Here is a 69,960-nt window from a genome sequence, read left to right on the forward strand (position 1 = left end):
CCGTGTTAGCACAAGCCAAGTACGTCAAGGGGATCTCAGCCCACAGGACGCCTGGGAAACTGAGGCTGTGATTCTCTACACCATGGGTTTGGAAAGGAAGAAAGTGCAGGATGGAAGGGGCAGATTTCAAAAGGGATAGAAACTTTTCCCTTTGTGGGGGCTGTTTGGGCACCAGGACAAATTATTTCATCGCTGGTGTCTCACAGGACCGCGCTTCTCCTTATTGCTCCAGAGCATGGTGAGGTCTGCCGACCTCTGAGTCGTTGCCTGAGCCGGTTCTGCTCTCAGCATGCAGGTGTTCGGGAGACACAGAGCAAGGAACGCCAGCCTGGGGGTCATCCACCCTCAGGGATGGTGAAGATTTCATGAGAGAAGAGACATGAGCCTGAATTCACAGAAGGTTATTTTTAACTGTGTGGTGGGGGCCGGGAGGAAGTGGTGGGAATCCTGTGAGGTGGTACCTCGTCAGACCAATGTGGGTTTTCTTGAAACATTTTGTGAGGAAACATAAGACACATACAGAGAAGTGCCCCCACAAGAACAGCTCAGTGATTTACCAAAAAAATGAACATCCTCCAAGAAGTAGAAACTTGGGAACACCCAGGACCTGTCCTGTGGTCCCCCTCCCTATCCGCACACCACACACCCACAAGGAGCCCCAGCCTCACTGTAACGTCATTTGTTTCCTTGCTTTTCTCTGTGGTTTTATCATCTGAACATGCTGCCTTTAACACTATGGCTTTGCACGTCTTTATCTTAAGACATAGAAATATACATAGAAAAATTACAGTCTGTGTTCTTCTATTCAACTTCATGAATCTGTCCATCCCATATTATCCCCTTCCCAGAACTATCACCCAAAACCTAGGGCAGTGTCAGTGCCATGATCATGGAGAAGGAAGGTGCAGGGTTGGAGCCTGCATAGACACTCTCACACCATCACCATTTCCTGCATTTTCAGTTGGAATCTCATCCTGCAGCCCCATACCCCTCCTGGGTCCCCCTGTCTTGGCCACTCATTCTCTCCCTGCAGGGGCAGCTGCAGTATCTGTGGTCAGAAGGGCCTGGCCATGCCGATCCTGTTCCCGTCGTTCTCAATTTGCACAGAAAAGCAGAAGAATTGGAAGGAGAGACATGGGGAAGTACAAGAAATGAACTGTGTGCAAAAGAGGAAGTATGACCCACGGGCCATCAGAGCTGAGGAGGCTTCTAGCTTTATTTCTCCAATTTTCTGAAGAAGACAGTGAGATCCAGAGGAAGCAAGTAAATTGCCCAAATCACACAGGTGCCATGCCTTATGCACTATTCTCTGCACTGGGATGCACTTCATCAATCTTTGTCAGCCCAGGTTTCCTTGGGTTGGGAGACAGGAAGTTTATGTTAATCTGGAAGGGAAGAATTTTCAACTCATCCCACGAGGGGAGGGAGGAGATTTCATTCATTCATTCATTCATTCAACAATCATGTAAACCATGCCTTCAGGTTGCTAGTAAGAGGGGTGAATATGACAGGTCTAACCCTTGCCTTTGAGGAGAGCACCATCTGGTAGGGAGACAGGTTACCTGATAAATCCAGTGCCATAGGATAGGGGGCTGTGATGGGGAAGCACACATGGGGTGGGTGGAGCTCTTGCTCTTCTGGACTGGAAGGTGAGTCTCAGGGAGTTCTGGGTCAAGTAGACATGGTACAGACTCTCAGCCAATCACAAGGGATGTGAATTCTGCAGATGATGCTGGTATCCTGGGAGTTGCTGGACTCTCAGATATTATCTTCTCAATACCACTCTCTCCCATACTTTGCTGGAGATTCTCTGCCAGCTACCAAGTTCTGTGCTCTGACTGTGACCAACCACACCTTTGCCCCAGCCTAACTTAGATCACCACCCATAGGGGGCGCTCCTTATGCCCAGGACTTAACTGGCTCCTGGGGATTCCTTAGGAAAGGGCAATGGTGCTGTCTGTGGTGCTGATTCAGAACTGAGTGTTGACTTTGGAGATGTCTGCAGCTCTGTGGAGGGGCCTGATCACACAGCACGGGGACCTTATGTCTGGAGTCAGAAGGGTCAAGACATCATATGTGCTGGGGAGGGCTCAGGTCTACCTGAGAGAAGGGACTAGACAGAGGTAAATTCCTCTGTTTCTCCTCCTTTTCCTTCTGTCCACCCTCAGGAATGTCCTATGAACAATGTCAGGCTGTGGTCACCGGTCCAAGGACAGGGAAGGTGAAGGTTTTGTCCTGCACCTTTGCATATCTCTTCCCATTTCATTTTCCCAACATCCCTAACAGAGAGGGATGTTCCCCTCATCAAGTGGAGGAGGCAGCTTAAATTCAGACAGGCGAGTAGCTCTAGCAACAAGTCACCAAAAACAACACCAAACAATCCAGACCCTGCTTTATACAAACATGGCACTCCTCTCCTTACAAGATGGAGTTTGTTATTATTATCGCCTCTTCTTGAACCTAGGCTGGGCCCATGACTGCTTTGACCAATAGAATGTGGAGGACAAGATGTTCTGAGACTCATATGGCTCAGACATTAAGAAAGCCTGGCAGGTTCCACTCCCGCCTCATGGATTTCTGGGCATCTGTGTAAGCAACCATGGGGGCTCTGATGGAGAGATGCTACGTAGAGGAACCCTGAGGTGTCAGATGTCCAGCCCCAGTCACTGCCACCATGCAAATGCGACTGCCTGAAGGGGCCCGAGGCAAATCTAGGGGTGAAACTGCCCAGCTGCGCTCTGGACAATTTACAGAACAATGAGAATAAACAATAAACAATAGAATCAAATAATTGCTTGGCCCACTGTGTTTTAGGCTGATTTGATGTGCAGGGTGAGATAACGAAACAGCAGCCAGGCAAATCATAGCTAATAAGGAAAAGGTTATGTTGAAAGTTTACTCACCTGACAGATTTCTCCATTTACTATATTTAAAGGATGACTTTTAAACGGTTATTTGAAAGCTTCAGTGAACATACCCGTGGAGGATTTGCCAAGCTGGAACTACATTTCCCATCATCCCCTTCCCTCTTTGCTTCCAGATTAAAGTTGGCCACAAGAGAAGGGAGACGTTGAAGCTGCAGCCACCGGGCTCTGAGGGTCAGTGGAGACAGAGGTGCTATGAACCCCTTGCACATCATCACTGATGTTTGGCTCACCCTGCTGGTGTGACGTAACAGCTGCTCGACTGCTGGGAGGCAGGGAGGGTTATCGGAAAGCCACTGGTTGGATTTCGGAGGACAAGGAGCACCAAGCCTTAGTACATGGATTGGTGCCCCAGGTGGACACAGGTGGCCCAGAGAGTCATTTACAGTGACGGGCAAAGGATTCAGGAGAAGAGCATGCCTAGTATTTCTCTCCTACTAAGACATGTCCCAGGATCGATTTGACCTGACAACTAGGACCATTTGCCTATTCATAGGAGACCCATCTTCCCCAAGGCAAAGGGCAGGAAATGGCCCACCTCAGTATTCAGAATGCCCAGTGCCAAGCTGTGTGTCTGTCTGTCTTTCTGTGTGTGTATGCTCACCATTAGCCTCCGAGGCCAGTATGATGGCTAATTTTATGTCTCAACTTGACCGGGCTGTGGAATGCCCAGGTTAAATATTATTTCTGCATGTGTCTGTGAGGGTGTTTCCAGATGAGATTGGCTTTTGACGTAAAAAAGATTTCCCTCCCAAATGGGGGTGGACACCATCCAATCCTTTGATGCACTGAATAGAAGACAAAGCAGTGCAGGTAAGATCTCCTGGGAAATGTTCCTAAGTAAATTTCCAAGGTGGGGTCCCCTTCTCACAAGTCAGATTTCCAGAGTAACTGGATTACAGCATTCCTGAGAAATGCATCTCATGAGTTTAGGTCATGGCTAGGGAAGAGAAAGGGGCTGACGTCTTTTTCTGGAGGGGGACGCTCTGTGTTGGAGCCTCCCAGGGCCCTGTGGGCCTCCCATTAACTTGGATGGAGAAAAGACTTCTTTTCTGGGACTTACCCTTCCTGTCCCATTCAGGAACAGTTTCTCATTTTGTAACTGTGTTTCATGTAATAAATGTGAGTAAGAGAATCAAACTCCACCCTCGCTCCTCACCCTGGACCCCTCTGGCTCCTGGTCCTCTCATCTTCCCACAGCATGGACTGCAGCAGCACTACCAACAACAGAAGCATCTCTTGAACCATAAATGCCAGCCACTGCCCTGGGACAGTCTGGCCACCAGGGTCCCTCAGTATGGGAAAAATGGCTTGGGAAAAATAAGAGTAAACTACAACAGGAAGTGAGTGAATAAGAACAGGATGGTAATTGTGCACATAAGTGCAAGTTCAGACCCACAGCTGCCAGAGATGCGGAAGATTTTGGAGATCAGCCATCACCACTTCCCTACTCTGCAGAACTCAATATAGTTCTAGAAAAAGCAAAAGACTTCCAAAAGTGATACTGGCTGATGTGACTTTCATACTCAGAAGTGCTTATGAAAAGTTGGAATTTTTTCTGCCCTGCACATTCGGATGAACTTGCCATTGAACTTTTTCCCTGGAACATAATGTTTCCCACTGAATCAATTCCTTTATGGGTACAGGGCTATTTGGGTTTTTCACTTTGTCCTGAGATGGTTTAAGTAAAATATACATTTTTTATAATTTTTAGATGTCATCTAAATTTTAAAATGAATTAGCATATATTTGTGTGAGGTATCCTCATATATTGTTTTTAAAGTAAAAGTCATTGAAGCAAATATACATAGTGAAAGCAGTTCTGATTATAAAGACATGCTTCATCAATTTTCCTAATGATGACATTCCCAGAATAACCATCTAGATTAAGAAGCGTCACCAATGTCCATTCCTAGTTAGTCACGCCCACACAAAAAAAAGTACCACAGTAATGACTTCTATCATCATTGATTAGTTTTATTTGTTTTGAATTTTTACGTAGTTGGGAACTTCCTGTGTGCGTTCATCGTTGTCTGGCCCCTTTGCTCAGTCTTTTGCTGTGAGATTTACCCACACATCAGCAATTCATTCATTCTCGATGCTGAAAGAATTCCATTGTGTGCATATGCCGTACACTCTATAATCTGTCTACCTTTGATGGATGTTTGGGCTATTTCCAGCCTGGATCTCTGACGAAGATTGGTGCTACAAAAGTACTTTCGGTAGGTATGTGCACTTTTGTTGGGTGTATTTTGTAGAGTGGCCTTTCTCAGTAATAGAGTGTGTGCATATTCAGTTTTAGTAAGTATTGCCAGACAGTTTCCAAAGTGTTTATGATATTTACATTTCAATAACGAGTCTATGAGAGTTCCAGTAATTTCAATTCTGGACAATACTTGATATTTCCAATTGTTTCCTTCGTGAGATTTTTGGTCTGCTTTCATTTTAATCATCCTGGAGATTAGTGGAATTCATTGTGGGTTTATTTTGCATTTCCTTGATGACTCATGAGACTGAGGAACTTCTCATATTCTCATGGGGATTTGAGCATCTTCCTCTGAGAAGGACTTTATGTCATTTGCCCATTTTCCTATTTGGTTGTTGACCCTTTTCTTATCAATTTTCACAGGTACTTAAATATTCTGCATACAAATTCTCTCTTGGAGATTTTTAATACCAATGTCTTCTTCATGGCATCTTTTATGAAGAGTTTCTTAATTCTAATGTAGTCAAGTTTATCAACCTCTTCTGTCATTGTTAGTAAATGTTTACCATGATTAAGAAATACTTGCATAGCCACAAGGATACACAGATGGTCTTTTTTTTTCTAAAAAAATATCTAAAGTTTCCCTATTTACTTTTGGGTATCCAAACCACTAGGAATGGACTTTCCTGTATTGTGTGATGTAGGTGTTATGATTCATTTTTACCCATGCGGATATCCAATGGATCCAGCACTATTTCTCAAAAGGTCCATGTTTCTCCCACTGCTCTTGTCATAAATCAAGTAATCGTATATGTGTAGGTTTGATTCTGAACATTCTATCCTGCTCGATCAGTCTATCCTAAAAAGCGCCACATGACCTTAATTACTGTGGCTTTATATGAGGTCTTGGTACCTTGTGGTACCAATCTACTATAACTTTTCTCTTTTTTATGATTTTTTTCCTCTTCTAGGTCATTTCAAACAAAATAAGTTTATCTAGATAATGATTAGTACTGTATTCCTTCTACTGGGCAAGAACACGGAGAGAGATCATCTCTGAGAAATAGAGTCATAGGGAAGAGCAAAGCTAAAGGTGGAAAATAAGCACTGAAAACCCCTTCTACAGACTAGTCACGATCCTCAGTAATGCCAGAGGAATTGAAGCTCTGGTGACTGAAGGTAACTACAGAAAACACAAAACCAAAATCCAGCTCAATTCTGACAGGACAGGTACAAATTCCAACATTAACATCCCAACAGAAGAAGAGGCATGCCCACTTCCAGGCATAAACGCTGTTTACCTCAGTCTCTACTCTTCTACACACAGTGTCCAACACTCAATAACACATTTGGAAATGCACAAAAAGCAAGAAATATCAACAAACTTTCAAGAGTCCAAGGAATCAACAGAAGAAGTCTCGGATATGAACCAGATGTTGGAACTATCACAAAGGAACATATAACATAAATATTATTATGTTAAATGCTCTAGTGGAAAGGTGGGAAAAATGCATGATCATATAGGGAATTTCACCAGAAAGATGAAAATTATAAAAAGTAATAGATGGAAATGATAGCAATTTTTAAATTTGACAACAGAAATGAAGAATGCCCTTGACGGACAGTAGACTTGATAAAACCAAGCAAACAATCAGTAAACTTGAAGATCAATTCATAGAAATTACCCAAACCGAAACTAAAACCTTTCCATAAGGGCATGGGAACAACATCATATCTTTACTTAACTTGTTTGTTAAAGAAGTACCAAAGAGAGAATAGAATAACAAACCTGTCACCTGGATTTAAGAATTGTTCACCTTTTTCCTGAGCTATTAAGACCCACTGTTTTTTCTTATTAACTTCAGCTGTACTGAAACACCTGAAAGGAATCTTCTTCTGTTTCTGGCATTGTAAGTGCTCCCAGACTGAGTTCTTTGGCTTGCACATCCTTGTATCTTTGTTCCCCCTTTCTGTTGTAGTATGTTTTATAGTGTTCATGTGATTACTCTTCATATTCTCATGCTTACCACAGGCAGTCTCTCCAGACATTGTATCTTCCTCCTTAACTCAGAGCTAGGGTATAGGAGATAGGTGTTACCTTCAGCCAACTTGTCTGAGATCTACGTGTCTGGGGTTAAGGGAATCCCCGGGGAGAGAAAGAGGGTAGAACTCAAATGGGAATGGGCACACCCCTCCTGAGGTCCAGGACTCCCCTCTCTCTACTGACACTTTGTGCTTCACTAGGGTCCTCTCCATAAGCCAAAGGTGTATCCTACATTGAGGTTTCTGCTTGAAACCAAACTGAGAACAGTGTGAGGGAAGATCCTAAGCTCTGGCAACCCTCAGAGACAGCCCCTATGATGTAAGGCTTCTTCTCTGGAAGTCTTTTCATTGATTTTACCCAGGCAGTGCACTCATATGAGTGAGCGTGTGTGCCAATTGGGAGATCTCGGTGAAAGTTCTCAGAGTTCTGTAAACCCTACTTTCCCGCATATATTCCTGCTTCTTGAGAAGACGAAATTATTCAGGCTCAGGAAACTTTCGATGCCACACTACAGACTTCTGATTCTTTCCAGTTGACCCCATTGAAAAGTATACAGTGTGATGTTTTATTCATTTCGTGGTTTGGACTTTCCTGGTGAAATTTTGGCTCCATTTACTGAAGTGTCCTGTGTCACTTAATACAGAATGGGACTTGCCACTCACAGCATCAGGCTAAGTTGCCAGCAGGAACTTGCATTTTCAAGGGATAAGGAACCAGCACGCAATGAACACACACCTGTACCAGGACCTGCATACAGTGCTTCACGTGTGTCACAGCATCCTTGTGACATGGGGCTTATTACTTCCCCACATCACAGAGCAGGACACTGAGGTACAGAGAAGTAGAGTGACCAACTTTCTCATGTCACCCACTTAGCAAATGGAGAAACCAGAACTGAGTTCAAATTTCTCTTATTGTAAAGCTTATATTTATTCCTTACAGCAAAGAATTCCCATTAAATTATTTATAATCCATTGATTAGAGATACATTTACTGCATTAGAACCAGTGTTGAAGTCTCTCTTTCCCAGAGAAGCTCTGAAATCTAGAACCTCTTTGTCATCTATCCTTTGAATACTGGGGGCCTGTCTCTTGGCCCTCAAGCTTCGGGTGTAATACCTGAGGGAATTTTAGTGGAGCACTTGAGCCCATTATGGATTGATGAGAAAGGTCTATGGGCAGAACTTGACTATGGGGGAATGAGGACATACCATGTATTACCTCATCCTTCCAGTCACGTGAACTTGGGACTCCAGCTGTGCTATGGCGTGGCAGATACCCCACTCCCATAAGTCCCAGAGAAAAAAGATTGCTTCTTACTGTACTATGTCACTGAAAGACAATGATGTCCATGGGAATGGAGTATCTGGAAAGAAACATAATAGTTCCCTCTGTAGTGGTGAAGGGTGGAATGAGTGTTGGTCCTCTCCTCTTCTCAAGCTACAAAATCAGCAAAGTAGGTGGATTCTGGAATCCCTCTTTTCCCTCTCCTCAGACACTGAGTACCCAGGATCCAGGCACTGAGTATCCCAAGCCTTGATCTCTCCTTGGCCTCCCTCTTGCACTCAGGGTGCTGGGAGTCCTGGCCCCACACTCATAGAAGACATGGAGTTGGGTGGTTTTCTATGGTCACACAAAGTCCAAGAAACATTGTACATCAGAGTGGTTGATGCCAAATTCCCAGGCTTGCTGGGTGATGACCTAAAAATGAGGTGTGTATCGAGATCCCTTATGTCCTATGATGTAGTGATCTCTCCCCTGCTTCCAGCCTTATCTTGAACTAATTTCTCTGGGCTGTAGTGAAGGTGGCTCACCACACAAGGGGACGTCTGTCCTCCCAATACTCTTTGTAGATGTGGTGAGCTCCAGGCAAGGGGGCGGGGGGTGTGATTCTGTCCATGGTGTTGAACTAGGGCCAAGTTCTGAGCTCAAAAATCGCCCAGCTTGAAGTGGGGTCTGAACCCCTCCAGCAAGGGAGCCAATATTCAGGTCAGGAAGGCAGCCATATAACCTGAAGTGGTCAAAAGATATGGCTTGCTGGAAAGAAAAGTTTTAGGGGACATGAATCCTCTCTTCAGTGGGCTGGGGTTCTCTTATGCTCTTTCTGCTTCCCAGTTCATCCCTGGAGATGCTTCTGCATGTCTGGGTGTCCCTAATTGCCTAGAGGAACTAAGAACAGTGAGACTATATGAAAGACAATTGGACCTAAGATTAAAGAGACCAATGGGGACCTGAAGAGAGAAAGAATCCTGGAGAGTATTGGGCTTTATGTTGAGAGGCTGTGAGATCGGAGTGACAGGAACTGGTGGGGGAGGGGCCATCCGTTTCGAAAAGTAATCATTATACTCTTGAGAAGTACACATAACCTTTGTTTACTGACTAATATATTTCAGGAAAATTTTAAAAATAGGTTTTCTCATAAGACCTTACTACGTATAATTTACACCTACTAAATAGAATATTTAGATCTAGATCCTGGAGAAAGCAGCCGACTTTCACTCATCCTTGAATATTGATTGAACATTACTCTGTGCTAAGCACCGTCTCACACGTGAGGTTACATGACGCCCAAGGTCTGGTCTATAACATCATCAACCGCAGGTCCCTCCTCCCAGAGCCAACAACGTTTGATGACCATCTTGGTATACTCCCTTCCTTTTTTTCAGGATATTTGTTTTTTTCTCTCATTTTGATCCTATTGGAGGTGATGCTATATCGTTCTATTTTGTTTTGTAGAGTAATTTCCTAGTCTTCTAAACCTCATTTTTACTGGTTGTTTTTAATAGGAGATGTGCTATATTTAATAAATCTCTCAAATTTATTTTATTTTATTTTATTGCAGTAACTTTGGAATATAACATTATATAAATTTTAGGTGTATATCATTATATTTCCATGTCTGCTTAGGTTACATCACGTTCAACCACCGAAAGACTAATTACAATCCATCACCACACACATATTCCTAATCATCCCTGTCGCCCTCCTCCCTCTCCCCTTCCCCTCTGGTAACCACCAATCCAATCTCTGTCTCTATGTGATTGTTTGTTGTTGTTTTTATCTTCTATTTATGAATGAGATCGTATGGTATTTGACTTACTCCTTCTGTCTTGTTTCACTTAGCACAATACCCTCAAGATCCATCCATGTTGTCACAAATGGCTGGATTTCATCATTTCTTATGGTCAAGTAGTGTTCCATTGCGTATATATACCACATCTTTATCCATGTCAAATTAGGTTGGGCATTTATTTGTTTCTATTTATCTTGAGTGAAAGTGGCATAACATCACTGCTTTTGTAAATATGAGTTTTTCCAACTCTTCTCATCGGGTAACTGGAGTAAACTTTCTAGAAAAGATAAGTAGAGCTCATGCTCCTGATTAGAACAGTTGGGAGCCCACTACTCATTTTCTCTACAACAGCGTTGCTCAGCCAATTTGCCCCCTGAACGTCCTAAACTGATGAAGCTCACACAAGAACTCCACACTCCAGAGCCCAGACCCTTTGAGGCACTTGGAGGAGTTGAGGAAGTAACCAAAGTCTGGTTGTCTTTAGAGGGAAGAAAGTGCAATGAGTTTACGGTCAAAAAAGAGATTGTATTTTCCTACAGTGTCACTTCCTTCCAGTCATCTCCTTTTCAACTTCCTCAAACAAAGCCTGAAGTGAGAAAACAGAGTTGTGAAATGTCAGTATTGGGGTTTCTCTATTCACAACATCCTCCTGGTTTTCTGAATGGAAACCAGCCACATGCTTCAGGCGTCTATAGTAATATGTTGACCACAAGTGACAGAATCATTAGTCTATCCTAATAAAGGAGAATTTTATGAGAATATTCTGAGATCTCCCACATCATTAAAGAAGAGCAAAACCACCTGGTGGGAAAGATAGTCCTGAGTCTCTCATACTCTCACACATCTTGCCTGCTCTGCCCAAATTTTGATGCTCTGACTGCTCCTTACCTGGCTGAGTTCTCATGGATGTATTTGCACGGAGCAACCTTGAGGGATGAGATCACGTCTCCCTCGAGGACAAAGAGCAGGCTCACTTACTGCTTGCTCTGAAAGTGGTAGATTCTGAATTTGCTTGTCTTTGCCTCCCGGGGACATATCGACCTGACTCAGAGCTTTCTCTGAGACTTATCTTATCAACAAAATTCTCTGAACAGCTCTGGGAGTCAAAACAGACCCACTCCTTAACCCCATGGGCTCACCATCTAGCGGGATGGGGAGCATTGAAGATGCCATTACAGACAACATCAGGACCATTAGGAAAGTACGAGGGTCAGAACAAAGACCTGGGCTAGAGATAGATTTTAAAGCAACAGCATCTATTCTTTAATTCCTAAAATATTTATCAAAAGCATATTATGTGTCAGATGTTGGTCTTGGTGATCAAAAATAGACAAAAATTTCTTCACCCTGTATCACAGATCAGGCATAGACTTGTCCTTGGGAACGGGCAGTGAGGAAACATTGCCCAGGCAAAGTCTCAGAGGTGGACACAGACAGATAAAAAGAGAGGACGAGGCTGGGAAGTCTGTTCCTTTCCTTTCCAGGACCAGGCTGGGGAGTGTGGGAGGGAGGAGGGAATTAAAGAAAGAAAAAGGAAAAAGGAAAGGAAAGAATGAGAGAAAGAGGTGGAAGAAAGAGGAGAGAGAGAGACTCCTTCCTGGCTGAATCTGTGGAAATGTGGACGGCCCAACCAGCAGCTGTGGTCGTCAATGCTCTTAGGAAACACTTGACTGTTTGAATGCTCACAAAGCAGTTAGGACCGTGCCTGGACACAGGGCAAATCCCTGGGGTCCGCTGATAACGACCCCCTGTAACCCTGAGGCTGTCTAACTGGATTTTTCTGGTCCCTCCACTTGCTGGCCTGTGTGGATATGAGCAGCTCACCCGAGCCTCCTCTGTGACAGAGACAGGGCTGAACCTCTCAGAGTCACTGTGAGGACTGAATAACACAGGAGAGGTGAGGAGTTGATGCACAATAGGTGATAAGGAAATGGGTTAGTTCCCTAGAGGTGCTGTGACAAATTAACACACACTGTGTGGCCTCAAACAGCAGATATTTATTCTTTCACAGTTGTGGAGGCAGGAAGACCACAATCAAGGTTTCAGCAGGCCCACGCACCCTCGCAAGGCTCTAGGGAAGAATCCTTTCTTGACTTATATGGCTCCTGCTGTTTGCCAGCAATCCTTGGCGTTTCTTGCCTTGTGGCATCATAACTCCAATCTCTGCCTCCATTGTCACACGGCCTTCTTCCCTACATGTTTCTGTGTCCACATTTCGCTCTTTGTATAAGGACACCAGTCACTGGATTTAGGGCTCCTCGCCCCCACCCGGCGAAATAAGTCTGACCTCATACTAACTTGGTCATGTCTCCAAATAAAATCACGTTCACAGGTATCAGGGGTGAGAACCTGAATAAATCTTTTTGGGGGACATAATTCAACCCACAACAGCAAGTATTCATTATCAGGATTATTGGACCCCCTGATGTTCCCACTGTCCATCTCCAATCCCTACCTTCCTCCTGAGCTCCAGACCATCTCCAGCTGTCTGCTGCATGCTGGTCTCCATGGGGAGTCCCAGAGACCCTTGAGCTCCCAACATGTGACTCTGACATCATTGTCTCCATCATGGCCCTGCCCCCCAACACTTGAGAGAAATGAAAACATACATGGAAAAAACTTGTAGAGGGCCGTCCCTCTTGGGCTTGGCAGAGAGGTGCACACGCTTCACTAATGGCGGCCCGGGTTCAGTTCCCGGGTGCGCACCGATGCCACGCTTCTCTGGCCATGCTGAGGCCGCGTCCCACATACAGCAACTAGAAGGATGTGCAACTATGACATACAACTATCTACTGGGGATTTGGGGGAAAAAGTGAGGAGGATTGGTAATAGATGTTAGCTCAGAGCCGGTCTTCCTCAGCAAAAAGAGGAGGATTAGCACAGATGTTAGCTCAGGGCTGATCTTCTTCACTAAATAAATAAATAAATAAATAATAAAAAATAAAAATAAAACTTGTAGAAATATGTGCACAGCAGCTTTATTCGTAATTGCCAAAAACTGGAAACAAACCCAAAGTTCATCAACAGAAAAAAGTGTAAACAAACTGTGATACACTGGAAACCTACTCAGCAATGAAGGAACAAAGTACTGATACACACACACAATGGATGAATCTCAAAAAACTCAATACTGAGTGAAAAAGCCACTTGAGTACATACTGCATGATTCTAATTATAGAAACCAATTATAATATTTATAAAGTTCATTTTTTCCAAACATTGATCCACTTGTTCTACCACGTTGGTTGAAATGTCCTTCCTTTCCAAAAGGAATAGACTAGATGCTGTTCAGTCCGTCGTGTATAATGTGCGGGTCTATTTATGGACTCTGTTATGTCCACACCACACTCTCTTGATGACTCTACTTCATAGTAAAGTCTGATGTCTCCAACTGTGGTCTTCTTATCCTAGACTGTTTTCCTATTCTAGGTTTTCACATTTCCATATAGAGTTTAGAATCAACTTCTCAATTTATATGTTATATATATATACACACATAAATCAATATGGAGAAAAGTGACGTCTTAACAAAACTGTGTCTTCCATCCATGAACATGGTATATCTCTTCATTCATTTGGATCTTCTTTAACTTCCCTCAGCAATGTTCTGTATTTTTCAGTGCAAAAGTATTTCATGTTTAAATAAAAAATTGTTCCTTGGTCCTTTATGATTTTTTGGTGCTATTATAAATTTTTTGGGGTCCTTTTGTAGGGAATTTTTCGTGCCTCACCCAATCTTTGATTTCTTTCCACAACGACTACTTTATGAAGTGACTGCTGAGAAACAGTCCTGTCTTCGTGTGGGTGCTGAAGGGCAATTTGGGGATCATTTGCTTCATTCATCAGAAGGTAATGTGATCGTTTGAGAACCTTTCTCATTCACTGAGTTTGTCTCTATAGGGGGCAATCATGAGCTGCTGCTTGACTGTCCCATCGCAATGCAAATGTCCACCTCTTGGGCTCAGCTTTCAAAGACACAGGAAGATGATGGCCCGGTGCATAGACATTCCAGGAAGAGGGATCTCAGTGTGCAAGGTCAGAGGTCTGACGCTGGTCCCCTCCAGAGTCAGGAGAAATTCCCAGCAGGACCTTACTGTCCAAAGCACGGTGACCCAGCATGTGTTCAGAATACACTTTGTGGCAGGTGCTCTAATAGGATTTTACTCCCAAAATTCTCATTATGAACTAGCAGGTAGGGCTTCACATCCCAGTTTCACAAAATAGGAAATTGCCGCACAGAGAGGGAGGAGTCAGTCTGTCACTTACTTTGTAAACAGGTAGCGTGGATGCAAACTCGAACTCTTTGGTTCCAAAGTCTGTGTTCTTTACACTATTTAGAGGGATTTTTAACTCTAAGTCAGGGGCAATCAGGCCCTGACTTTTTCTTTGCCCCACAGGGGCTGGCATCTCTCAAGCCAGGGTCGAGTCTCTGCAGTTTCTCACTTGTGGATCTTGATCTCTGAGTACTCACTAGCAGTGGCCTCCCGTTCCTGTGGATCCCGAGGCTTCATCCCATGAAAGCTGAGGGATGCATAATGGAGCTGTTCTTCCTCCCCTGCGCAGGGGGCAGACACATCTGGGAGAGGGTGGTCTGGGAAGCTGCTCTCCTGGGATTCAATCAGGGGACCCTGAGTGGAGGGAGAGAGAAGGGAGTCAGAGCAGAACAGTAAGGACAGGATGAGGCAGCGAGTGTCCAGGAGAGAAGCCCATGTATTCCCTCATCCATTCATCCCACATACATTTTTCTTGACATCTCCTCATTCATGCTTTCCTTGAATATTTAATATTATAGAACACGTTATTTGGTGCTGGCTAATCTCATGAACTTCCCACAACAACCCCACAGGAAGATATTATCATTGTCTCCTTTTTATACATATGAAAACTGAGGTGATCAAAGTAAGCAGCATGCTCAAAGTCCCTGATGAAGGTTCCAGCCTGGTAGCATAGCGGTTAAGTTCATGCACTCCACTTGGCAGCCCTGGGTATGCTGGTTAAGACCCAGGGCACGGCGTCCCACATACAAAGTAGAGGATGATGGGCACGGACGTTAACCCAGGGCCAATCTTCCTCAACACAAAGAGGAGAACTGGCATCAGATGTTAGCTCAGGGCTGATCTTCCTCGCCAAATAAAAGTCCCTGATGAAACCAGGATCCAATCCAGTTCTTTCTGACCATGAAGCCCGAGGCCTCCTGTGTTTGAGGCCCTGAGCTGGGTGCTGAATGTTCTCTGGTGGACACAGCAGACACAGACCCTGACTTCTTGCACCTTACTCTTTAATTGAGGGAGGCAGCGAAATATGAGTTAAGCAAATAAATATCTAATTGTGAATTATGATATGTTGTACAGGAACTGGGTAAGCGAGAGAGAATTATAGGGCCTTGATTCAGGCATATCACCTGCCCTTGGAGAACTCGCAGTTTGGTGGGAGAACAAGTCAGTCAAAGAAATTATGTGCCTGTGGTAGGCAGAATAACAGCCCCCTAATGGTGGCCGTCCAAGGCGATGTCCAAGCCCTAATCCCTAGGAACCTGTGAATGTGTTAGACTACATAAGGAAAAGGGACTTTGCAGATGGAATTAAGTGAAGGATATTGAGATGGGGACATTCTCCTGGATTATTTGGGAGAGCCCAAAGTAATCAAAACGGTCTTTACATGGGAAAGGAGGCAGAGAGAGATTTGAAGACACTGTGCTTCTGGCCTTGAAGATCGAGGAAGGGGCAACGAACCAGGGAAGGCAGGCGCCCTCTAGAGGCTGAAAAAGGCAAGAAAATGCATTTTCCCTGGGAGCCTCCAGAAGGAGGCGTTGCTTACCAATGCCTTCATCTTAGCCCAGTGAAACCCGTTTTGGACTTGTGACCTCCAGAACTGTAAGATAATAAATTCATGTTGTTGGAAGCCACTGAATTTGTGGTGATTCATCACAGCAGCAACAAGAAAGTAACATAGACTCACATGGAGGAGAGTGACTGGTGCTGCCAAGGAGCATCCTTCTCTGCTGCTCCTCTTGACAAGAGGACACTTCACCAGAATTGTTAATATTTTTACCCCTATCATTCTCTTCATTATTCAAATTAAGATTCACACACACACACACACACACACACACACACACACACCCGCTTCACGACAATGCTCTTATCAAGCACACCAGTGACCTCTGCTGGTGAAATCCAAATAGCCATCTTTCAGTCCTCACCTCTCTGGACTTTGCAGCAGCTGGTGACTCGACTGCACACCTGCCCTAAAGGAAAGCCCCTTTAGACTTAATTACAAGACATCACACTTTCTGGGTCCATTGACATAGCTGGAAGCCCCCTTGCTGGATGCTCCTCATCTCCCTGCCCCTAAATATCTGAGCGGCCCCGAACTCTTTCCTTCTTCAACTTTGATTCGTGACCTCATCCACTACATTGGCTTCAACTCATCTAATAGGCTGATGACTCCCACATCCGTACCTCCAGCTCCTTCTCCTCTCTGGAAAGACTTTGATCCAAAGGTATGCTTGAAATGCCCATTCCCTGTCAAAACAAACAGAAAACTCAACATATTCAGACTGAACTTCTTTTCTCCCCCAAATCTCTTCCTCCAATCATCTCCACCTCAGTGATTGGTGCCTCCATTTTTCCGGCTGCTCAGTGCAGAAATCTAGGAGTCATCCTTGACCCCTTTCTGTCACTCACACCACACTCCCAATCCATTGGCAACTCTCAGTAGCCTTAGCTTCAGAATTCACCCAGAATCCGATCAGGCCCCACCCTCACGCCATCCTGGCTCCAGCCACCATCATCTCCTGCCTGGAATGTTTCACCAGCCCCCTTCCTAACTTCCCTGATATACACAGTCTCTCTGTGAACCTCAGCCAGAGGGATCCTGTGTAAATAAAAGTGGGATCAGGTTCCTCTTCTGCCCAAATGTCTCCAGATGCCCACAGTGTCCTGTGTGTGCAGACATGATGTACACACACGCTGACTTCCCCAAACTCATTTCCTGCTTGTTGGCCCTTGCCTCCCTCTGTGTAATCACTCGGAAGTCCTTGCTGCTCCTCACTCACTGGTCAGCCTCCTGTGTCCTATTGTTTTCACCTGCTGTTCACTCTTCCTGGAGGGGTCTTGGATGACACAGTCAAATTGCAAACTCTTGAGCCTCCTTCATGCCTTTGCTCAAACATCACTAACAAAACCACAAGCCAACCTATGGAATGGGAGAGAACATTTACAAATCATGTAACAGATAAGGGGTTAACATCCAGAATATATAAAGAACTCCCACAAATCAACAACAACCACAAAAATAAACCTCTTAACAAATGAGTACAGAACTTGAATTAGACATTTCCCCAAAGAATATATACAAATGGACAATAAGCACATGGAAAGATGCTCAACATCACTAATCATCGAAGTGCAAATCAAAACTACAACGAGATATCACCTCACACCCATTAGAATGACCACTATTTAAAAACCAAACAAACAAACACGTGTTGGTGAGGATGCAGAGAAATTTGAACCCTTATGCACTGTTGCTGGGAATGTAAAATGGCAGCCACTATGGAAAAGAGTACCGAGGTTTCTCACAATATTAAAAATGGAATTGCCATATGATCCAGCAATTCCACTTAGGAGTATTTATCCAAATGAACTCAAAGCAGAATCTCCAAGAGATATTTGCACACTCACGTTCCCTGCAGCATTATTCACAGTAGTCAAGAAGTGGAACCACCTGAAATATCCAGTGACAGATGGATAGATAAAGAAAATGTGGTGTATACATAGATTGGGATATTATTCAGCCTTTAAAACGAAGGAAATCATGTCACATACTACGGCATAGATGAACCTTGAAGACAGTATGCTAAGTGCAATAAACCAGTCACAAAAAGACAAATACTGCATGATTCCACTAATATGGGGTGTCTAATGTAGTCAAAATCATGAAGACAGAAAGTAGAAGGGTGGTTTCAGGGGCTGCGGTGGCGGGGGAAGTGGGTAGTCAACGGGTGCAGAGTTTCAGTTTTGCAAGATGGAAATGTTCTAGAGATCTGTTGCACAACTGCACACTTAAGAATCATTACGATGGTAAATTTATTAAGAAATTTCACTACAAGAAATAAATAAACACCAAGAGCACTCCACAAGTCATCTCCCCAACCCTCTGTCTTCTCTGTACCTTGCATTTTCCCCAAAGCACACGTCTACCTTGCACATTTTATTCACTTGCTTGTTGTTTGGTTTTTTTTTTTTTTTACTGGTTTGATTAGCACCCTGGTCTAGAAAACAAGTTCATTGAGCCAATATTTTAGATATTTTTCATGATGAGTCTCTGCCACCTACAGTGCTCATCACTCAGTAGGTGCTCAATAACATTTCCTGGAGGAATTAATGAATGAAAAGGTGCATTTTACCCTGCTGTCAAAAGCTTCCAGGGCCGGCCCTGTAGCTTAGCGGTTAAGTGCACGCACTCCGCTGCTAGTGGCCCGGGTTCAGATCCCGGGCGCGCACCAATGCACCACTTCTCCAGCCACACTGAGGCCATGTCCCACATACAGCAACTAGAAGGATGTGCAATATGACATACAACTATCTACTGGGGCTTTGGGGGAAAAAAAAGGAGGAGGATTGGCAATAGATGTTAGCTCACAGCCGGTCTTCCTCAGCAAAATGGAGGATTAGCATGGATGTTAGCTCAGGGCTGATCTTCTCCACAAAAAAAAAAAAAAAATTATTGTAAGTTGTAAAGGTTTTATGTGTACCCAAATCAGAATTTATTACAATTTTGATTTCATGCCTTTACTGGAAGCAAACACAAACCGAATATTTTCAGAATCTCCCTCTCTGCGTCTCTCGTTTGCAACTGAGAATACTGCCACGTGTGACAATGCCTCTTGACCAAGTTATGATCTTAAATAATTATTAAGTAACTTCATTATACTCATCCTACCATTATTTAGATTTTTGATATTTCACTCATCATGGATTTTTTTCATTAATTTTGATTTTTTAAAAATATTGCATTCAAGTATTATCTCTATTGCTGAGATTTTTAGCACCTTTCTAAGTTTTGCACCTGAGGAGAGTGCCTCACCCTCCTCACCCTAACCCTGGCCCTTCTGGAGAGGTAGGTGCTGAGAGGCCAGAATATGCAGGGCTGCGGGCTGAGGAGTGTGAGCTTCATTCTCTAGGTCAGGGGTCAGCAAACTACATGCAGCCCTGGGTCAAATCCGGCCAGCTACCTGTATTTGTAAATAAAGTTTTATTGGAACACAGCCACACTCTTTCATTTACATATGGTCTATGGCTATTTCATGCTGCAACAGCAGAGTTGAGTGACTGCCACAGAGACTCAATGGCCCACAAAGACAAAAATATTTACTCTATGGCTCTTGGTAGAAAAACTTGGCTGGCCTATGCTGTAGATGATGAGGGCAGACATATGATCAAATGCAGAGGAGCTGGACAATGATGGCTTTTAGATGATCACTCTGTGTAGGGCAAGGGAGATGAGGGGCAGGGAGATGAGGGCTCCAGGAAAGAGATCCTGAAGCCTCGGCAATGACGGGGGTCAAGATGGAGAGAGGAAGACTGATGCTAGCTGTTCTTAGGAGGAAAAATGGACAAGATGTAGTGAATTTTTGCCTGTAGGAGAAGAAAGGGAGGAAAGAGAGGTCACTCCTCCAAGCCTGGCCTGAAGGAAAGATGAGGGGCTGTGTTGCTGCGGATAAGATGGGGATCCAACTTGAAGGGATGAGGAGGGGGAGATGAAGACAACAACTTTGTCCATACTGAGAGGGATAATCCAGGGAGTCACCCTGGGAGAGGCATCCAGGCAGGATGCTGGAAGGAGAGACACCCAGTCACTCACCTGAGAGACTGACTTTGCTACTGTATTCTCTCCCTCCATGCCCGCGTCACCCACATCCTCTGCTGGCCTTGCTGCTTTCTTCCTGCCGGACCTCACTCTGAGTGAAGAGACCAAGAGCCTTTCAGTCTCGCCAGCTCAGGGTGCAGTGGGAAGACTGACCCCTCCTCTGTTCTCTCTTAAGGGGCTGGAGGGGTGACTGAGGTGGGAGAGGGGTGGTACTGTCCCAGAGACCCCATGGTTGAGAACAGGCTCCCCCTCCTGGACAGTGGGGCCCGGGGTTTGTGAAAGACTCACCTGGGTGCCAGGGACCTCCTTCCTGCCCTTGCTTCAGGCTCTAGACCCACCCAGTCCCCCAGCTCTGGCTTCAGGGATCCGTGGCTGCCTGCCCTTCCGTCCCCAGGACTCTCCCTCCCTCCCCAGGTCCCTGCTCACATGATGACGATGACGCAGAAGGACAGGAAGAGCAGAGCTGTAGCACCTGCTCCCCCCACGGCCCCCAGCACCACTCCTGATAAAGGCCACACTTTTCCCGCAGAGGATTGGATTATTAGTGATCCCCTCTGAGAACTCGGTCTCTTCTCCTCCCACTCCCTGTAGGACCCCACACATCTGTGTTCAGGCCACTTTGCCATGAGCAAGAACAGGCTCAGGGGCTGCGGGTACGGGTTAGGGTGAGGAGAGTGAGGCACATGAGCTGAGTTGCAGCCTGTCTTGAATTAAAATGTTGTCATTTTGTTCTTTGTGGAGTTTATTTTGTATTTTTAAAATACTTTTTTAAATACTCTATTGCAATATTATTGCTCTTGATTCCTGAGGATTTTCCATTCTCCTTAAGTTTTATGGTGAAGAGGAGAAACTCACTCACCTGACGCTCGTCCCAGCCCCCAAAGAAAGGGTCTTGTGTTCCCAAACACACTTGTCCAGACCCCAGCCCCTCTCCTCCAAGACCCACCTCCTTCCCTGGCTCTCCCTCCAGCCCTCGCCCGACCCCACAGCCCTGGCCTGGCAGGAAGACGACAGTGACCCTCTGAGTCCCAGGGAATTTCCAGGCCTCACAACCCAGCACAGACCAGAGCTGAGCTCCCCTCTGAAGCTCAGGGGGCTGCTGGGTGGACTGTGGGGTGGGGTGGGTGCTCTCCTCCTCCTCCAGCCCCTCCCCCATCCACCGGTGCACTCACTCTGCAGAGAGAGGCTCAGGGAGACATGCAGGGAGCCCCGAGGGTGCTGAGCTTGACAGGTGAATTCACCTTCATGCCTCGACTCCACTCGGGGCAAATCCAGGACCCCAGGGTTGAAGGGTTGTGAGGGGCTCAGGGTCTGGCTTCCATGGGCCCAGCTGAGCCTGGCTGGGGGGTTGCTGTCGACAACACAGACCAGGCGCAGGGACTGGCCCTCCAGGACTACAAGAGATGACCCATTCTTCAGGGCTGTGGGTGCTGGAGAAGAAGAGACAGAGGGTCAGAGAGGCAAAGAAATGGAGAGAAAGAAAAAGGATGCAGAAGCAGACCTGATGAGAAGGACAGACACGCAGACATAATTTGAAGTGCAGGAAAACGCACACTTTGACCCCTCACTGGTGGAATGTAAACTTGTCCACCCTCTGTGAAGAGCAACTTCTCCATATCTCTCAAAATTAGAAAGAACATATGAAGCAGCTATTTTTTGCCTTTGGGAACTTATCCCCCCCCCACACACACACACACACACACGCACACTTGTGAAAGCAGAAACAAGAGTATTTGTTGCAGTGTTTCTGTTAGTAGAATAGAGTGAATGCCATGGTTTTCCACTAGGGGAAGATGTGTACAGAATGAGATCCACCCAGACCATGGAATACTGCACAGTCACGGAGCAGATGAGGACAGTCTACACTACTGATGTCAAAGGACTCCTGAGATCCTTTAGCCAAACTAACCAAGGCTCAGAGCAGCCTGTGGACACAGGCCACTTCCTGGGAGGGGACTGGGCATCTGAGGACAGACTCTGCTGTGCATTTTGAATTTTTGACATATGAATATACTACCTGTTCAAAAATACTTAAGCAATTGTCAGAAAAAATAAAAAGATGAGACTGGAGGAGTCTTCAGGAGATGGGTGATAAGAGGCCTCAAGAGGTGGGCTCTGCTGTGTGAATGTTGCCCTGTTCTCCTTGTGGAGCTGAGAAGAGGGTTGGACAAGGCTGAGGGGAGTGAGCGGGCGATGGGGACAGCTGCTCACAGCTCCTTCCTACCTGCGCTGTTTCCTTGGAAGACAGTGACGGTCAAGATCTGTGGAGAGTCTGGAACAGAAAGACAAGGTGGCCCCGCATCAGTGGTGAGGGCTGGGTGGACATAGGCCTCTGGCCCCAGGAGCCTCATCGGAAGGGGAAAGTGGAGGTGGGCGACCGCTTGATCCCCTCCCAGCCTGGATTCTGGAATCTACCACCAGTGTCTGAGACCCTGAATCCCCCATCCCCACTGGCCACGGAACCCCATCAGGGACCCGGGCGTCCTGGCCCAGCACTCACAGGTGACGTTGAGCTGCATGGTCCTTTCCACAGTTACACCAGCTGCAGGGAACTTCACCTGACACGTGAGGCTGGTGCCGTGGTCCTGGGGCCGTAGGGTGAGGGTGAGCACTGAGGAGAGGTTGGTCATGGGGCCCAGGGAGGTAAGGGCAGCTGATGTCCAGGAGAAGATGGGGGGTGTGCCCCCCTCACAAGCCCAGGGCACAGAGCAGGTCAGGTTCCTGGGGCGGCCAGACTCCAGGGTCTCCGGGATGAGGATGTCCGGTGTGTGGGTCAGGGCTGGTGAGGAGAGAGGGAGACACAGGGATCAGGAGGGACGGTCTGAGGCGCGGCCCTGAGAGAAGGCTTAGGCTTTGATCCAGCTCCTCTCTCTGAGCCCAAACCTGTTTTACCCCCAACCACCTCCCAGGATAGAGAGTCCCCTCCCTGCTCTACCCCAGGACTCCCATGTCCTTCCCCTGTGGGGATTCCGGGAGCCAGCGTCTTACCTGTCACATGCACAGAGAGCTGGTTACTTGTGTAAGAATATTTCACAAAACTTCCTCTCTCCACTCGAAAATAGTATTTTCCATCATCTGTCCTCCTGACGTCTCGGATGTCCAAGGAGCAGTTGTATCTCCAGGGGTCCCCAAGGAGGCGGAATCGGCCCCGGGTCTCCTCCTGCACTTCTCGATATGGGTTGTTTGTGGCCACTAATGCAGCTCGGTCTGTTTTGGCCCCTTCCCGGAACCAGTAGCCGTGAGCTGGCAGAGAATCAGTCCAGTCAATCCAGTGGTCGGAGAAATTGCAGGGCACAAACACACACAGGCCCTCCTGCACCGTCACTGACTCCTGCACTTGCAGCCAGTAATACTTCTCCAACTCCCTCTTGCCCTCAGCCCCCTCCCTCCACCAGAGCAGGGCCAGAAGCAGCAGCAGCAGCATGTCTGGGCTTGGCGGTGCCAGGTTCCCCGAGAAAGTCCATTTCTTAAGGTTCTCTCTCAGGAACTAAAAGTTGCAGATTTAGAGGAAGCTCCAACAGGAAGATGAGAGTGAGGTCAGAACAGTGACCCTGCTCAGAGGAGGAACTTCACATCCAGACACCGTTGGGGCAGGGACAGCCCTTGCAGTCAACCATTGACCTCCCACGTCCACTCCTGGAACCCTGGGTCAGAATGATGAGAGCCTCACCCAAAATCACACCCCATGCAGGGCCTGAGCCCCGTCTCTTGCCTCCTTGTGGATCCCCTTTCCCACACCGATCATTTTCTGCCAAGTGAAAATTGGTGCCTTCTGGCCAGAACCCCTGAGTCTCTCTGTGGAGGTCATTCCAGCCAGGAGTGGGACTCAGGGAACCAAGGTATAAGGGAGACCAACTGACTTCCTTCCCTCAGCATCCACATAGTGGGCATCCCCACTCTGCTCATGAGGTCACACACCAGCCCTGGACGCAGCCCTGAGTCACTGCCCAGTGGGGAGACAATAGGTGTCTGGGCACCTGGAACTCCCTGTGACAGGGGCGGCAATGGGGGACACACAGGCAATGTGGGGTGTCGGTCTCCCTGCAGGTTGGAGGTTGTGTCTCAGGAGGACGGGCAGAGGGGACACTCAGACGGTAGAGGCCCGGATTCCGTGTGTTAGCACAAGCCGAGTACGTCAAGGGGATCTCAGCCCACAGGACGCCTGGGAAACTGAGGCTGTGATTCTCTACACCATGGGTTTGGAAAGGAAGAAAGTGCAGGATGGAAGGGGCAGATTTCGAAAGGGATAGAAACTTTCCCCTTTGTGGGGCCTGTTTGGGCACCAGGACAGATTATTTCATCGCTGGTGTCTCACAGGACCAAGCTTCTCCTCATTGCTCCAGAGCATGGTGAGGTCTGCCAACCTCTGAGTTGTTGCCTGAGCAGGTTCTGCTCTCGGAAGTTCTTGGGGATCAGCCATCACCACTTCCCTACTCTGCAGAACTCAATATAGGTCTAGAGAAAGCAAAAGACTTCCAAAAGTGATACTGGCTGATGTGACTTTCATACTCGAAAGTGATTATGAAAAGTTGGAATTTTTTCTGCCCTGCACATTCGGATGAACTTGCCATTAAACTTTTTCCCTGGAACATAATGTTTCCCACTGAATCAATTCCTTTATGGGTACAGGGCTATTTGGGTTTTTCACTTTGTCCTGAGATGGTTTAAGTAAAATATACATTTTTATAATTTTTAGATGTGATGTGTATTTTAAAAGTAATTAGCATATATTTGTGTGAGGTATCCTCATATATTGTTTTTAAAGTAAAAACATTGAAGCAAATATACATAGTGAAAGCAGTTCTGATTATAAAGACATGCTTGATCAGTTTTCCTAATGATGACATTCCCAGAATAACCATCTAGATTAAGAAGCGTCACCAATGTCCATTCCTAGTTAGTCAGGCCCACCCAAAAAAAAGAACCACTGTTGACTTCTATCATCGATTCGTTTTATTTGTTTTTAATTTTTACGTAGTTGGGAACTTCCTGTGTGTGTTCATCTGTGTCTGGTCCCTTTGCTCAGTCTTTTGCTGTGAGATTTACCGACACATCAGTAATTCATTCATTGTCAATGATGAAAGAATTCCATTGTGTGCATATACCGTACACTCTATAATCTGTCTACCTTTGATGGATGTTTGGGCTATTTCCAGTAGGGATCTCTGACGAAGATTGGTGCCACAAAAGTGGTGCTTTAGGCATGTATGTGCACTTTTGATGGGTGTATCTTGTAGAGTGGCCTTTCTCAGTAATAGAGTATGTGCATATTCAGTTTTAGTAAGTATTGCCAAACAGTTTCCAAAGTGTTTATAATATTTACATTTCAATAATGAGTCTATGAGAGTTCCAGTAATTTCAATTCTGGACTATACTTGATATTTCCAATTGTTTCCTTCGTGGGATTTTTGGTCTGCTTTCGTTTTAATCATGCTGGAGATTAGTGGAATTCATTGTGGGTTTATTTTGCATTTCCTTGATGACTCATGAGACTGAGGAACTTCTCATATTCTCTTGGGGATTTGAGCATCTTCCTCTGTGAAGGACTTTAAGTCATTTGCCCATTTTCCTATTTGGTTGTTGATCCTTTTCTTATCAATTTTCACAGGTACTTAAATATTCTGCAGACAAGTTCTCTCTTGGAGATTTTTATAACAAATATCTTCTTCATGGCATCTTTTATGAAGAGTTTCTTAATTCTAATGTAGTCAAGTTTATCAATCTCTTCTGTCATTGTTAGTAAATGTTTGCCCTGTTTAAGAAATGCTTGCATAGCCACAAAAACACACACTGTCTTTTATGTTTACTAAAAAAATCTAAAGTTTCCCTTTTTACATTTACGTATCCATTCCACTAGGAATGAACTTTCCTGTATTGTGTGATGTAGGTGTTATGATTCCTTTTTGCCCATAGGGATAGCCAATGGATCCAGCACTATTTCTCAAAAGGGCCATATTTCTCCCACTGCATTGAAGCATAGCTCTTGTCATAAATCAAGTAATTGCATATGTGTAGGTTTGATTCTGAACATTCTATCCTGCTCTATTGGTCTATCCTAGTAACAGCCCCACATGATCTTAATTACTGTGGCTTTATATGAGGTCTTGGTACCTTGTGGTACCAATATACTATAACTTTTCTCTTTTTTATGATTTTTTGCCTCTTCTAGGTCCTTTCCAACAAAATAAGTCTATCTAGATAATGATTAGTACTGTATTCCTTCTACTGGGCAAGAACACGGAGAGAGATCGTCTCTGAGAAATAGAGTCATAGGGAAGAGCAAAGCTAAAGGTGGAAAATAAGCACTGAAAACCCCTTCTACAGACTAGTCACGATCCTCAGTAATGCCAGAGGAATTGAAGCTCTGGTGACTGAAGGTAAGTATACCAACCACATAACCATAATTCAGCTCAATTCTGACAGGACAGGTTCAAATTCCCACATTACCATCTCAACAGAAGAGGCATGCCCACTTCCAGGCATAAACACTGTTTACCTCAGTCTCTACTATTCTACACACAATGTCCAACATTCAATAAAACATTTGGAAATGCACAAAAAGCAAGATGTGTCAACCAACTTTCAAGAGTCAAAGCAATCGACAGAAGAAGTCTCAGATATGAACCAGATGTTGGAACTATCAGAAAGGAACATATAACATAACTATTATGATGTTAAATGCTCTAGTGGAAAAGGTGGGCAAAATGCATGATCACATGGGGAATTGCAACAGAAAGACGAAAATTACACAAAGAGATAAATGGAAATGGTAGCAATTTTTTAAATTTGACAACATGAAGAATGCCCTTGATGGACTCAGTAGACTTGAAACAACCAAGGAAAGAAGCAGTAACTTGAAGATCAATTCATAGAAATTACCCAAACTGAAACTAAAACCTTCCGTAAGGGCATTGAAACAACATCATAGCTTTTCTTAACTTTTTTGTTAAACAAGTACCAAAGAGAGAATAGAATAACAAACCTGTCACCTGGATTTAAGAATTATTCACCTTTCTCCTGAGCTATTAAGTGTCACTGTTTTTCCTTATTAATTTCAGCTGTACTGAAACACCTGAAAGAAATCTTCTTCTGTTTCTGGCATTGTAAGTGCTCCCAGACTGAGTTCTTTGGCTTGCACATCCTTGTATCTTTCTTCCCCCTTTCTGTTTTAGTATGTTTTATAGTGTTCATGTGATTACTCTTCATATTCTCATGCTTTACACAGGCAGTCTCTCCAGACATTGTATCTTCCTCCTTAACTCAGAGCTAGGGTTTAAGGTGTAGGTGTTACTTTCAACCAACTTGTCTGAGATCCAAGTGTCTGGAGTTGAGGGAATCCCCGGTGAGAGAAAGAGGGTAGAACTCAAATGGGAATGGGCACACCCCTCCTGAGGTCCAGGACTCCCCTGACCTGGAAGTGTCCACTTATACTTCAAGCTTCTCTAGGGTCCTCTCCATAAATCTAGAGGTGTATCCTACATTGAGGTTTTTGCTTGAAACCAAACTGAGAACAGTGTAAGGGAAGATGCTAAGCTCTGGCAACCCTCAGAGCCAGCCCCTATGATATGTAAGCCTTCTTCTCTGGAAGTCTTTTCATTGATTTTATCCAGATCAGTCCACTCATATGAGTGAGCATGTGTGCCAACTGGGAGATCTCGGTGAAAGTTCTCAGAGTTCTGTCAACCCAACTTTCCCGCATATGTTCCTGCTTCTTGAGAAGAGGAAATTATTCAGGCTCAGGAACCTTTCTGGGCCACACTACAGACTTCTGATTCTTTCCAGTTGACCCCATTGAGAAGGATATGGTGTGATGTTTTATTCCTTTCCTGCTTTGTACTTTGCTGGTGAAATTTTAGCTCCATTTACTGAAATGTCCCGTGTTCACTTAAAACAGGATGGGACTCGCCAATCACAGCAACAGGCTAAGTTGCCAGCAGGAACTTGCATTTCAAGGGATAAAGAACCAGCACACAATGAACACACACCTTGTACCAGGACCTGCATACAGTGCTTTACGTGTGTCACAGCGTCCTTGTGACATGGGGCTTATTATTTCCCCACATTACAGAGCAGGACACTGAGGTACAGAGAAGCACAGTAACTAACTTTCTCATGTCACTCCCTTCGCAAATGGAGAAACCAGAATTGAATTCAAATTTCTCTTATTGTAAAGCTTATATTTATTACCTACAGCAAAGAATTCCCATTAAATTATTTATAATCCATTGACTAGAGATACATTTACTCCACTAGAACCAGTGTTTGAAGTCTCCCTTTCCCAGAGAAGCTCTGAGCTCTAGAAAATATTTGTCCTCTATCCTCTGAATACTGGGGGCTGATGCTCCTGTCCCGTGGCCCTCAAGCTTCGCCTGTGATACCTGAGGGAAAGTTAGTGGAGCTCTTGATCTCATTATGCTTTGATGAGAAAGGCTTACGGGCAGAACTTGACTATGGGGAAATGAGGACATACCATGTATGACCTCATCCTTCCCATCACGTCAACTTGGGACTCCCGCTGTGCTATGGGGTGGCAGATACCCCTCTCCCAATGAGTCTCAGAGAAAAAAGGTTGTTTCTTTCATTTACTATGTTATTGAAAGGCAATGATGTCCATGGGAATGGAGTATCTGGGAAGAAACATAATAGCTCCCTCTATAGTGGTGAAGGGTGGAATGAGTGTTGGTCCTCCCCTCTTCTCAAGCCATTAAAACAGAGAAATAGGTGGATTCTGGAATCCCTCTTGTCCCACTCCTCAGGCACTGAGTACCCAGGAACCAGGCGCTGAGTATCCCAAGCCCTTAACTCTCCTTGGACTCCCTCTTGCACTCAGGGTGCTGGGAATCCTGGCCCCACACTCATAGAAAACATGGCGTTGGGTGGTTTTCCATGATCACACTAACTCCAGGAAACATTATGAAAACATTATATGAAAGACAATTGGACCTAAGATTAAAGAGACCAATAGGGAACTGAAGAGAGAAAGATTCTGGGAGAATATTGGGCTTTATGTTGAGAGGCTGAGATATCGGAGTTACAGGAACTCGTGGGCGAGGGGCCATCAGTTTCAAAGAGTAATCCTTATACTACTGAGAAGTATTCATAACCCTTGTTTACTGACTAATATATTTCAGGAAAATTTTAAAAATAGGTTTTCTCATAAGACCTTACTACTTATAATTTATATCTACTAAATAGAATATTTAGATCTAGATCCTGGAGAAAGCAGCTGACTTTCACTCATTCTTGAATATTGATTGAACATCTACTCTGTGCTAAGCACCATCACACACGTGAGGTTACGTGGCGCCCGTGGTCTGGTCTATAACATCAACAGCAGGTCCCGCTTCCCAGAGCCAGCAACATTTGATGACCATCTTGGTATACTCCATTCTTTTGTTTCAGGACATTTGTTTTTTTCTCTCATTTGATCCTGTTGGAGGTATGATGCTATATAGTTCTATTTTATTTTGCAGAGTAATTACCTAGTCTTCTAAATTTCATTTTTACTGCTTGTTTTTAATGGGAGATGTGCTATACTTAATAAATCTCTCAAATTATTTTTATTTTATTTTATTGCAGTAACTTTGGAATATAACATTATATAAATTCAGGTGTACATCATTATATTTCGATTTCTGCTTAGGTTACATCATGTTCACCACCGAAAGACTAATTAAAATCCATCACCACAAACATGTGCCTAATCATCCCTGTCACCCTCCTCCTCCCCTATTTCCCTCTGGTAACCACCAATCCAATCTCTGTCTCTATGTGATTGTTTGTTGTTGTTTTTATCTTCTACTCATGAGTGAGATCTTATGGTATTTGACTTTCTCCCTCTGTCTTGTTTCACTTAGCACAATACCCTCAAGGTCCATCCATGTTGTCACAAATGGCTGGATTTCATCCTCTGTTATGGTTGAGTAGTATTCCATTGCATATATATACCACATCTTCTTCATCCATCTCAAAATACTGAGAACATGTATTTGTTTTCGTTTTATCTTGAGTGAAAGTGGTATAACATCACTGCTTTTGGAAATAACCAGTTTTTGCAGTTCTTCTCATCGGGTAACTGGAGTAAACTTTCTAGAGTGAAGATAAGTAGAGCTCATGCTCCTGATTAGAACAGTTGGGATCCCACTGACTCATTTTCTCTACAACAGCGTTGCTCAGCCAATTTCCCCCCGGAACGTCCTAAACTGATGAAGCTCACACAAGAACCCCACACTCCAGAGCCCAGATCCTTTGAGGTACTTGGAGGAGTTGAAGACATAACCAAAGTCTGGCTGCCTTTGGATGGAAGAAAGTGCAATGGATTTATGGCCAAAAAAGAGATTTTATTTTCCTACAGTGTCACTTCCTTCCAGTCATCTCCTTTTCAACTTTCTCAAACAAAGCCTGAAGTGAGAAAACAGAGTTGTGAAATGTCAGTATTGGGGTTTCTCTATTCACAACATCCTCCTGGTTTTCTGATGGGGAACCAGCCACACGCTCAGGCTTCTATAGTAATATGTTGACGACAAGTGACAGAATTATTAGTCTATCCTAAAAAAGGAGAATTTTATGAGAATATTCTGAGAACTCCCACTTCATTAAAGAAGAGCAAAACCACCTGTTGGGAAAGATAGTCCTGAGTCTCTCATACTCTCAACATATGCTGCCTCTACCCAAATCATGATGCTCTGACTGCTCCTTACCTGGCCGAGTTCTCATGGATGTATTTCCAGGGAGCAACTTTGAGGGATGAGGTCACGTCTTCCTCCAAGACAAAGAGCAGGCTCACTTACTGCTTGCTCTGAAAGTGGTAGATTCTGAATTTGCTTGTCTTTGCCTCCTGGGGACATATCGACCTGACTCAGGGCTTTCTCTGGGACTTATCTTATCAACAAAATTTTCTGAACAGCTCTGGGAGCCAAAACAGACCCACTCCTTAACCCCATGGGCTCACCATCTATCGGGATGGGGAGCATTGAAGATGCCCTTACAGACAACATCAGGACCGTTAGGAAAGTACGAGGCTCAGAACAAAGACCTGGGCTAGAGACATATTTTAAAGCAACAGTATCTTTTCTTTAATTTTTAAAATATTTATCAAAAGCATATTATGCGTCAGGTATTGGTCTTGGTGATCAAAATAGACAAAAATACCTTTACCCAGTATCACAAATCAGGCATAGACTTGTCCTTGGGAACGGGCAGTGAGGAAACATTGCCCAGGCAAAGTCTCAGAGGTGGACACAGACAGATAAAAAGAGAGGACAAGGCTGGGAAGTCTGTTCCTTTCCTTTCCAGGACCAGGCTGGGGAGTGAGGGAGGGAGGAGGGAATTAAAGAAAGAAAAAGGAAAAAGGAAAGGAAAGAAGGAGAGCAAGAGGTGGAAGAAAGAGAAGAGAGAGACAGAGAGAGACTCTGAGCTGGCTGAATCCATAGAAGTGTGGATGGCCAGCTTAGCAGCTGTGGTCGTCACTGCTCTTAGGAAACACTTGACTGTTTGATGCTCACCAACCAGTTAGGACAGTGCCTGGACACAGGGCAAATCCCTGGGGCCCACTGATAACAACCCCCTGTAACACTGAGGCTGTCTAACTGGATTTATCTTGTCCCTCCACTTGCTGGCCTGTGTGGATATGAGCAGCTCACCCGAGCCTCCTCTGTGACACAGAGGCAATGCTGACCCTCTCAGAGTCACTGTGAGGACTGAATAACACAGGAGAGGTGAGGAGTTGATGCACAATAGGTGATAAGCAGATGGATTAGTTCCCTAGAGCTGCTGTGACAAATTAACACACGCTGTGTGGCCTAAAACAGCAGAAATTTATTCTTTCACAGTTGTGGAGGCAGGAAGACCACAATCAAGGTTTCAGCAGGCCCACGCACCCTCGGAAGGCTCTAGGGAAGAATCCTTTCTTGACTCATCTGGGTTCTGGTGGTTGCCAGCAATCCTTGACGTTTCTTGCCTTGTGGCGTCACAACTCCAATCTCTGCCTCCACTGTCACACGGCCTTCTTCCCTACATGTTTCTGTGTCCAAATTTCGCTCTTTGTATAAGGACAGCAGTCACTGGATTTAGGGCTCCTCGCCCCCCGCCTCCACCCGGCAAAATAAGTCTGACCTCATACTAACTTGGTCATGTCTCCAAATAAAATCACGTTCACAGGTATCAGGGGTGAGAACCTGAATAAATCTTTTTGGGGGACATAATTCAACCCACAACAGCAGGCATTCACTATCAGGATTAATGGACCCCCATGATGTTCCCACTGTCCATCTCCAGTCCCTACCTTCCTCCAGAGCTCCAGACCATCCGTCTCTCCAGCTGCCTGCTGCATGCTGGTCTCCATGGGGAGTCCCAGAGACCCTTGAGCTCCCAACATATGACTCTGACATCATTGTCTCCATCATGGCCCTGCCCCCCAACACTTGAGAGAAATGAAAACATACATGGAAAAGACTTGTAAAGGGCCGGCCCCGTGGATTAGTGGTTAGGTGTGCGCGCTCCACTACTGGCATCCCAGGTTCGCATGCCAGGTGCGCACCGACATACCACTTCTCCGGCCATGCTGAGGCCGCGTCCCACATACAGCAACTGGAAGGATGTGCAGCTATGACATACAACTATCTACTGGGGCTTTTGGGGAAAAAAAGGAGGAGGATTGGCAATGGACATTAGCTCAGAGCCGGTCTTCCTCAGCAAAAAGAGGAAGATTAGCATGGATGTTAGCTCAGGGCTGATCTTCTTCACTAAATAAATAAATAATTAAAAATAAAAAATAAAAATAAAACTTGTAGAAATATATTCACAGCAGCTTTATTCATAATTGCCAAAAACGGGAAACAAGCCCAATGTTCATCAACAAAAACAAGGGTAAACAAACTGTGATATACTGGAAACCTACTCAGCAATGAAGGAACAAAGTACTGATACACACACAATGGATGAATCTCAAAAAATTCAATACTGAGTGAAAAAGCCACTTGAGTACATACTGCATGATTCTACTTATAGAAACCAATTATAATATATATATAGTTCATTTTTTCCAAACATTGATCCACTTGTTCTACCACATTGGTTGAAATATCCTTCCTTTCCAAAATGAATAGACTAGATGCTGTTCAGTGGATCGTGTATAATGTGTGCGTCTATTTATGGACTCTGTTCTGTCCACAGCACACTCTCTTAATGACTCTACTTCATAGAAAAGTCTGATGTCTCCAACTGTGGTGTTCCTATCCAAGACTGTTTTCCTATTCTAGGTTTTTACATTTCCATATAGAGTTTAGAATCAGCTTCTCAACTTATATATTATATATATATATATACACATAAATCAATATGGAGAAAAGTGACATCTTAACAAAACCGTGTCTTCCCATCCATGAACATGGTATATCTCTTTATTCATTTGGATCTTCTTTAACTTCCCTCAGCAATGTTCCCTATTTCTCAGTGCAAAAGTATTTCATGTTTAAATAAAAAATTGTTCCTTTGTCCTTTATGTTTTTTTGGTGCTATTATAAATTTGTTGGGGTCCTTTTGTAGGGAATTTTTCGTGCCTCACCCAATCTTTGATTTCCTTTTACAATGACTACTTTATGAAGTGACTGCTGAGAAATAGTCCTGTCTTTGTGTGGGGGCCAAAGGGCAATTTTGGGATGATTTGCTTCATTCATCAGAAGGTAATGTGATCGATTGAGAACCTTTCTCATTCACCGGGTTTGTCTCTATAGGGGGCGATCATGAGCTGCTGCTTGACTGTCCCATCGCAATGCAAATGTCCACCACTTGGGCTCAGCTTTCAAAGACACAGGAAGATGATGGCCTGGTGCATGGACATTCCAGGAGGAGGGATCTCACTGTGCAAGGTCTGAGGTCTGGCGCTGGTCCCCTCCAGAGTCAGGAGAAATTCCCAGCAGGACCTTACTGTCCAAAGCATGGTGATCCAGCATGTGTTCAGAATACACTTTGTGGCAGGTGCTCTGATAGGATTTTACTGCAAGAATTCTCACTAAACTGGCAGGTAGGGCTTCCCATCCCTGATTCACAGAGTAGGAAATTGAGGCACAGAGAGGTAGCAGTCAGTCTGTCACTTACTTTGTAAACAGGTAGCGTGGATGCAAACTCAAACTCTTTGGTTCCAAAGTCTCTGTTCTTTACACTATTTAGTGGGATTTTTAACTCTACAGCACCTGACTTTTTCTTTGCCCCACAGGAGCTGTGATCTCTCAAGCCAGGGTCGAGTCTCTGCAGTATCTCACTTGTGGATCTTGATCTCTGAGTTCTCACTAGCAGCGGACTCCCTTTCCTGTGGATCCCGAGGCTTCATCCCATGAAAGCTGAGGGATGTATAATGGAGCTGTTCTTCCTCCCCTGAGCAGGGGGCAGCCACATCTGGGGGAGGGTGGTCTGGGAAGCTGCTCTCCTGGGATTCAATCAGGGGACCCTGAGTAGAGGGAGAGAGAAGGGAGTCAGAGCAGAACAGTAAGGACAGGATAAGACAGCGAGTGTCCAGGAGGGAACCCCACGTATTCCTTCTTCCATTCATCCCACATACATTTTTCGTGACATCTCCTTTCTTTATGTTTTCCTTGAATATTTGATATTTAAAGAACACATTATTTGGTGCTTGCTAATCTCATGAGCTTCCCACAACAACCCCATAAGGAAGATATTATCATTGTCTCCATTTTATATATATGACAACGGCGATGATCAAAGTAAGCAACATGCTCAAAGTCCCTGAGGAAGCGGCCAGCCTGGAAGCATAGTGGCTAAATTCGTGCACTCTGCTTGGCAGCCCTGGGTTCGCAGGCTCAGATCCCCGGCACGGACCTAGGCACTGCTTATCAAGCCATGCTGTGGCTGGCGTCCCACATATAAAGTAGAAGAAGATGGGCACGGACGTTAGCCCAGGGCCAATCTTCCTCAGCAAAAAGAGGAGAATTGGCATCAGATGTTAGCTCAGGGCTAATCTTCCTCAGCAAAATATCCCTGATGAAACCAGGATCCAATCTAGTTCTTTCTGACCACGAAGCGTGAGGCCCCCTGTGTGTGAGGCCCTGAGCTGGGTGCTGGATGTTCTCTGGTGGACACAGCAGACACAGACCCTGACTTCTTGCGGCTTACTCTTTAATTGAGGAAGGCAGCAAAATATGAGTTAAGCAAATAAATATCTAATTGTGAATTATGGTGTGTTGGACAGGAACTGGGTAAGCGAGAGAGGATTATAGGGCCTTGATTCAGGCATGTCACCTGCCCTTGGGAAGCTCGCAGTTTGGTGGAAGGACAAGTCAGTCAAAGAAATTATGTCCCTGTGGTAGGCAGAATAACAGCCCCCCCAATGGTGGCTGTCCAAGGTGATGTCCAAGCCCTAATCCCTAGGAACCTGTGAATGTGTTAGACTACATAAGGAAAAGGGACTTTACAGATGGAATTAAGTGAAGGATATTGAGATGGGGACATTCTCCTGGATTATTTGGGAGGGCCTAAGGTAATCAAAAGGGTCTTTACATGTGAAAGGAGGCAGAGAAAGATTTGAAGACATTGTACTTTTGGCCTTGAAGATAGAGGAAGAGGAGGCCACGAACCAAGGAAGGCAGGCGCCCTCTAGAGGATGGAAAAGGCAAGAAAATGCATTTTCCCCTGGAGCCTCCAAAAGGGGCCTCAGCCCTGTTGGCCAATGCCTTCCTTTTAGCACAGTGAAACCCATTTTGGACTTGTGACCTCCAGAACCGTAAGATAATAAATTTAGGTTGTTGGAAGCCACTGAATTTGTGGTGATTCATCACAGCAGCAACAAGAAAGTAACACAGACTCACATGGAAGAGAGTGACTAGTGCTGCCAAGGAGCATCCTTCTCTGCTGCTCCTCTTGACAAGAGAACATTTCAACAGAATTGTTAATATTTTTGCCCCTCCCATTCTCTTCATAATTCAAATTAAGATTCACACACACACACACACTTCCCGATACTGCTGTTATCAAGCTACCAGTGACCTCTGCTGGTGAAATCCAAATAGCCATCTTTCAGTCCTCACCTCTCTGGACTTTGCAGCAGCAGGTGACCCGACTGCACACCTGCCCTAAAGGAAAGCCCCTTTAGACTTAATTACAAGACATCACACTTTCTGGGTCCATTGACATAGCTGGAAGCCCCCTTGCTGGATGCTCCCCATCTCCCTGCCCCTAAATATCAGAGCAGCCCCCATCTCTTTCCTTCTTTGACTTTCTTCCGTGACCTCATCCACTACATTGGCTTCATCTCATCTAATAGGTTGATGACTCCCAATTCCGTACCTCCAGCTCCTTCTCCTCTCTGGAAAGACTTTGATCCAAAGGTATACTTGAAATGCCCATTCCCTGTCAAAACAAACAGAAAACTCAACATATTCAGACCGAACTTCTCCTTTTCTCCCCCAAATCTCTTCCTCCAATCATCTCAACCTCAGTGATTGTTGCCTCCACTTTTCTGGCTGCTCAGTGCAGAAATCTAGGAGTCATCCTTGACCCCTTTCTGTCACTCACACCACACTCCCAGTCCATTATCAACTCTCAGTAGCCTTAACTTCAGAATTCACCCAGAATCCGATCAGGCCCCACCCTCACGCCATCCTGGCTCCAGCCACCATCATCTCCTGCCTGAATGTTTCACCAGCCCCTTTTCTAACTTCCCTGATACACACAGTCTCTCTGTGCACAACAGCCTGAGGGATCCTGTAAAAATGAAAAGTGGGATCAGGATCCTCTTCTGCCTGAAAGTCTCCAGATGCCCACAGTGTCCTGTGTGTGCAGACGTGATGTACACACACGCTGACTTCCCCAAACTCATTTCCTGCTTGTTGGCCCTGCCTCCCTCTGTGTAATCACTTGGACATCCTTGCTGCTCCTCACTCACTGGTCAGCCTCCTGTGTCTGACTGTTTTCACCTGCTGTTCACTCTGCCTGCAGGGCTCTTGGATCACACAGTCAAATTGAAAACTCTTGATCCTCCTTCATGTTTTTGCTCAAACATCACTAACAAAACTGCAAGCCAACCTACGGAATGGGAGAGAATATCTGCAAATCATGTAACAGATAAGGGGTTAACATCCAGAATATATAAAGAACTCCCACAAATCAACAACAACCACAAAAATACACCCGTTAAAAAATGAGCACAGAACTTGAATTAGACATTTCCCCAAAGAATATATAAATGGCCAATAAGGATACGGAAAGATGCTTAACGTCACTAATCATCAGAGAAGTGTAAATCAGAACTACAATGAGATATCACCTCACACCCATTAGAATGACCACTATAAAAAAAAAAAAAAGAACAAGTGTTGGTGAGAATACAGAGAAATTTGAACCCTTGTGCACTGTTGCTGGGAATGTAAAATGGTGCAGCCACTATGGAAAACAGTACGGAGGTTTCTCAAAATATTAAAAATGGAATTGCCGTACGATCCAGCAGTTCCACTTAGGAGTATTTATCCAAATGAACTCAAAGCAGAATCTCCAAGAAACATTTGCACACTCATGTTCCCTGCAGCATTATTCACAGTAGCCAAGAAGTGGAAGCAACTCAAATATCCAGTGACAGATGGATGGATAAAGAAAATGTGGTGTATACATAGATTGGGATGCTATTCAGCCTTTAAAACAAAGGAAATCCTGTCACATACCACAACATAGATGAACCTTGAGGACAGTATGCTAAGTGAAATAAACCAGTCACACAAAAGGCAAATACTGCATGATTCCACTAATATGGGGTGTCTAGAGTAGTCAAGCCCATGGAGACAGAAAGTAGAATGGCATTTTCAGGGGCTGGGGTGGCGGGGCAAGTGGGTAGTCAATGGGTGCAGAGTTTCAGTTTTGCAAGATGGAAATGTTCTAGAGATCTGTTGCACAACTGTACACTTAAGAATCCTTATGATGGTAAATTTGTGATGAAATTTTCACTACAAGAAATAAATAAATCCCAAGAGCACTCCACAAGTCATCTTCCCAACTCTCCCTCTTCTCTGTACCCTGCATTTTCCCCAAAGCACACGTCTAACTTGCACATTCTATTCACTTATTTGTTGTTTGGTTGTTTTTTTTTTTTCACTAGTTTGATTATCATCCTCTGTCTAGAAAACAACTTCATTGAGCCAAGATTTTAGATATTTTTCATGATGAGTCTCTGTCACCTACAGTGCTCATCACTCAGTAGGTGCTCAATAACATTTCCTGGAGGAATTGATGAATGAAAAGATGCACGTTACCCACTATCACAACCTTCCAAAGATGTCCAGTCACATTCTGAATGCAATAAATAAGTGAAAAGTGTGACATATCCATAAGAGCGTGGAGGATGAACAGGAATGAATGAGTGGAAATGGAGATGGAAAAGCATTAGAGGAGGAACAGCCCATGCGGAGACCCGGAGGCACAAGTAACCTAGTTCTGACTGATGCCGATGAAAAGTCCACTGTGGATGGAGCAGAGTGGGCGGTGGGGGGAGTGGAGGAAGAGGACTGGACAGTGGGACTGCGTGAGGCAAGTGAGGCACTTGCCCAAAATGCAAATTTAAAAGGGGAGCTGAAAACCTCTGTAATTGAGATAAATAATGTTTTCATGCAAGATATTTTGAATCAATTAAATGCAAAAAAACACCATGGAGAAGGGAAAATCAAAAATTTATATAACCCAGGATTAGTAAGAATGCCTTTCTGAACCTACTGGAGCCTCAGACAGAAGAAAAATGTGTCCCTCTCTACATAGGTTTTTAAGGATTTTAGTGGTCAATTTTTTCCAGAACATTAAAATAATTGAAATATTATTAAAAACCTGAAATGCACAGTGTATTTGAACATTAAGTTTAAAGGTTTTATGGCTACCCAAATCAGAATTTGTTATAATTTTGGTTTCGTGGCCTTACTGGAAACAAACGCAGAGAGAATATTTTCAAAATCTGCTTCTCTGACTCTCTCGTTTTCAGCTGAGAACACTGCCATGTGTGACAATTTCTCTTGACCAAGTTATGATCTTAAATTATTATTAACTAACTTGAGTCTACTGATCCTACCATTGTTCAGATTTTTTATATTTTGCTCCTCATGAAATTTTTTCATTAATTTTGATTTTTTATAAACAGTGCATTGAAGTATTATCTCGATTGCTGAGATTTTTGTCACCTTTCTAAGTTTTGCACTTGGGGCGAGTGCCTCACCCTCCTCACCCTAACCCTGGCCCTTCTGGAGAGGTAGGTGCTGAGAGGCCAGCATATGCAGGGCTGCAGGCTGAGGAGTGTGAGCTTCATTCTCTAGGTCAGGGGTCAGCAAACTACAGCCCATGAGTCAAATCGGCCCCATACCTGTGTTTCTAAATAAAGTTTTACTGCAACACAGCCATGCTCATTCATTTACATATGGTCCAAGGCTGCTTTCACACTGCAATAGCAATGTTTTGTGGCTGCAACACAGACCGTATGGCCCACAAAGCCAAAGTCATTTACTCTCTGGCCCTTGAAAGAAAAACTCTGCCGGCCTCTGCTCTAGGTGATGGGGGCAAACAGATGTTCAAATACAGAGGAATTAGACAATGATGATTTTTAGATGATCACTCTGTGTAGAGCAAGGGAGATGAGGGGCAGGGAGATGAGGGGTCCAGGAAAGAGCTCCTGAAGCCTCAGCAATGACAGGGGTCAAAAAGGAGGGAGGGAGACTGATGCTACCTGTTCTTAAGGGGAAACACGGAAAAGACGGGGTGAGTATTTGGCCGAAGCAGAAGAAAGGCAGGACAGAAAGAAGGTCATTCCTCTGATCCTAGCCTGAAGGAAAGAGGAGGGGGCTGTCCTGCTGTCAGTTAGATGAGGATCTGACCCTGGGGGAGGAGGAGGAGATGAGGAGAACAACTTTGGCCATGCTGAGCAGAGCAATTCAGGGAGCCATCCTGGGGGAGGCGTCCAGGCAAGATGCTGGATGGCGAGATACACAGGTCACTCACTGAGAGACTTACCTTGTGACTGCATTTGCACCCTCCATGCTTGTGTCCTCCATGCCCACCGCTGGCCTTGCTGCTTTCTTCCTGCGGGACCTCACTCTGAGTGAAGAGACCAGAGAGCCTTTCAGTCTGGCCAGCTCAGGGTGCAGTGGGCAGACTGACCCCTCCTCTGCTCTCTCTTAAGGGGCTGGACGGGAGACTGAGATAGGAGAGGCGTGGTCGCGTCCCAGAGACCCCAGGGTTGACAACAGGCTCCCCCTTCCCCGACAGTGGGGCCCGGGGTTTGTGACAGACTCACCTGGGTGCCAGGGGTCTCCTTCCTGCCCTTGCTTCAGGCTCTGGACCCACCCAGTCCCCCAGCTCTGGCTTCAATGATCCGTGGCTGCCTGCCCTTCCCTCCCCAGGGCTCTCCCTCCCTCCCCAGGTCCCTGCTCACATGATGACGATGATGCAGAAGGACAGAAAGAGTAGAGTCTTAACACCTGCTCCCCAGACTGCACCCAGCGCCACTCCTGATAAAGGACACGCTTTTCCTGCAGAGGATTGGATTATTGGTTGTTCTCCTCCGAGAGCTCAATTTCTTCTCCTCCCACTCCCCGTAGGACCCCACACTTCTGTGTGCAGTCCACTTTACCAGATAGAGAAACAGAGACATGGGGATGGGGGTATGGGAGGCGGGGTGGTTAGGGTGAGGAGAGTGAGGCATACAAGTGCTGGGTTGCAGCCTGTCTTTATTTAAGATATTGATATTTTGTTCTTCATGGCATTTATGTTTATTTTTTTAAAAAATATTGCATTTCAGTATTATTTCTTTTGATTACTAAGATTTTTTTGACTTATCTTTCAATTTTGTGGCCATGGTATGTCCTACACTCGCCTGACCCTCCTCCCAGCCCCAAAAAGCAAGGACCTTATGTCCCCAGACACACCAGTCCAGGCCCCAGCCCCTCTCCTCCAAGACCCACCTCCTTCCCTGGCTCCCCCTCCAGCCCTTGCCCCACCCCACAGCACTGGTCTGGCAGGAAGATGACAGTGAGACTCAGTCCCAGGGAATTTCCAGGCCTCACAAACGAGCACAGAGCAGAGCTGAGCTCCCCTCTGAAGCTCAGGGGGCTGCTGGGTGGACTGTGGGGTGGGGTGGGTGCTCTCCTCCTCCTCCAGCCCCTCCCCCATCCACCGGTGCACTCACTCTGCAGAGAGAGGCTCAGGGAGACGTGCAGGGAGCCCCGAGGGTGCTGAGCTTGGCAGGTGAATTCACCCTCATGCCCTGACTCCACCCGGGGCAGCTCCAGGACCCCAGGGTTCAAGGGCTGTGAGGGGCTCAGGGTCTCGCTCCCACGGGCCCAGCTCAGCCTGGCAGGGGGGTTGCTGTCGACAACACAGACCAGGCGCAGGGACTGGCCCTCCAGGACTGAAAGAGATGAGCCGTTCCTCAGGACTGTGAGTGCTGGAGAAGAAGAGACAGAGGGTCAGAGAGACAAAGAGATGGAGAGAAAATAAAATGATGCAGGAGACCTGATGAGGAGGACAGACACGCAGACGTAATTTGAAGTGCAGGGAAACGCACACTTTGACCCCTCACTTGTGGAATGTACACTTGTCCACCCTCCGTGCGGAGCAACTTGACCATATCTCTCAAAATTAGAAAGAGCATAGGAAGCAGCCATATTTTGCTTTTAGGAAGTTACCCCACAGACACACACACACGTGTCAAAGGAGACACAAGAGTATTCATTTCCGTGTTTCTGTTTGTAGAAGAAAACAAATGCCATGATTTTTCCATTAACAGAAGATGCACACAAATCAGAATCCAGCCAGGCCGTGGAATACGGCACAGTCACGGGGAAGAATGGGGACAGTCTGTACTACTGACGTCAAATGACCTGTAAGATCATTTAGTTGAAGAAACCAAGGCCCAGAACAGCCTGTGGACACTGGTCACTTCCTGGGAGTGGACTGGGCATCTGAGGACAGACTCTGCTGTGCATTGTGAATTTTAGACCATGTGAATATATTACCTGTTCAAAATACCTAAAAAGTTGTTAGGGAAAATAAAAAGATGAGACTGGAGGATTCCTCAGGAGATGGGTGATAAGGAGCCTCAAGAGATGGGCTCTGCTGTGTGAATGTTGCCCTTTCTCCTTGTGGAGCCGAGGGGGGTGGAGAATTCTGAGGGGAGTGAGGGGCTGATGGGGACAGATGCTCACAGCTCCTTCCTACCTGTGCTGTTTCCTGGGAAGACAGTGACGGTCAGGCTCTGTGGAGAGTCTGGCACAGAAAGACAAGGTGGCCCCACATCAGTGGTGAGGGCTGGGTGGACACGGGTCCTTGTCCCCAGGAGCTGCATAAATGGCGGAAGGGTGGAAGTGGGCATCCTCCTGACCCCCTCCCAGCCTAGATTCTGGGACCCACCACCAGTATCTGAGACCCTGACACCCCCATCCTCACTGCCCTCAGGATCCGGGCATCCTGGCCCAGCACTCACAGCTGACGTTGAGCTGGATGGTCCTTTCCACAGTTAGACCAGTTGTGGGGAACTTCACCTGACAGGTGAGGTTGGTGCCATGGTCCTGGGGCCGTGGGGTGAGGGTGAGCACCGAGGAGAGGTTGGTCCTGGGGCCCAGGGAGGTGAGGGCAGCCGACATCCAGGAGAAGATGGGGGGCGTGCCCTGCTCACAGGCCCAGGGAACAGAGCAGGTCAGGTTCCTGGGGCGGCCAGACTCCAGGGTCTGTGGGATGAGGATGTTCGGTGTATGGTTCAGGGCTGGTGAGGAGAGAGGGAGACACAGGGATCAGGAGAGAGGGTCCGAGGAGCTGCCCTGAGAGAAGCCTCAGGCTTGGATCCAGCTCCTCCCTTTGACCCCTGACCTGTTTTACCCCCAAACCCCTCCCAGGATGGAAAGCTCCCTCCCTGCTCTGCCCCAGGACCCCCATGTCCTTCCTCTGTGGTGATTCCTGGAGCCAGCACCTTACCCGTCACATGCACAGAGAGCTGGTTACTTGTATAAGAATATTTCACACTTCCTTTCTCCACTCGAAAAAAGTATTTTCCATCATCTGTCCTCCTGGCATCTCTGATGTCCAGGGAGCAGTCATTGGTCCAGGGGTCCCCAAGGAGGCGGAATCGGCCCCGGGTCTCCTCCTGTACTTTATGATCTGGGTTGTTTGTGGCCACAGGAGCATCCTGGTGTGGTTTTGCCCCTTCCTGGTACCAGTAGCCGTGAGCTGAGTTAACATAAGCCCGGCCACTCTTAGGGTAGGAGAAGGAGCAGGGCACAAACACACACAGGCCCTCCTGCACCGTCGCTGAGTCCTGCATTTGCAGTGGATAATTCTGTTTGTCATCCTCCTCCGGCTCCCTCCATCCCTCGGCCCCATCCCTCCACCACAGCAGGGCCAGCAGCAGCAGCAGCAGTAGCATGTCTGGGGTTGGCTGTGCCGGGTTCTCTGGGAAAGGCTTTTTCTCAGGGTTCTCTCTCAGGAACTAAAAATTGCAAGATTTAGAGGAGACGTTAACAGGAAGATGAGGGTGAGGTCAGAACAGTGACCCTCCTCAGAGGAGGAACTTCACACCCAGACTGTATCAGGGCCGGTACACCCCATGGAGTCAACCAACCACCAACCACGTCCACTCCTGGGGACCCTGGGCCAGGGAGTGTGAGGTCCTCACCCAAATTCACAGCCCATGCAGGGCCTGAGTCCCATCTGCTGCCTCCCTGTCGATGTCCTTTCCCTCAGGGATCATTTTCTGCAAAGTGAAAACTGGTCGCTTCTGGCCAAACCCCCTGAGTCTGTCTGTGGAGGTCATTCCAGCCAGGGGTGGGACTCAGGGACACGAGATATGAGGGAGGCCAACTGACCTCCCTCTCTCAGCATCACCATGGTGGCCATCCCCTCTCTGCTCACGAGGTCATATACCAGCCCTGGACGCAGACCTGAGTCACCATCCAGTGGGGAGACAACAAGTGTCCTGACAGCTGGAGCTCCCTGTGATGGGGGCTGCGATGGGGGACACACAGGCAGTGTAGGGTGTCGCTCTCACTCCAGGTTGGAGGCTGTGTCTCAGGAGGACTGGGCAGAGGGGACACTCTGGCGGTGGAGGCGAGGATTCTGTGTGTTAGCACAGCTAAGGGTGTTGAGGGGAGTCCAGCCCACAGGACCCCTGGGAAACTGAGGTTGTGATTCTCTGCACCATGAGTTTTGGAAGGGAAGAAAGTGCAGGAGGGAAGAGGCAGATTTCGAAAGGGATAGAAACTTTCCCATTCGCTGAGGCTGTCTGGAGAACACGATGGATTTCTTCATCGCTGGTGTCTCAAGGGGCCATGTTTCTCCTCATTGCTCTGGAGCATGGTGTGGTTTGCTGGCCTCCAAGCCTTTGCCCGAGCAGGCTCTGCTCCCAGGAAACCTGGTGTTCAGGAGACACAGAGCAAGGAATGCCAAATCTGGGGGTCATCCACCTTCAGGGATGGTGAGGATTTCGTGAGAGAAGAGACATGCACCTCAATACACAGAAGGTTATTTTTAATTGTGTGGTGGGGGCTGGAGGAAGTGGTGGCAATCCTAGGAGGTTGTGGTTCCTCAGAGACTTGTCAGTTTTCTTGAAATTTTTTGGGGGGAAAACATAAGACGCATACAGAGAAGTGCCCACACAAGAACAGCTCAGTGATTTGCCACAAAATGAACACCCTCCAAGAAATAGAATGTTGGGAGCACCCAGGACCTCCCCCTTGGTCCCTCTCCTTATCCCCACACCCCACTGCCCCCAAAGAGCCCCAGCCTCACTGTAATGCCAAATGATTTTCAGTTTTGCTCTCTAGTTTTATCATCTGAGCATGCTGCCTTTAGTACTATGGCTTTGCACATGCTTTCCTTAAGACTTTGTATACACAGAAAAAATTACAGGCTCTTTTCTTCTATTCAACTTCATGAATCTGCCCATCCCATATTATCCCCTTCCCAGAACTATCACCCAAACCCAGAGTACAGTCAGTGCTGTGATCAAGGAGAAGGAAGGTGCAGGGTTTGAGCATGCATAGACAGTCCCACACCATCACCATTTCCTGCATTTTCAGCTGGAATCTCAGCCTGCAGCCCCATCCCCCTGCTGGGCCCCCTGTCCTGGCCACTCACTCTCTCCCTGCTGGGAAAGTTGCAGCATCTGTGGTCAGAAAGGCTTGCCCATGCTCTGCCTGTTTCCTGTGATCCCCAATCTGCAAAGAAAAGCAGAAGAATGGGAAGGACAGATACGGGGAAGCCACAGAGAATCTGTGTGCAAAAGAGGAACTATGACTGACAGACCAACAGAGCTGGAGGACCTTGTAGCCCCACTTCTCCAATTTAAAGAAGAAGACACCAAAGTCCAGAGTTGGCAAGTTAATTGGCCAAATCACACAGGTGCCCTGTCTCATGCATCATTGTCTGCACCAGAAGCCACTCCATCAATCTTTGTCTGCCCAGGATTCATCGGGCTGGGAGATGGGAAGCTTATGTCAATCCGAGAAGGAAGAATTGTCAACTCGTCCCGTGAAGTTGGGGAGGAAATTTCATTCATTTAGTCATTCATTCAACAACCATGTACACTGTGCCTTCAGGTTTCCAGTAAAGGGGTGAATATGACAGATCTAGCCCTTGCCTTTGAGGAGAGCAACATCTCATCGGGAAACAGACAGGTTACCTGACAATTCCAGTGCCATAGGGGAGGCGGCTGGGATGGGGAAGCACAGGCTGGGGTGGGAGGGGCTCTTGCTCTTCTGGACTGGAAGGTAAGTCTCAGGGAGGAATAGACCAAGTAGACATGGTAGGGACTCTCAGGCAGTCATGAAGGATGTGAATTCCATGGATGATCCTGGTACCATGGGAATTCCTGGCCTCTCAGGTATTTTCTCAATTCCACTCACTCCCCCACTGTGCTGGAGATCCTCCCCCAGCTACCAAGTTCTGTGTTCTGTTTATGACCAACTCCATCTCTGCCCCAGCTGTGGTCATCACTGCCAATAAGGGGCGCTCCCTCTGCCTACTTACCTGGTTCCTGGGGATCCCCAGGAAAGGGTGATGGTGCTGTCCGTGGTCCTGATTCAGAGCCGGTTTGATCAGGAAGGCTTGTTCTCATCTCATTTAATTCTCGTAATATTAATGTTATATGTTACATATGAGGCTGTACTACTATAATTCCTACTTAATAGCTGAAGAACTGAGGCTCAAAGGTAAGTCCTTCCCTGGACTGCCTGACTGTAAAGAAAGATTGGCCAACTTTTTATGCAAGGAGCCACGTGGCAAATATTTTAGGCTTTGTGGGCCATCGGGTCTCTATAGCCCCAGAGAGCAAAGATTCCCTCTTATCTGCACTACGTTTTGAAAGGCAATGATGTCCAGCAGAATGGAGTATCTGGGACTGAAATGTAAGAGTTCCTTCTTCAGTGGGAACTATTCAGTGGATTTGGGGTGCAGCTTAGCTGGGTCCCATGGTTTAGTGTCTCTCACAGGCTGTAATCGAGATGTCAATGGAGGGTGTAGTTGAAATAACTACTGGTTCCTCACTGGTTGTTGGATGAAGGCCACCCTCAGTACCTCCCAAGATTGGGCAGCTCACGAAATGACATCTGCCTTCATCAACGTGAGAAAAACAGACAGCAAGAGAAAGAACAAGGCAAAAGTCACAGTCTTTTGCAACGTAATTTTGGAAGTAACCAAATTACAGTGCCTCTATTGTATTCTGTTCATTAGAAGCAAGTCACTAGGTCCAGCCACACTCATAGGAAGGAGATTACACAAGGGCATGAATTCTAGGTTGTGAGGATCACTGGGGGTCATCTTAGAAGGCTGCCTCCTACAGTCAGGAATAAGCAATAACTATCTGTCCTCAGTCAGACAGTGGGCATCGTGGAGGGGTGACACGAAATGTGGATGAAGCTGGGGAACCTGGGGAGGAAGCAAGGTGAGAATTCAGGGGAGAGACGATGCAGCCTGAACTAGGACAATAACCATAGGCATGGAAATTAGGGGCAGGTGAGGGATACTTAAAGGACAGTGAAAGAAACAATTAGACAAATACAGAATGTCGGACATTCTGTAACACTGCTGGCCCCTTGTCTCCCACAGGAAAAAAAACAAAAAACAAAATAAAAGCAATGTTATGAGAAAAAAAAAGGTGGGGACTGTTCTAGACATAACAAGATATAGGAAACGTAACAACCAGAAAATGTAACGTGTGGACTTCTACTCCTGGCAGGATGTAAAAAGTTATGGCAGGAAAATGCTCCAACGCAACAAACAGAAACAGATGAACACGTTTCTAAGCTTAAGAACAGGGATCAGGGGGCCAGCCTTGTGGCCTAGTTGTTAAGTTCGGCATGCTCCACTTCAGCAGCCTGGACTCGGATCCCGGGTGCGGACCTACATCGCTCATTGGCGGCCATGCTGTGGCAGCGACCCACACACAAAATAGAGGAAGACTGGCACAGATGTTATCTCAGGGCAAATATTCCTCAGCAAGAAAAAAAAAAAGAACACAGATCAGGAAACAGTAGCCCACCAGCCAAATCTGGCCTGCTGCCTTTTTTTTTTTTTTTTGTGAGGAAGATCAGCCCTGAGCTAACATCCATGCTAATCCTCCTCTTTTTGCTGAGGAAGACCGGCTCTGAGCTAACATCTATTGCCAATCCTCCTCCTTTTTTTCCCCAAAGCCCCAGTAGATAGTTGTATGTCATAGTTGCACATCCTTCTAGTTGCTGTATGTGGGACGTGGCCTCAGCATGGCCGGAGAAGCAGTGCATCGGTGCGCGCCCGGGATCCGAACCCAGGCCGCCAGCAGCGGAGCGCGCGCACTTAACCACTAAGCCACCAGGCCGGCCCCTGCTGCCTGTTTTTATATGGCCCACAAGCTAAGAATGGTTTTACACTTTCAAATCGTTGGGGGGGGCAATTCAAAAGATTTCCCAATACACGAAAATTACATGAAATTCAAATTTCAGCGACCATCAATAACGTTTTCTTGGAATGCAGCCACCCTCCTCCTCTTACGTCGGTGTCTAAGCCTGCTTTCACACTACAAGAACAGAGTTGCAACAGACACCCCATGGCCCACAAAGCCTACAATATTTGCCACATGGCTCTGTGCAGAAAAAGTTGACTGATCCTTGTTTTACACTCAGATAGTCCAGGGAAGGGACTTATTCTCTGAGCCTCAGTTCTTCAGCTATTAAGTAGAAATTATAGTAGTATCACCTCATATGTAACATATAACATTGTCATGAGAATTAAATGAGATGAGAACAATAACCATGCATTCAGCATGTACTATGTGCCAGGCACTGTTCTAAATTCTTCGTAGGTGTTGTTAATTCAATTTGACTTCACACAAACCCTATGAGGCAGGTATTGCTATTATCATCCCCATTTTACAGATGAGCAAACTGAGTGCATTTAAAGTGCTAAGCACAGTGGCTGATACATGGTAACCCCTGGTTGATCTTTTTTTTCCTGATGCCCTGGCTGGCAAGGGATTGAGATCAAACTCCCAGAGTTCCTAAAACTCCATGTCAAGTTTTATCATCCTGTATTGACTGTGTCTCTGTTGCTCCCACCAGGTAGGGGGTTCAGAAGACAGTAACCTCATTTGTGTCACCAGAACCTAGCACAGGGACAGCCTGGCACAAGGAGACCTTAGGAAACGGCCATTCAACAAATGAGCCAACAAGCCAGTGATGACCAGACTGGCCTGTGACGACCCTTAATGGTGTCAAAGGTTACCGAGCCTTAGACACTGAAACTAAGGCATTATGGTTCCCCAGTCATGGGGAAAACATGGGCGACACAGTGCCCGTCATGTCCCTCTCATGCCATCACCCAACACTGACCCACACACACCCTGGGGCTCCATCTCAGTCTTGGGATCTCTGAGGTTCTGGCCTCTTCACTTTGAGAACCTTTGAGCTACAGTTTTGTGGGGATCTGGGTTTAGGGAGATCTGAGTCTTTGGACTCCTTGGGCCTCAGATTTGAGTCTCAGGGGTCTCCAAGGCCCTTGACCTTTGAGGGGCGTGGGTGAAGGAGTCTCCAAGTCCCTGGGTCTTGGGGTCTCTGGAGCCCTGATTCTGTGGCTTCTTGGGACCCAGGGGTCTGGGTCTCCAGGCCTCTGGGCTCCTGGGTTTGGGGGTGGGGAAGAATATAAGCCTTTGGACCCTTCTGTCTAGAGTGTCTGGGGGTCCCTGGGATACTGGAATTCGGAGTCTCCATGACCCGGGCCCAGAGACTACTGGATTTCAGGGGTCTGAGACTTTGGATCCCTCAGTCTCAGAAGTCAGGGTCTCTAGGGTCTCCTGGTCCCGTCAAGACTTCTCTCACGGGCCCTCCATCCTCGAGCTCCAACTCCACGAGAAAGAAAGTGTGCACCGAGTTCACCGGCCGCGGCCTGCGCAAGGGGTCTCAATCTCACCCACCACCCAGAGCCAAGCGCACGTGCAGAGAGCCCCCGAAATCACTAACGACTGACGCACGCGCAGACCTCAGCTCACACACTGCTCACTCTCATTTGACACGCGCACCATTACCACCCCTGCAGAGCACGCGCACATACACTCCCAACCCCCACCCTAGGACTGTCTGCTTTGCGCATGCGCTATCTGTTCCTTTTACATTCGCGACCAACCTCTATAGCCCCATTTTCAATGCCCACCCGCAACCCCACCACAACAGGTAGAAATCGTATGCTCTATAATCCCTTTAAAGGCGTATAACAATCCCACAAAAGCAGATAATAAGAATCCAGCCCGCACGGCAGGAGCGCGCTGCCACAGCAAAAAAACAGGTACACGCAGCTCGGAGCAGCCTATGACCGCGCGCAGGCGCAAAGGAGAAACAAGAGAAGTGCATTTTGGGAGTGGTAGGCAGAGTGAAAGGAAGGGCCGCAAGGATTTCTGGGAGTTGTAGGCCACGCTAGCGCAGCTTCCACGGGTACTTCAGGCGGAGCTGTTGCATGGGGTTCTGGGAGTTGTAGGCAAGACAGCCCCAAGGCCTTGTGGGAGTCGTAGTCTCCGAGCCACTTCCGTGCCGGGACTCCGCGTGTTAAGCAGCTTGTGCGTCCTAGCATCGCGGTCTGCCCAGGTGAGTATTTCCTCCCGCGGCGGGTCGGCCCGTGGGCGCCGCTCTTTGTTGCGGTGCTGTGTGAGGGTTGAGGGTCTCTCTGGGGGTGGTGACCGTCGCCTCTGTGATTTCCCAATACCTGTATCCCAGAGGCCTTCTGGCCAAGATCCCCACTGTGGACACTAGTCCGACCTGTCTCTTCCCTGCCCACCCACCCCCTCCCCCAGGTCGGGATTCGACCATCTTCTGCCGCCGCCTCCAATTGGGTACTTCCTGGAGGCCCCTATTCTGCTCTAGAACCAGTGTCCTGATAGAAAGATGTCACACACTATCCACCCTTCTGACTAGCATCCCAGGGGTCCGCGTCCCGTCCTCCGGGCGCATTTATCATTCCGTCATCCTACAGATACTTACTGAGCGCCAATCTGTGCCAAGCTCTGCGCGAGGCGGGAGGAGACAGTGGTGGACGAGGCAGACCCAGTCCCTGCCTTTAGGGAGCTCACAGTACAGCGAGGCAGACAGGTCTGTCACCATGACAGGTAGAGTCGTGGTCAGGCTGGGATGGAGACATACAAATGGCTCTGCGAGCCCACAGGAGGCGCCTGACCCAGCCTGGGGTCCCTAAAGTCTTCAAGGGAAGACGCTTAACAAGCACCTCAAACTTGACGTGCCCAAATGGAATTCCTGGTCGTCCCCCCTGACTAAATGGTCCCATCATCCTTCCAGGTGCTCTGCGCAAAACCTCCAAGTCATTAATCATTCATGTTTTCTTATCACCCCGCCCTCCGCCCCAACCCAAGTCTTGTGCAAGTCCTATGGACTCTACCTTCAAAACAGATCCAAAATTCCACCATTTCTTCCCACTCCCACTGCCCCACCACCGTCCAGGCCACTATCATCTCTCACCGACTGTTGCCATAGCCTCCTCCATGGGCTCCCTGCCTCTGCCCTTGCCCCCTACAGTCTGTTCCCCACACAGCAGCTAAAGGGATCCTTAAGTCAGATCATATCCCTTCTCTGGTCAAAACCCTCCCATGGCTCCCATCTCCCTCTGAATAGACTTAACACCCCATATCATGGCCTATGAGTCTCTGATAACCTGCACAGACTCATCTCCTGCTGGGTATTCCTCCTTCAGGAGGTGGACTCCCAGGACAGGGTGACTGTAGATTTAGGGGGAGAGGAGAGATCAGTCCAGGGTGATCTGGTCCCTTCCTGCAGAGGAGCTGGGTGGAAGGTGTGGTCCTTTTAGGAGAGAGGGAACAGCTGGGCAAGAACAGATTTCTGCCTAGGGTGGAGGGCTAGTCAGTTTGGAGACTTAGAGAGAAGGTCCAGCGGGGTTCCTCAGTGGGGCATTTGGAGGACCAGGCTGGTGGACGTCACAATTCAGAGTCACCCACAAGGAGAAGGAGCTGGGCAGGACCTGAGGACCATGAAGAAGACTCTCCAAAAGAGACTGCAGAATTGGCAGGAGAAAAACCAGGAGAGAAGAGGGAGGGTCAAGTCAAAAGTCAGAGGGAGAAAAGATTTCAAGGGGGCACTGCTCCCCTGTGACAGCTGTGCCTTGTGGTCAGAGTGGATGGGTTCTGAAGGCTGCTTGCTGGGCCCAGGGATGGGAAGAGGAAGAGCCAATGCAAACTCCTACAGACAGGAGTGTTCCCAGGGCATTTGAGCATAGAAGCCAGTGTGGCTGAGGGAGAGTGGGAAAAGGGAGCCAGCTGGCGTAGGGCCTCACAGGCCATTAGCTTTTCCTCAAGTGAGATGAGATGCACAGGAGGATGCAGAGAAGATACTGGGCAGGATCCTGCTGGCTTTGTGGAGGATAGTGTGTGTAGAGGAGGGGGTGGGTAGAGGCAGGGAGATCAGTGAGGAGCCTCCTGCAGTATTCCAGGAGAGAGATGGTGGCTCAGACGAGGGTGGCAGCCCTGGAGACCCTGCAATGTGGGCTTCTAGATCTGTTTCGAAGCTACAGTCAAACAAGATTTGCTACGTTCCGGTTGGGCACTTGGGGTCTGAGGTCTGAGGATGCCCCAGGGGGATGCATCCTCAGTGGGGCATTTGGAGGGAAGGTCAGGACCCGACGTTGCAATTTGGAGTCACTCACGGGGAGATTGAGAAGAGGAGAGAGAGTGAGCAGCCCAGGGTCCTGGACCCTAAGGCTTCCGGCCTGAGCACCCAGAAGGACGGCACTCCCCTTTACTGCAGGAGAAGCAAGTTTGGGACAAGAAATCAGGAATCTGGGTTTTGAGATGCCTGTTAGCCATCTCAGTGGCACCGGCCCGTAACCCCAGGAGGTTACAGACAGTAAACACAAAGTCACATAAAATGATTCCACACATTGTAAATCCTAGAAGCAGGGTGACCTGCCCGAAGGCTACAGAAGAAGTCCAGGCTGGAGGTGATGGTGGCTTGGGGAGGGTGATTGAGCCTGGTGGGGTTTTATGGGTTCACCAGGCAGGTGGGACCAAGGAGGGTGTGGCTGGAGGACTGGAGTTTTGGCTGGGTGAGTTGGGATGAGGTAGGAAGCGGAGAACAGAAAGGGGTCGAGGATGGGCTGACCCATGTCTTGATGAGGCCACAGAAGCTTGTGGGAGATTCTGATACCAGAGCAGAGTCCAGTCCAATCCTGGAGGTCCACACACACCCCCACCCCCAAATCAGAACCAACTCCAGTTGGTCTTCTGGGAGGTGTGATCCAGGCTGCCTCTGTGTCTCCCTGGAGGAGGTGATCACCTGCCTTTCAGAGGATGCCATCGGGACCCATTCCTAGAGACAGTACCCCAGCCCCACAAAGTGAAATTCAATTGGTTTTTCCAGCTCAATCCCCTTCCACGAACATTACTGCAGTCCCCTGTAGTAATGTTTAGATCACTGACCCCTCTATCCTTATCCTTAGATCTATCCTTAGATCACTGACCCCTCCCAAGCTCTCTGAACAGCCCTGGAGGCCCAGGTCAGTGGTTTCCACCCTGTCCCTCTGATCAGGGCTGTACGGGGGGTGGCCTCCTTGGGGCTTGTGAAAACTGGTCCTTAATATGCACCCCCATCTCTCTAAACAGGATCCAACCTAATTTTCTGTATAATATGCTTGTCTCTCCCTCTCTTCCCCCCGAAATCAACTCCTGAGGCTCCTCTTAGTGGGTGCAATCCAAGAAGACTTCCTGGAGGAAACAGCCTCCTTAAGCCAGAACATATAGCCAACCCCCAACTCAGGAAGAAGCTTACTCCAGGACCCGCACGCGCCTGGCCCTGGGTCTGTTTCAGGCAGGGGCGCTATCCAGGCAGCCTCCCTGGAGGCAACCGAGGCAACAAGCTCTCGATCTGGAATCCACATGTAACCCACCTCCTCTCTCTCCCCGTCCAGGAGAAGCCGGCCCCTCCCGCGCAGCCCGGACCCCGCGATGCCCGCCCCGCAGTGCGCCACCTGCCACACGGCGCGCGCCGCCCTCCGCCGCCCGCGCTCTGGCCACGCGCTGTGCGGCGCCTGCTTCTGCCGCCTTTGAGGCCGAGGTGCTGCACCACGGTGGTCGCGGGTCGCCTGCTGCCGCCCGGCGCCGTGGTGGCCGTGGGCGCCTCGGCGGCAAGGACTCCACGGTGCTGGCGCACGCGTGCTGCGGGCGCTGGCGCCGCGCCTGGGCATCTCGCTGCGCCTGGTGGCCGTGGACGAGGGCATCGGCGGCTACCGGGACGCGGCGCTGGCGGCCGTGCGGCGCCAGGCGGCGCGCTGGGGGCTCCCGCTCACCGCCGTGGCCTCCCCAGACCTCTTGGGGGGCTGGACGATGGCCGCGGTGGCCCGCCGCCCGGCCGGCTCCGGCCGCAGCCGCGCCTGCTGCACCTTCTGCGGGGTGCTGCGACGCCGGGCGCTGGAGGAGGGTGCCCGCCTGGTGGGAGCCACGCACATCGTGACGGGTGAGCGCAGGCGCGCAGCGGGAGGGAGAGGCGCATGATGCGCCGGCGCGAGGGGCGGGAATTGAAAGGGCGCTGGGGCGCGTGTCCGAGGAGCCGTCAAGGAGACTCTGGGTGTGCCCTAGGTGGAAGATCTCAGTAAGGAGAAGTGTGCATGCCCACTGAAGGTCATGGGCACAGTACGTGCGCGTCCCTAGGATGGGCGTGGCAACTTTTTAAGTCACTGCCATCATCTTGCTCACGCACACTGGCGAATAGAGGGGTGGAGGGGTACTCTCTAGGGGCTAGAGCTGTGGTTCCCTGCCTTTTTAAGAAAATGACATTCTTTGTATCTCCCTCCATAAAAGGCGGGGTGTGAAGGGATATCTCCCATCAGAAGCCATCTCTGAAGCGCACGGCGTCTTTTAGCTCCTCTCTATCGGCTTCTCCTCTCTGATAACTCGCTTACACCATCCCAAACATTACTGCAACAAATAATTACTGACTATGTACTGTGTACCAGATACAAGCCATGTAGCCATGAGCAGATGACCTAATCTCGCTTTCCTCTTCTGTAAAATGGGGATAGTAGTAGTATCTAGGTCCTGGCGTTGCTGGGAATTGGATGAGTTATGTGTGAAGTGCTTAGAGACTGGGAAACAGTAAACATACAAATGTTTGCCCTTATAATGATGCACAAGACAGACAGTCTCTGCTCCCGCCCGTTTGTCACATTCATAATTATAACCCAAGTGCTACTAAGGAAAGTTACACAGACTTTGGGAGTTGATAACAGGAGGACCTAGTGCAGGGAGAAAGGTGGGGATTGAGGAAGCATTTCCTGAGTGAGCTGAGCCCCAAAGGCCGTGTGAGTGACAGGTGAAGGCTGAATAGGAGGTGGGAGAGTGTTCTGAGCAGAGGAAACGGCTCATGCAAAGACCCTGAGGAGGGGAAGCAGGACCAGTTTGAGAACCCCTAAGAAGACCAGTGTTTTACTATATAGACTCAAGGATAAGATGACAAGACGCAGGATAGGTAGAGATTTAGCTTAAATTTTACGGTGACTCTCGTGTAAATATTCCCTCACTTTCTCCCTGGTCTTTCTAAACACGCTGATCTGCATCTCCAGAGGCGCTTCTGTCAACAGCTCACTTGAGAGTCTCCATTAAGTGCCATTTTGACTCCTGTGCAGTCTGGAGGACACTCTCAACTGAGGCTGCAATGATCTTGGTGGCGTGAAGCCCTTTTCCTCACTAGGTGAAAGGGCGGCCAGCACAGGGCCTGGTTTGCAATAAGTGGGTGGCCACTGAGGGCACCCCCAAGGTGCTCCTCGGAGCCTGTGTCCCCTCTCGTTTCTCGCTGTGTCCACCTTCAGCCTCCACCTGGCTGTCCCATGGTGCCCCGGGGGTTGTCATGGCCGGGTCACCCACTCTGTGCCATTCTCCAGGCCCCCTCCCTGTCTCTCTGGGTCCTGACTGCCCCGCGGTCCCCGGGGTCTCCATGACCTGCACCCCTTGCTCCTACCTGATCTTGCTCCCTGTCTCTCTCTAGGTCCTGGCTGCCCCACAGCGTGGGGGGGGGGGGCGTGGTCTCCATGGCCCGGTCACCCACTCCGTGCACACCACTCGCCACCCCCGCCCTCACGTCTGTCTCTGGGGCCTGGCTGCACCACGGTGCCCCGGGGTCTCCATGACCAGCAACGCCCCCCGCCCCCGCCTCACCTGCTCCCCGTCTCTCTCCCCCCTCAGGCCACAACGCGGACGACATGGCGGAGACGGTGCTCATGAACTTCCTGCGGGGCGACGCGGCGCGGCTGGCCCGGGGCGGGGGCCTGGGCTCGCCGGGCGAGGGGGGCGCCCTGCCGCGCTGCCGCCCGCTGCAGCTGGCCTCGCAGAAGGAGGTGGTGCTGTACGCGCACTTCCGCCGCCTCGACTACTTCTCCGAGGAGTGCGTCTACGCGCCCGAGGCCTTCCGCGGCCACGCGCGCCACCTGCTCAAGCTCCTGGAGGCGGCGCGTCGTCGGCGGTGCTGGACCTCGTGCACTCGGCCGGCGCCTGGCGCTGGCCCGGCCGCGGCCCCGCCCCAGCGCCTGCTCCCGCTGCGGCGCGCTGGCCAGCCGCGCGCTCTGCCAGGCCTGCGCGCTCCTGGACGGCCTGAACCGCGGCCGGCCCCGCCTGGCCATCGGCAAGGGCCGCCGGGGGCTGGACGAGGCGGGGCCGCCGCCAGACGTGGAGCGGGAGCGGGCCCCCGCCTTGGACGCATCCCCGCCTTCTAGGGACTCCGGTTCCCGCCGGGATCCGCCGCTTGGGAGCGCGGGGCTGCCTGTAAACGACACTGAATAAACCCGGTTACCTTCTCCCGGGGCTTCTGCGTGAGGTTGGGAGGGGGACGGAAGGGGTTGCCTGTGACCCTACAGAAGCCAGGGGCCCGGACTCCTGGATCTCATTCATCGCACCACGATCTCATTGGTTGTAGCCTGAGGCCCAGTGGTCACCTAGCTGGAGAAGGACCGAACTGGGGGCTCACACCCAGGTGGGCCTGGGGCTCTTCAAGACTGCAATCGTGCCCCACCCCCACCTGAGTCTCCCCCAGTGCCTGTGTGATGCGTGAGGGGCAGCTGGGTGGGCACCCCACGCCTCAGATTCTGGAGGCAGAGCTGGGTGAGCCTGGGTCGGTGACCTAACCTCTCTGGTCTTCCATTTCCTCTTCTGAAAATGGAATCGAAGCCCCCCATCAAAGCGCTGTCCTGAGGATTTGATCACGTGCTCAGTAAATGTGGCCCACTGCGTTGTCCATGTCAGGGTTTGGCCACCAGGGGGCTCTGGGTTTCAGGGTTGCTGCCCTGCCCGTCCAGGCAAGTGTGAGCCCAGAAGCTTCCTGCCTGACCCTGGGGAGACTTGGTGTTCCCAGTCCCACCTCCGGGCCGTGCTGGGCTGGTCCCTTGTGAGGAATGCCCTCCGTTCCCATCTTCCTGCTCAAATCCTCCAGGGTCCTCCCAGCAGCCTCTCTGATTCTCTCCTCCCACCCCGCCCAGCCCAGGACAGAGGACTCTCCCAAACCCCAGACCCTGGGTCCTGCCCTCATATGTGGCCATCCACACTCTTTGGGTCTCAATTTTCCTACTTCAATGGGGCTGGAGGGCAAGGACCAGATGCCCCGCCTCCCCTGTGAGTTAATTGAGCATTAGGTTACTTATTCATTCAACAAACGTTTGTGGAGTGTCTCATCTTTGACCCATGTGCCAGGTGCTAGGATTTCCTCCAGGTGCCAGAAATACAGCAGTGCACAAAAGACGGAAGCCCCTGCCCTCAGGAAGTTGACCGGCTGGGAGAAACAGACCATAAGCAAATATATAATGTCAGGTAGTGATTAACGCAACAAATAAAAATGAAACAGGACAAGAAGAGAGTTAGCAAGAGCCAGTTTCCAGACGAGTAAGGGCGAGGCCTCCTGGAGGAGGTGGCATTTGAGGAGAGACCTGAGTAAAGCAAAGGAACGAATCCCAAAGCCATCTAGGGGAGGAGCTTTCCAGTCAGGGAACTGCCGATGCAGAAGCTGGAAGGTGGGAATAAGCGTGGTAAATCCAGGGGGCAGCAGGGAAGTGTGTCCAGAACAGAGTGGGCAGGAAGAAGCATAGCAAGAGATGAGAGGGGGCAGTAGCCAGGGTCAGGTCATGCAGGGTCTTCTAGAGGCCGGAAGGACTTGGATTTATTCTGAGAGTGATGGTGAATCGTCGGAGGGCTTTCCACCGAAAGAGGTCGATCCGATTTCCATTTTCTAAAAATCATTCCGGCTGCAGTGAGGAGATCGGGCTGTAGGGGGCGCGAGATGATCAAGGTCAGTTAGGACGATTCTTGCGTGAGAGGCACAGACTCTGAGCACCCCTCCTGTGATAACTCAGCGATGCAATGGACGGATTTTGATCTCGAGTTTTACGAAGGATACTCTTGTGGCTCAGAGAGGTGGAGTGACTTGCCCAAGGTCACACAGCAGCAAATCAGAGAAGAAGCTGGAGCTTTTGACCCTTTTACTGTGCTGCCTGCTGGAAGCCAGGGGACCTGCGTCCTCGTTACAGGTCAGCCACTGATTCACCCAATATGGATTTGTGCAAGGGACCTTTCCCCTTCTGTTAAAGCGAGTTTCTCCCTCCACCAGGAGGTGGATGGTTGGTTAGATTTCTGCTGTGATTTAGAGCAACACTATCCAATGAAAACCTAATGTGAGCCCTGTATGTAATTTTAAATGTTCTGATAGCCATATATATATATTTTGTGTGTGAAGAAGATCAGCCCAGAGCTAACATCCGTGCTAATCCTCCTCTTTTTTTTGCTGAGGAAGACCAGCTCTGAGCTAACATCTATTGCCAATCCTCCTCCTTTTTTTTTCCCCAAAGCCCCAGTAGATAGTTGTATGTCATAGCTGCACATCCTTCTAGTTGCTGTATGTGGGACGTGGCCTCAGCATGGCCGGAGAAGCTGTGTGTCCATGGGCGCCCAGTTCCGAACCTGGGCCGCCAGTAGCGGAGCGTGCACACTTAACCACTAAGCCATGGGGCAGGCCCAATAGCCATATTTTTTAAACCACGAGGAAAAAGGGTGAAATTTCTGTAACATTTTATTTGACCCACTATATCCAAAATATAATGATTTGAACATGTAATCAATATTTTTAAAAAGTTTGAGGGCCGGCCCTGTGGCTTAGCGGTTAAGTGCGTGCGCTCCACTACTGGCGGCCAGGGTTCGGATCCCAGGTGCGCACTGACACACCGCTTCTCCGGCCATGCTGAGACTGCGTCCCACATACAGCAACTAGGAGGATGTGCAACTATGACATACAACTATCTACTGGGGCTTTGGGGGGTAAAAAAAAAGGAGGAGGATTGGCAATAGATGTTAGCTCAGAGCCGGTCCTCCTCAGCAAAAAGAGGAGGATTAGCATGGATGTTAGCTCAAGGCTGATCTTCCTCACAAAAAAAAACTTTGAGATATTTTACATTCCTTTTTTTTTTTTTTGTACTAAGTTTTCGAAATCCAGTGTGTATTTATACTTTCAGCCTATCTCCATTCAAAGTCAGTCGCCACATGTGACCTGAGGGCCCCCCAAGGGAGCTGGGGAAAATGCTGTTCTCAGCACTGGCCACCAGGGGTCACTGTGCCCACGCCTGTGCATCGCTTGGCCATTGCCGGCAAAGCAAGGTCTCCTTCCGCTGCCTAGACGGGGACCTCCCCTCTCTCGGGCCACCTCCTCTCTGGTCCCCCGGCTCTGAGCCAGCCTCCCGGGGCGAGAGACACAGTCTGGCAGAAGTCTTGAGGCCGCCAATGAACACTGGAAACCTTCCTTGACCGTGTGTTCCATCATTTGTTCATTCCACAAATATTTATTGAGCGCTTAATTTGTGACAGCAGCGAACGAAACGAAAATCTGCCCTCCTGGGAGAGGCCAAAAAAGAAAAATAAGTAGAATATATAGCATGTCAGATGGCGATAAACCAGGGGGTGAGGAGCACGCCCACATTTAAGTAGGGTGCAGAGGAATGGCCTCGAGGAGAAGGTGGCATGTCAGCAAAGACCTCCAAGGGGAGGCAGGCAGCCCTGCAGATCTGTGGGAACAGCGTCGCTGGCAGAGGGAACAGCAAGTGCAAACTCTGAGGCCGGGGAGTGACGGAGGGGGTGAGTGGAGAGAGGTAAGGGAGACCAGATGCGATAGGCGCGGCTCCGGTTCTGAGAAGGGAGCTGCGGGGATATTTGCTCAGAGGAGCGATAAGGATCATCCCTTCATTCACAGAGCAAACATCTGCTGACGCCTCCCAGGAGCCAGGCCCTGCACCGGGCGAGGGGAAAGAGCTGAGTCAGCCGCAGTCCTGGCCTCAGCGGGCTCCCGGTCCGGTGGGGGAGGCGAACACCGACTCTGGCTAGTCCAGACCCAGAGCGGTCCATGAGGCAGTGGGCTTAGCAAGGACTCAGGGGAGCCCAGAGGTGGGGCGTCATGGAATGCTCTCTGAAGGAGGCAGTGTTTAACCCAGGACCCAGGAGATGGGTAAGAATGAGCAGGGGAGAGGGTTGGGAGGGGAAGGAGAGAAGAGCACGTGCAAAGGGCACGTGCCTCCCTGCAGGCAAGAAACCTGTGCAGAATGGCTGGTCCCAGGGCAGGACGGCTGGACGGCTGGACGGCTGGGGAGGAGCTGGTGAGGGCAGCCAGCCCCCTGAGAAGGGTCAGGATGTTGCTGTGCCAGCAGGTGGACTTTCCACTGGGGTGATGGGGCCAGGAAGGGTTTACAGCAGACAGGGCTGGCCCGGGGCGCAGGGAGAGCCTCTGGGGCCTGGTCCAGGAGCACAGCAGGGGAGAAACTTATAGGTCAGGAGGCCAGGGAGAGGCTGAAACTGAGGCAGTGGCAGGGAGTGGGGATGGTGGGAGCAGATAGGAGGGCCCTTTAAGAAGCACTGGCCAAGGTTGGGAATCCTACTAAACTCTAGGTTGTGTTTGGTAAGCATAAGAGCTCCCATGCAGACTCAAAGACTGTGAATACAAGAGAAGCCTCTCCTAAGCAGACTGAACAGAAATGCAGATGTTTGCCACTCAGGCTGACAGTAAACACGAAGGGCGGGGCAGGGGTGTTGCTGAGGCAGGAGGCCCTAGTGATCACTGAGTGGGGCTTTGGCTGAGGCCTGTGGCCTTGGTAAATGCAGCCCCTACATACAAGGGATCCTTTATTCCCATTGAATGTGGGTCTGTGAAAGGACCAGGGCTGAGGAGGCAGAAATCCCCATGCCCTGGGGTACCATCACCCAGAATCAGAAGCATTCCTCCCTGCAAAGATTTGGAGCTTAATCTCAGAAAGATGGGCTTCCCCACTTTCCGCCTGTGTTGCTCTCCGAGGGCTGGGTAATTGGAGATTACTGTCAGGTCTGAAGAGATAGAGGCATTGGGTGCAGAGATTCTGGAAAGAATCAGTGATTCCTGAGAGAGGCAGAGATTCTGGAGGGAGGTAGAGATTCTGGAGAGAAGCAGAGGTTCTGGACGGAAGCAGAGATTCTGGAGGAAGGCAGAGATTCTGGAGGAAGGCAGAGATTCTAGAGACAGGCAGAGATTCTGGAGACAGAGATTCTGGAGACAGGCAGAGATTCTGGAGGAGGCAGAGATTCTGCAGACAGGCAGAGATTCTGGAGACAGGCAGAGATTCTGGAGAGAAGCAGATACTGGAGAGAAGGCTCTGTGATCATCTCACTCATTCAGTTTTCATAGAGCCTCTGCCGCATGGCGGGTACTGGACTGGGCTCTGGAAGGGAATGTCTGCTCTAGAGAACGTGACCAGCAGGTGACCTTCCAGCTTAGATTTGGGCCGGTGATCATGGGAGGAGTGGCAGGAAGCATGTCCCAGGCAGAGGGAACAGCAAAGACAAAGGCCCTGAGGTGGGAAGGCACCTAGCACATCAAGAAATTCAAAGAAGTCCAGCGGGGCTGAGGCACAGGGCATGACGGAATGAGGAGGTTGGAGAGATGGACATCAGCCAGACATAGAGTGCCTTGGAGGCGTTTAGCTTTTATTATAATTGCAGTGGGAAATCACAGATGGATTTTAAGCAGGTTTTAACATGATACTGTTTTATGTTTTAAGAACGCGTTGATGTTATAAACCAATGTTACAGCAATTAAAAAAAAAAAAAAAAGAACACATTGTCCGCCCTGCCCAGTGTGCCCAGTGGAGAATGGATTTGCCGTGGGGTGGGGGGGAGGGGGTGGGGGATGGGATCAAATGTGGAAGCAACAAGACCAGCTTGGATACTATGGCACCTGTCCAGGTGAGAGATGAGCGTGGCTTACACAAGGGTGGGTGCGAGAGGAAGTAAGTGAGCGAATTCACCGTCTATTTTGGAGGTAAGGTGACAGGAATTGACAAAGTGGGAGGTGGGGGCGAGGGAGGGATCAAGGACCGCCCCCGGCTTTCAATCCGAGCAACTGAGGAGAGGATGGTGTCATTTACGATCCAGGGGAAGAATCAGAGGGAAAGCGGGAGCAGACCGTGGAGCTGAAGCCAAAACACGTGGGAGATAACAGAGATGGAGGGTGGTGGACCAGAGATGTTCGTTGGCTATCACCCAGCATCCAGGGCGCCCAGGTGCACAGATAGAGGCTGCCTGGCACGTACGTAGCAGATACAGGTACCAACTGAGAGACGTCTGGGAGATTGCCCAGAGAGAGTTCAAAGAGACACATGAGGTCAGGAGCAGAGGGTTCGAATCCCAGCTCCAACACTCACTGGCTCACCACCCCACGTTGAGCAATGGACCTCATTTCTCTCTGTTTCCTCATCTGTAGAATGGGAGTGATGGTGGGCACCCTGTGGGGCCCATGGGAGAGTTAAGCGAGGCACACAGTGGGTGCTAGAAAAATTGCCAACCGAGAGCTGGTGGGGACCTAGCAAAAGACAGACAGTGAGGGTCCGTTCGCTCATCCCGCAAACATTCATTGCACGATCTCTCACGAGAGGCTGTTCCAGGGGATGGGGACCCAGCAGAGAGCTCCCCGTCCTCGATGGCACGGAAACAGGTTTGGAGATGGAGTGGCGTCATGTTTAACAGCCAGATGACCCAGGTTCCAATCCCGACTCTGCCACTTGCTCAAGTGACTTCAATCTGAGACCGACTTCCTCACCTGTAATGTGATACTAACGCGAGTCCCTAACCTCATACAGCTGGCATGAGGATTAAATGTGATAATATTTGTAAAGCCCTTGGCAACCTGCCTGATTTGCATTTTAAGTGGAAACAGACAAGCATTGGCTCACACAGGGAGTCAGGAACCTGGGTTAGAAAGGACCCCCTGGTTTTCCAGTCCCCCAGCCTCCAGGTGGCCGGAGACCACTTCCCCCATCACCCATTCCCATGGTCACACCCTGGGCCCTATCTCCATCCAGAAGGGCTCCACCTCTGAAACCACAAAATTCCGCATCCCACTCCCTGACCACAGCCTCCAGAGCTGTGGGTGGCCCTGCCCTACCTGTTCTGACACCTCGAAGACACTCTGACCCTCCTCATGCAGCCTCCCCACCAAGCCCCTTCTGTCTGAGCTCCCTTCGCCCCCGCAGTCCGCCCCTTTACCCTTGTTATCCTCAGCTCCCCTGTTGCAGCATCCCTCCCACCATCACCCAGCCAACTGCTCAGAGGTGCCTCTTTAATAATTGTATTTATTTATTTTTTCCCCCAAAGCCCCAGTAGATAGTTGTATGTCATAGTTGCACATCCTTCTAGTTGCTGCATGTGGGACGCGGCCTCAGCATGGCCGGAGAAGCCGTGCGTCAGTGCGCGCCCGGGATCCGAACCCGGGCCACCAGCAGCAGAGCGCGAGCGCCTAACCGCTAAGCCACGGGGCCGGCCTCAGAGGTGCCTCTTTAAATTCTTCATCACCAACACCCCACCCCTTAGCCTCCCCAACCCCAGCCACCCATGTGCCCCTTGAGAAGGGCTGGCCTGGGTCTCCCATCTCCCTGGACCGGCCCTGCCTCCACTTCCTGCCACCCGACCCACACCTCACCACAGCCTAACCCACCCTTCCTTCTTCCTTCCTGGGACAATGGAAGAGGCGTCTTTCCTCCTGTCTGGGGCTAATGTCACATTCCTCAGTTGCACCATCCGCCCCTTTGTTCTGGCTCATCTCGCACCCACGAGTTGTTGAGAGCCCTCTGCCTGGGTTATCATCACAGGCGCCAGCACTCAGTGTTGTGTAACCCTGGGCGGGCGACTTCACTTCCTTATCTCTACGTGGAGGATTGTGAGTGCCTTTTGCACGGGACCGAGGGAAGGGTTCGGTGAGTTAATTTACAAAAAATGCCTTAAAACGGTGTTAGACTCACAAATCAGTGCTCGAATGGGATTGACTCTCCCATCACCACCAGCCACAGTAGAAGATTCAGCGGGTGGAGCAGAGACTCAGAAAGTCCTGGAATTTGTATGCTTCCTCCTGCACGTACCAGCTGGATGACCTTGGACAAGCCACTTCCCCTCTCTCAGCCTCAGTTTCTCAGTCTGTAAAATGGGCACAAGAAAGGACCTATCCCACAGAGTCCAGACTTCCCATACCTCACTTCTCATGTTCTTCTGTTCTCCCTATCTCTCACTCTGCCTCAGCCACACTGGCTTCTTCACCGGTCCCCACACACACCAGACCTCCTCCCACCCCAGGGCCTTAGCACATGCTGATTCCTCTGTCTGGAACAGTCTTCCCCCAGAGATCCCCGTGGCTCACTCCTGACCACCTTCAGGTCTTTGCTCAAAGGTCACTTCAGTCAGGCCTTCCCTGACCCTACCCTCTGCCTGCTTCATTAAGGTTTTTTTTTTTTTTTGCTGAGGAAGACTGGCCCTGAGCTAACATTCATGCCCACCTTCCTCCACTTTATGCGGGATGCCGCCACAGCATAGCCTGACAAGCGGTGCGTCGGTGCACACCTGGGATCTGAACCCGGGCCACCAGCAGCGGAGCTCGCGCACTTAACCGCTACGCCACGGGGCCGGCCCCTTTATTATGATTTTTCATAAAAATTGAAATTTTTTTCATTTCAATTTTTCATATGATTTTTTTAATCACTTTCTATTTTGTTTAACTTTCTTTTTCTTGATTGCCTCCCCTTCCAGAATGTCAGCATCACCAGGGGAGAGATTTCTGTTTCTTTTGCTCGTTGCTGTATCCTCAGAGCTTAGAACCATGACAGATACATAGTAAGTATCAATAAATATTTGTTGAATGGAAGGACAGAGAGTGAGGAGGGAGGGGGAGAAAGAAAGAAAGGAAGGAAGGAGGGGAGGGAAGGAGGGAGGAAAGAAGATAACCCACATAAAGAAGTTACCCAGGGGCCAGCCTGGTGGCGTAGTGGTTAAGTTCACACACTCCACTTCGGTGGCCCGGGGTTCACAGGCTCAAATCCTGGGTGCAGACCAACACACTGCTCATCAAGCCATGCTGTGGCGGCGTCCCACGTACAAAATAGAGGAAGATGGACATGGATATTAGCTCAGGGCTAATCTTCCCCAGCAAAAAGAGGAAGATTGGCAACAGATGTTAGCTCAGGGCCAATCCTCCTCAGCACAAAAAAAAAAAGTTACCTGGATAAACAAAATGTGGTCTACCCATACAATGGAGTATAATTCCATCTTAAAAAGGAAGGGAATTCTGATACCTGTTACAACATGGGCAAACCTTGAGGATACTATGCTGAGTGAAATAAGCCAGACACTAAAAGACAAATTCTGTGTGATTCCACCTATACGAGGCACCTAGAATAGTCAAATTCATGGAGACAGGAGACAGAACAGTGGTTGCCAGGGGCTAGGGTGAGGGAGAAACGGGGACTTAGTGTTTAATGGGTGCAGAGTTCCGGTTGGGAAGATGAAAATGTTCTAGAGATGATGGTGGGGATGGTTGCACAACCATGTGAGTGGACTTAATGCCACTGAGCTGAACACTTAAAAATGGTTAAAACGGTAAAGTTTTTGTTATGTATATTTTACGACAATAAAAAAGCAAATTAACTTTTACTTAAGTTTTGAACATGAAAACAAAATAAAAAAGAAGAAGACAACAGTGTGCTTGGCTGTGCCAAGCCCTCAATAAATGTCAGCTACAGTGTTTGTTTTTTCCTCTCTCACGACCAGCCCTCACTGGTCACACACGTTTCTCCTCCCCCCACGTCTAAGAGTCGTCTTTCTTCACCCACAGGTTCCTCCATTCCTTGATCTTCTCCACCCACCTCCCCGCCTTCCACTCCCCACAAAATCTCTCTCTCCAAAATCTCCAGTCACCTCTCTGTCATTTTTCCCAGTGGCCACCCAGCTATGTTGATCTGTGCTGCTTCCTCCTTAATTTTTTTTTTTTTTGCTGAGGAAGATTAGCCCTGAGCTAACATCCTTAAAAGTTATCTCAACTTCCCAACACCACTCTCTCCTGATTTTCCTCCTAGCTCTTCAATCGTTCCTTCTCAGCCCCCTTCCCCCTAAGCTGGGGGTCTTCCCTGGGGTCCCGGGCAGATGCCCCTGGTCTTCTCACTCTATGCAATCTCTCTGGGTGGGCTCCACACGTTCTGTCTTCCGGGGTCTTCTGCACCAGTCATGCCCCACTGTTGTTTCTAACCAGACAGCTCTCCTAAGGTCCAGACCTAGGTCTCCAGTGAGGACCCTAAGAGCTCTTCTCTCCCCTGTTCAGAATCACCCTTGGACCCATGCCTCTCCTGGCCACTGCTCCCAGTAGCACTCTGAGCTCTGTCAGATCCTCCTGCCAGAAGGTATCTACTCATAGCTGCTCACCTCCCTCCCACCCCACCCCCCACACTCCCTTCATCCCCCTGGTGAACTCCTACTCATCCACAGCAGGCCCCAGCTTAGACAGCCCGCCCTCCGGGAACCCTTTTCCCACTCCTAGGGCTCCATCAGGCCCTTCGACATCCCTGGTCAGAGCACACATCACCCTGGACCGAATTTCCTGCAGCCCCGTTGGCCTTTCCTTCCAGACCGTGAGTTCCTTGAAGGCAAGGACTGTGAGCATGTGTTCGTTCGTTCATTCCTTCATCAGATATTTATTGAGGACCCAGGTCGTGGCAGACAACACTGTGCTAAGCAGGTGGGTGGACTGGTGAGCAAGGTAGCTCAGAGTTCAGAGCCTGGAGGGAAGGGCATGAGTAAATTGGCAAGGACACTGGTGGGGGGGGGTGCTTAGGGGCTGGGATGGGGAGCAGAGCAATAAGGCGGTTCACTGAGCCTCATCTGTGTCTGCATCGCCAGCCTTTCTCTCAGGCTCCCTCAGTTCACAGAGGCCTTGCGCTTAAGCAGAGCGTTCTTTCTAGGAAGAGGGAGATTCGTGTTTACCGGGGCCCTCCAGCTCAGCTGAGGGTCTCCCTACGTCCATCAAATCAAAGCTTTCTGCTCATATCGGGGAGGGGGGCTTGTGTCTACCCGGAAATTCTGTTTTGTTGTTAACTATTTATTTATTTTTAAATCAATATTGAATTTATGTATTTATTTATTTTATTTATTTATTTATTTTTATTTTTTGCTGAGGGAGATTTGCCCTGAGCTGACATCTGTGCCAATCTTCCTGTATTTTTTATGTGGGACGCCGCCACAGCATGGCTGCCAATGAGTGGTGTCGGTCCGTGCCCAGGAATGGAACCCAGGCCACAGAAGCAGAGCATGCCGAACTTAACCACTAGGCCACGGGGCTGGCCCCTGTTGTTAACTCTTTATTTTGAAATAATTACAGACTCACTGGAAGTTGCAAAATAATAGTCCTGAGAGTCCCAATGCCCAGCACCCAGCTTCCCCCAGTGATCACACCCTAGATGGCTGCAGTTCAACATCAGAACAAAACCGAGGAGGGTACCGCACTGTTAACTAGACTCCAGCTCTCATCCCGTGTCCGTTGTTCATGTGCATCTACTTGCCTGTGGGCACGTGTGTGCACGTGTGTTTCTATGTAATTTTATCCCGTGCATAGATCCGTGTAACCACAACAGCATCAAGATACAGCACTGATCCCCCACAGAGCAGCTCCATTGTGCAGCCCCACCTCTACGTTCCCAGAGAATTAACTCCTTACACGGGGTTTATGCATCTCACGCTTCTGGCTCACCAGGGCCTGAGCCCAGGCTTTCAGCTCAAAGCAGCAAGGCCCCTCAGCAAAGCCAGTTCACAGGACACAGAAATGCATGCAGCAGAGGTGGGAGTGTGGATTCGGATGCACAGTGGGAGTCCCCAGGTGTGGAGACAGGGACGGTGGGAGGGAGAGTGCAGAGAGGCGGCCTCCTGAGTCATTGCGTGGAGGTCCGGGATGGCCCAGGGTAAATAGCAGTTATTAGGGAGTTTAAGAGGCTGGGGGAGGGACTGAGGCTGGCAGGCCTCGCCCCAAGTTAGAGTGGGTCCCCGAAATCCAGGGCCCCACCTCGGGCTGCCTGGAACCCTTCCCCATCTCACCACTGTCTCTCCTGCTCTCTGTGTGTCTCTGTCCCCCTCTCTCTGGGTCCCTGTCCCCCTCCCTCTCGTCTCTGGCCCCCTCTCTCTGGGTCCCTGTCCCCCTCTCTCTGGGTCTCTGTCCCTCTCTCTGGGTCTCCGTCTCCCCCCCTCTGGGTCTCTGTCTCCTTCTCTGGGTCTCCATCCCTTACTCTGTCTCTGTACCCCACTCTCCCATCCCTCTGCAGAGCCCAAGTTGGGGGACATCAGTTCTGCACTGTCCCTCCTCCTTGCCGGGGCCCCTCCTGCCCCACCTTCAGGGTTTCGAGGACCAGGAGGTGAGATGCATGGGAGAGAGGACTGCCCAGTGCTGCTCCCTCCCGCACTCCTTCTCCTGTGGCTCCCCATCCCCAGTCCCTACCTCTCTCTCTTCCTCTTGTGCTGTCACCTTTCATATATGCCTGCCTGTCTCCTCTTTCTCAGTGTCCTCTGTCAGTGTCCCCATCACCCACCTCGTATCCACTGCTCCCTCCATCTCCCCATGTTATCTGCCGTGTCCTGCATCCTCTTTCTCTCTCTTCCGTGGTACCACCCTTTCCTTCCATCGCCTCTCCACCTCCCTCCGTCACCACTGCCATTATTCTACGTGTGTGTGTTTGGGGGTACCTCTGCCTCTCTCCTCTCTCCCCACCTTTTTCTCTTTCTTTGTGTCTGTTTCTATTCTGTCTTCGCCTTCTTCGCTCTGTTTTTCGTCTTCTCTCTCTCCGCCCTTCCACACTCATCTCTCCATAACTTTGTCTCTGTGCCTCCCCTCGCCTCCTCTTGTCTTTTTCCGTTTGCCTCCTCTGTCTCCACCTCCCTCAATTCTCCCTACCGTGGACACTTTTCTCTCTGGGCCTGTATTTCTCTTACTCTTTGCCTCTCCTCCTTCGTGTTACTTCTCTCACATTTCCCAGCCTCTCTCTGCCTCTGTCCCTGCCCGCTTGGCCGCACCCAGCGCCTTCCCCTGAGCCCCTCCACCCTGTCTGCCCTGCCCTGGGGTCCTCCTCTCTGGCTTCCTCCCAGATTATAAAACCTTCACTGGGCTGGTGGGCGGGCTCTCATTACTGACTGTGGCCGCTTCTCTGGCCACAGAGAGGAGGGAGGAGACGGGATTGGGGAATTCTGAATAGGAACTAAGTAGGCAATTACAAAGATGTCAGGAGAAGGGCAAGGGCAGGGCCAGCAGCAGGACCAGGGATAAAAGGCCTCCACAGAGTGACAAGGAAGCGATGCCACTCGCACCTCTTCCAAGAGGGAGACAACAGGGCCCGGTCTGAGCCTTGCCAAGCCTCCTCCCCCCAGCCACCAAGGAGCCCCCGGACCCTGCCCTCCTGCTTTCTGGCCTCTGCTCTGTCTCTGATCCATGTCTCTAAGGGTCTTGATCTCTGTGTGAGAGGCTCTCTCTGTCTCTGTCCTTCTGGGTCTCTTGCAGCCTCCCCCTCTCTCAATCCCTGTCTGCATTTGCCAGAACCCAACCAGTGGCCCCCAGAATGTTCCTCCTGCTGACAGCACTTCAGATCTTGGCTGTAGGTAAGAGAGCAGTGGGGTCTGGGGTAGGGGTCCTCTGGAGACTCTGAGAAGAGATGGGGAAAGGTCCTAGGGACGCAGGATGCTCATGGACGACCTGATGAGAAGGAGTGGCAAGGAACTTGGGGATCAGGGCTGAGAAGCGTGCTGGAGGGGGTTGAGTTCTGAGTTGTGGAGGTGTCAGGAGATGGCGGCACAGGAGAGTCGTAGGAGATGGGGAGAAATGAATGATGAATTGTGGAGAACTATGGGGTCATATTAGAAAGGAGGGCCACAGGACGGTCCTTGATTGTGCTAAGGAGAAACCAACATGGGAAAGACGGAGTGTTGTCAGAAATGATGGTGGGGGTGACGATGGGGTGGTGGGCTCATGGCAGGTGGCCTGGTGTGGTGGGCGGAGAGG

The 69,960-nt window shown here is 48.8% G+C and overlaps 4 protein-coding genes across 25 annotated transcripts in view; 2 read left to right on the forward strand and 2 right to left on the reverse strand.

Moving 5' to 3' along the window:
- Positions 1 to 14,775: 14,775 nt before the first annotated feature.
- On the reverse strand, positions 14,776 to 23,627 carry LOC101388134 (sialic acid-binding Ig-like lectin 8). 17 transcript variants are annotated; one of them, XR_015549441.1, is made up of 10 exons: positions 23,108 to 23,626; positions 22,620 to 22,898; positions 22,344 to 22,391; positions 21,292 to 21,549; positions 20,114 to 20,210; positions 17,335 to 17,443; positions 16,708 to 16,770; positions 16,205 to 16,493; positions 16,064 to 16,117; positions 14,787 to 14,874 (listed from the first exon to the last, which is right to left on the reverse strand). XR_015549441.1 is itself a non-coding variant. In XM_087421266.1 (5 exons), exons 1-5 carry the CDS (start codon positions 23,541 to 23,543, stop codon positions 14,861 to 14,863), a joined length of 1,035 nt encoding a protein of 344 aa, XP_087277392.1. In that variant the 5' UTR covers positions 23,544 to 23,627; the 3' UTR covers positions 14,776 to 14,860. The 17 variants fall into 17 exon arrangements, 1 of the variants encoding a protein (XP_087277392.1); XR_015549444.1 differs by lacking the exon at positions 16,205 to 16,493; XR_015549436.1 differs by having other exon boundaries at positions 16,205 to 16,770.
- Positions 23,628 to 34,473: 10,846 nt separating this feature from the next.
- On the reverse strand, positions 34,474 to 43,588 carry LOC101407556 (sialic acid-binding Ig-like lectin 8). Of its 6 annotated transcripts, XR_015549451.1 has the most exons (9): positions 43,067 to 43,588; positions 42,579 to 42,857; positions 42,314 to 42,361; positions 41,283 to 41,540; positions 40,530 to 40,626; positions 40,109 to 40,192; positions 37,048 to 37,156; positions 36,419 to 36,481; positions 34,552 to 34,565 (listed from the first exon to the last, which is right to left on the reverse strand). XR_015549451.1 is itself a non-coding variant. In XM_087421267.1 (8 exons), the coding sequence occupies exons 1-8, from the start codon at positions 43,512 to 43,514 to the stop codon at positions 34,556 to 34,558; spliced, it is 1,287 nt and encodes a 428-aa protein (XP_087277393.1). In that variant the 5' UTR covers positions 43,515 to 43,588; the 3' UTR covers positions 34,474 to 34,555. The 6 variants fall into 6 exon arrangements, 4 of the variants coding, with proteins under 4 accessions (XP_087277393.1, XP_087277395.1, XP_087277396.1 ...); XM_087421267.1 differs by lacking the exon at positions 37,048 to 37,156 and having other exon boundaries at positions 34,474 to 34,565; XR_015549450.1 differs by lacking the exon at positions 34,552 to 34,565 and having other exon boundaries at positions 36,805 to 37,156.
- Positions 43,589 to 49,853: 6,265 nt separating this feature from the next.
- CTU1 (cytosolic thiouridylase subunit 1) lies at positions 49,854 to 56,415 on the forward strand. Its single transcript, XM_087421271.1, is given in 9 exon segments — positions 49,854 to 50,193; positions 53,537 to 53,665; positions 53,667 to 53,691; positions 53,693 to 53,744; positions 53,747 to 53,778; positions 53,781 to 54,081; positions 55,806 to 56,072; positions 56,075 to 56,104; positions 56,107 to 56,415. Coding segments are annotated over 8 exon segments (1,092 nt in total). The 5' UTR covers positions 49,854 to 50,193; positions 53,537 to 53,573; the 3' UTR covers positions 56,400 to 56,415.
- A 12,661-nt stretch (positions 56,416 to 69,076) lies between these two features.
- The window catches only part of KLK14 (kallikrein related peptidase 14), a 5,090-nt gene continuing 4,206 nt past the window's right edge, over positions 69,077 to 69,960 (forward strand). Inside the window, exon 1 of the mRNA XM_087421274.1 lies at positions 69,077 to 69,560. Within this exon, the coding sequence (XP_087277400.1) occupies positions 69,521 to 69,560 (40 nt within the window). The 5' untranslated portion in view covers positions 69,077 to 69,520. The remainder of the gene's footprint in view (positions 69,561 to 69,960) is intronic.

Source organism: Ceratotherium simum, chromosome 33 (genome assembly GCF_057802395.1).
Source record: "Ceratotherium simum simum isolate JZ-2026a chromosome 33, ASM5780239v1, whole genome shotgun sequence".
NCBI lineage: Eukaryota > Metazoa > Chordata > Mammalia > Perissodactyla > Rhinocerotidae > Ceratotherium > Ceratotherium simum.

What these genes read in the sequence shown, in the direction of transcription:
- LOC101388134 (XM_087421266.1), bottom strand. Translation starts at nt 23,543, where the DNA reads ATGCTGCTGCTGCTGCTTCTGGCCCTGCTCTGGTGGAGGGAGGGGGCT. An exon ending in CATGCAGCTCAACGTCACCT is followed by an intron (nt 22,392 to 22,619) that starts GTGAGTGCTGGG and finishes TTTCTGTTCCAG; the next exon opens with ACTCTCCACAGATCTTGACC. An exon ending in CTTCCAAGGAAACAGCGCAG is followed by an intron (nt 21,550 to 22,343) that starts GTAGGAAGGAGC and finishes CTTCTTCTCCAG; the next exon opens with CACCCACAGCCCTGAAGAAT.
- LOC101407556 (XM_087421267.1), bottom strand. Translation starts at nt 43,514, where the DNA reads ATGCTACTGCTGCTGCTGCTGCTGGCCCTGCTGTGGTGGAGGGATGGG. An exon ending in CTTCCCAGGAAACAGCACAG is followed by an intron (nt 41,541 to 42,313) that starts GTAGGAAGGAGC and finishes CTTCTTCTCCAG; the next exon opens with CACTCACAGTCCTGAGGAAC. An exon ending in GGTGCAAATGCAGTCACAAG is followed by an intron (nt 36,482 to 40,108) that starts GTAAGTCTCTCA and finishes TTGTTTTGACAG; the next exon opens with GGAATGGGCATTTCAAGTAT.